The 58,745-nt window shown below is 36.9% G+C and overlaps 1 protein-coding gene and 1 non-coding gene across 2 annotated transcripts; one reads left to right on the top strand and one right to left on the bottom strand.

The window, feature by feature from the left end:
* Positions 15,190-15,260, top strand: TRNAG-CCC. Its single transcript has one exon. It is a non-coding gene; the product is annotated as a tRNA-Gly (tRNA).
* LOC109848349 (ABC transporter F family member 3) lies at positions 16,051-35,736 on the bottom strand. Its single transcript, XM_020417798.1, is given in 19 exon segments — positions 16,051-16,433; positions 16,517-16,579; positions 17,307-17,392; positions 17,636-17,723; positions 23,923-24,009; positions 24,790-24,884; positions 26,339-26,421; positions 28,635-28,694; positions 28,825-28,871; positions 29,106-29,168; positions 30,199-30,345; positions 30,457-30,558; positions 30,642-30,770; positions 32,981-33,091; positions 33,238-33,446; positions 33,721-33,913; positions 34,257-34,469; positions 35,458-35,603; positions 35,606-35,736. Coding segments are annotated over 19 exon segments (2,094 nt in total). The 5' UTR covers positions 35,658-35,736; the 3' UTR covers positions 16,051-16,313.

Raw genomic sequence — 58,745 nt, 5'->3', positions numbered from 1 at the left:
AGCGAGATCGTTGGCTCCCACTGTGGTCGCCAGATTGTTCGCTGGAAAAATCGTTGCTTTCTTCATTAATGATTCCATTGTACACTCTTGTAACAGTTTATCGATTACAAAGATCCGGTCTTTTTATAAGATCCGGTTACAACGAAAATCAAATTGAAAAGAAATGAAAATTACAACTTTGTTTCCTTGTTTGTCGAACGAATCATGAGCGCCTGTTTTGCGGTCGCTCGCTTTGTGGGTTGTTTGCCTGCGCCGGGGTTGTTTGCTGTGGACCACCGCGCGATCTAGATCCGGTCGGATCTACGCAGTACGACGGGTATTATTTCACCAAGGAAATAATAGCCGGGGAGGATTGTTTCACCAAGGAAACAATCGTCCAAGTCTCGGGATCTAAGACCAAGCTTAGATCCGGAGTTCGTACGCGTAGATCTGAGATCCGGTCCTCTCGAACTCCTGCCTTATTTGGCGTTGATGATCGTCGAGCACCAGATCTGGATGTGCAAGTCCTCGAAGTCCCAAAGCTTGAATCTTGTTAAGTTCTGAGTCTCCAATCCAGCAGGGCTTCGCCTCTCCAAAATTTCCAACCCTCTCAAATGAACAAGGGGGTGGCCTATTTATAGGCTACCCTCACTGTGCCTTGGGCACAGGGTGGCCGGCCNNNGGTGGCTCGGTGAGCCGACCTCCAGGTGTTTGTCGTTTTGCCTCTTTGTGCCTGTTTTCCGGTTCTGCGGTTGATAGGTTCGGATTCGATTTTGTGGTTGATTTATCCAGACTTGATTCGTTGACCTGATTTGGCAGTAAATCCGGATCCCGATTAAGCAGTAAATCTACTTCTGAGTTCGAGTCCGAAACCGATCTTGATTCGATCGTGATTCGTCCGAGTATGCCCTTGGTTGGATGACTCGTTGACTCTTCGAACACTTGGCTTGATCCCGCACGCGAATGGACGTGTTCCGTTGCTTGCGTGCGATTAGTCAATCTCGTTGCCTCGTTGGTTTGTCGGTTTGTGCCGAGCTGAGCTAAGGGACCTATAAGCAATTTTATATGCCTACAGGAGTGACGATTGTTTCGATTTATGATAGTTGTGGATACCTGAGTGCATTAGTCCGTGCACCGTAATGAGAACGCGGGTGACTACACTCTGAGTGTGTTAGTCTACGCACCACATGAGATTTAACGGGCGACTACACTCTGTAATGCATCATTGTTTTGGTGGTTGAGTGTGTTGGCATTCTTGTTTTGATGATGATTTAACAAACAATTTACATCTAATATTATTTGTCTAGTGTTTGTATTTTATTATTTATTGTAGACAAACAATACGTTGGAGGTTGGATGGATTGCGCCATAACGATCATATCAAATGAAGGTTGGTGGATATAGTGGTTGAAGCCTTGCAAATTCAAGTTAAAGATTCAAGTTCAAGCTTCATCCGCGAGTGTACTAAGATAGAGCTTCGTTGAAGATCACAAGCTTGGGTATATTTAGTTTAGGTTTATATTATATATGTTAGTACTTTAAGCTCAAACATATACACACATACACGTTTTGGTTTTGTATATATATAGTTATATATATACATATATGTTTTGGTTTGATAGATTTCAAGTTTTACTATGAAACAATTGAATACAATTGAAAAACATATTTTTGTTTCATACTTATATGCATTTATATAATTTCATCAATATTAATTTTATTTAGTTCAATGAAATCATATTTTCGTGCATTATATATGTATTTGTAAAAATACTATATTCATTATTTATAGACTTCATAATAATAGTTTACATCTTTCTTCAAGTCCATAAAATCATTTTGTATTGTTTCAAAACATGGTTTAGCCAAAATGTTAAAATTCATATGTTTACATTTTTATGTTTTGAACTATTTTGTAAAATGATGATATTTTTTATTTGGGATGTCCTTTTTAAAAACCAAGTCTTTGTAGCATGTTTATTATCATGTCTACAATCATTCCTCAATGTTTTATATTTTTTAGAATTTATTTGATATTTTTAAACAGAGTTTTAAAATCAGAAAATCAACTTTCAAATATGTTTTCTCATATGTCAGTTTACGGTCGACCGCCACGGTTGACTGCGTCTTTGATTTTCCCTACGGAGCCATCATCAACTTTCGCGGTTGACCATCATGGTCGACCGTCAGCTCGAAAATTCCCACGGTCGACCGTCAAAGTTTCTGAAATTTTCTAAGCCTCGAAAGTGGCTCGCGATCGACCGCGAGATTTTCACGGTCGACCGCCGTTTACTCCAACGGTTATTTTTGTACAGAATCTGATTTTTGATTATGTGGGCTTTTTGGTCTTTTGTTTTGGGATTTTGGCTGAGGTTTTTGGAGGCTATAAATACCCCATTGATCTCAGTTCTCATTATAACCTAAGAAATCTTTTAACAAAGTTTTAACAAGGGTTTAAGTGTTGTTTAAGTTTGTTTAAGAAGCTTTTAAGCATTTGAGAGTTTGAGTTTGTGAAATCAATTTCACAAGAGCTTGAGGAGATCATCTATTGGTGTTTGAGCATCCAACTCTTCTCCTTCCACTCTTCATCTATTAAGAAGTTTTCTAAACTCTTATCTAGCTTTACATTTGCTTAGTTATTTGATTATCTTTCTTTAAAGCTAGTTTTTATATTGAGTTTAGATTTGATTGTATTATCTCATTGTTACACACACCCACATTAAGCTTTTAGTATTTACATACATAGTATATTGGGATTGTGAGAGATTGTAACATTGCGTTGTGCTTAATTGAGTTCTCTCCTTGTATTAGAGAACAAATCATTTGTTGTTATTTGTTAGTGTTGTAAAATTTTTGGTGAGCTAGAAAACCGAGTGTGAGGAGTGAACGTTGATCGGTGAGCTTTGTTAGTGTTGTAAAATTTTTGGTGAGCTAGAAAACCGAGTGTGAGGAGTGAACGTTGATCGGTGAGCGTTGAAAACCGACATTGCGGTGAGCTAGAAAACCGAGTGTGAGGAGTGAACGTTGATCGGTGAGCGTTGAAAACCGACATTGTGAGTATGAGGAGTGAACGTTGATCGGTGAGCATTGAAAATCGACATTGTGAGTGAGGTGTGAACGTTGATCGGTGAGCATTGAAAACCGACATTGTGAGGTGTAAACGTTATTCGGGTGAGCGTAGAAAACCCGGTTGTGATAGTGGAATTCTCCCCGGGAGTGGGGAGCGGAGACGTAGGACGGAAGGTCCGAACTCCTGATCATATTGTGTGTTTGCATTGTTTATTTGTACACTATCACTCTTGTTTTGTTTACCCTTGTGTTGTTTATATATCCTTGCATATATTACCTCTTTGCTAGGATATATCTCTTTATTCATATTGCTTATTCTTGCTTATAACACTTGTATATCTTTCTTACAAGAATAATTCTTTAGTAAGTTTAAATTGGCATAAAATCAGATTAGATTAGCATAAGAACCTAATCCCCCCTAGGGTCCAACAATTGGTATCAGAGCTTGGTGCTCTTTGATTTAAGGTCTAATCACCTTGAGTTAAAGATCCAAGTTATCTTTTTGTGCTAATCTTGTTTTGATTGCATTTGTATCTTGTTTACATTTTTTACAATTATGGATATGAATGATGCATCTTATTTAGACTATAATTCTAGTATTGCTCCTAAATTCAATGATTTTCCCTATGACCAATGGTGCTCTAAATTTAATATATTTGTTAGATCTAGACAATTCGATTTATGAAAAGTTATTAAAGATGCTTATATTGTACCCATTTCGAAAAAATCCAAGTGGAGTAAAAATGAAAAAAGAATGTTCAATATGAACAAGCTTTTGTTAGAATATTTGCTTAGTGCTTTTCACTCATCTTTTTCTAACAAATTTGTTCATTTTGATAGTGCTTACAATTTATGGAAATTTATAGAAGTACATCAAGGCAACTTGGAGGAAATCCGACGTAGTTTGGAAGATTGTTCTTCAAGTGAGTGTGGAGCATCATCATGCACAAGGCCACTAGGCGATAGCCTTAGTGTGGTAAACGATTCGGAATCCGATAGTGATATATCAATCAATAAACTCGCTTGTGCATATGATAGATTAATGCATGCCTACACTAAGTTGCATAATAATTTTATAGATTTGAAAAGCAAGCATGTTAATTTGAAATTCGATCATGAGTTGCTAGGTTCCAAATTTGATGTCATTGCAAAAGAAAATATTGTGCTTAAAGAAAACAATGATATGTTAAATTTGGAAAATAAAAAATTAACATCATCCATCACTAGCTTATCTCATGTTAAAAATAATGCCATGTTAGAAGTAGAGAACATACAAAATGATTGTAGGCTGTCTAAAAATCACAATAGATAGCTGATCCCCATCAAAATACCGATGATGGAAGTTACACTCTGACAACTTCCAGAAGGTTACAATTTGAAGATTTTCACATAAATTGATGAAGGTTACAATCTGACGACCTTCGTAATAACTGATGAAAGCTCTAATCAACAACCTCCATAATCAACATCGGGAGTTACAATTTGACGACTCTCACATATCAAAGAGCTAAAGCAAAGATTATAAAACGATGATCTTTGTAATGCTCTGACAGAAAGAGACTACAAATCGACGGTCTCTTCAAACCAAGACGTGGAAGTCCTCCCCGCGTACCAGCATCAAGACGCACCGCATTCCTAGCCACGAATGCAGCTCAGATGCAGCTTCCAAATCGCTGCAAACGTAGCTCAGACGCAACTCCCAACGCTGCCAATGCAGCTCTTAAATCCTACCAACGCAGCTTCTAACAAGCTGCCAACGCAGCTTCCATCCGCTACCAAACACAGCTTCCAAGCTGCCAAACGCAGCTTCCAACAAGATGCCAACGCAGCTTTCATCCGCTGCCAAACACAGCTTCCAAGCTGCTAAACCCAGCTTCCAACAAGATACCAACGCAGCTTCCAGTTGCTGCGTCAGAGCTTCCAAACACTGCGTTCGAGCTTCCAGACACTGCGTTTGAATGCAGAATTCACGTCAGAACAAGGATTTTGCGTTTGACTCGTTCAAACACGAGCTGAACGGTTTCAAAACCATTTCCCACAATCTGAGGGGATCACAACTCCATTCAGGAGTGATTTAAGGGGCGGTTACATCCCATTAGCCCTACTTATGAGCGAATTAAGGGGGCGGTTACACCTCTTAATCCCTTATAAATAATTGAAAATCAATTCAGTTCGGGTTGGGTCGGTTGGAACTTCTTGGCAGCAACAGAAGAGATCCTTGGGCAGGCTTTTGAGGAGATTGACGTCATCCCTCAGCAACATTCGGCAACAGGAGCTTTCTTCATCCTTGGCTTATAGACTGATTTCAGTTAAATCAACTCTTTCATAGAGTTTCAAACTCGTTCAGAGTTCTCCACAACGTCAAATCATGAGGAGAAGATCATGTTCCAGTGAAACAAGACGTCGGATCGTCAACGAGAAGCAAACTCGACGCAAGCATTCGAGGGAGGCATCTCATCGTCACCGTGAAGAACCCAGATTTAAACAAAGGGGAGAATACAGATTCATTCTCCTCTCTTTTGTAATCAGAAAATCTAAATTGTAATTGAGATTAAAGGAATACAAATCGATTTTCCTTCATTTTCTTTACTACAAATTTTCCCACAAACAATGATACTGCTTCTTTTATAAATAACTATATATATGTTCTACTTCTAATAACAATACTTGTATGCATAATGATGAGTTGAATCATGTTAAGGATCGCATATCATCTTTAGATTCAACCCTTAAAACATGTATTATTAATCATGATAAGCTTATGAACATGTGTGCTAAGTCTCATGCTAAAACATCTAAACATCCTATTCATCATGCACACATGTATAGCAAAGTCTACAAATGTACAAATTGCGGTCGTAAAGGCCATCTTGCTAGATTTTGCTATGATGCACATAACCCCACTAATGTTCACTTTAATCCTCCTTGTGCATCTTATCAAGCTTCATCATCACATTTTGCACACACACATGCACCCATTGCTCATCATAAATATGCACGTGTGTATAAATGTGATCTATGTGGTCAGTTTGGTCATTAGGCAAAGTTTTGCTTTGATATGAAAAAGAATTCTAGTTTGCCAAATGTTTTTCGCAGACCACATGTGTTTAAGTGTGATATTTGTGATAGATTTGGTCATTTGGCAAAGTTTTGTTATGATTTAAAAAAATATTCAAACTTACCAAATTTCTCAAGTAGACCACCTTTGTTTAATGATGTTTCTTATTTGCAAAATAATTTTAAAAGACAATCTTTATTTTCAAATAATTCCCGTGCACGAGCTAAATGTCCACAAAAACAAATGGATCTCTTTCATTATACAAATTGCAATCGGAAGGGACATTTGAGTAAATATTGCTTTGACCGTGTTAGTGCACCACATATGCCCAAGAGGGTTCATAACCCTAGGGCTTTGAGCTTAAAAGATAGGGGTCATAACCCTAGGGCAATCGGAATGGACTTTTGAACATGAAAACAAATTTTTTTATTGATCAAATTCTTTTGTTTTCATGATTATTGGTTTTGTTTTGATGAGAGGTTTATGTTTATATAACCCTCCAGGTTTATTGGGTGTTTATTCCTAAATCTTGTTTACCGAGTGCTAAAAACATTTATATGGGTTGATACTAGATCAAGAGCTAGATATAGTTGCCTCTCTTGATTTTTGAAAATCAATGATGGTTTGGTTTTATGTTTTTATGGATTTCATTTGATTTATGATTTCACTTGAGTGATTTGTTTTCATTTGAAAACTTTTTACATGATTCTCATGTTCCTCTTCTTTTGTTTTCATAAATCTATTCTTTTATATGGGTTTTATTTTTTTTGTGTTAATGAGACACTATTTTCATATTGACATACTTATATGTGTTCTCATTGTCTTTTTGTATGTGAGTTGTGTTTAGCATGTTTCTTGCTTGCTCACATATGTATGCCTTAGCATTCATTGCATATATTCATTAAGGCATTTTGATAGGGGGAGCAATCCCTATATCTTTCTATGTGGTATACTCACCCATGCATATTGATAGGGGGAGCTTTCGCTCTCTTCATCCTTTTGTCCCCTTTTTTATGTTATCAAAGGGGGAGAAATATTATGAGTATATTCTTTCTTGTTTATATGCATGTGAATTATAATTTGTATATTCATTTCCTTTTATGCATATATCCTTTTTGTAAATTGTTTGTCATCATCAAAAAGGGGGAGATTGTTGGCCTTCTTGTTTTGATGATGATTTAATAAATAATTTACATCTAATATTGTTTGTCTAGTGTTTGTATTTTGTTATTTATTGTAGACAAACAATACGTTAGAGGTTGGATGGATTACGTCATAACGATCATATCAAATGGAGGTTGGCGGATATAGTGGTTGAAGCCTTGCAAATTTAAGTTAAAGATTCAAGTTCAAGCTTCATCCGCGAGTGTACCAAGATAGAGCTTCGTTGAAGATCACAAGCTTGGGTATATTTAGTTTAGGTTTATACTATATGTGTTGGTACTTTAAGCTCAATCATATACACACATACACGTTTTGGTTTTGTATATATATAGTTATATATATACATATATGTTTTGGTTTGATAGGTTTCAAGTTTTACTATGAAACAATTAAATACAATTGAAAAACATATTTTTGTTTCATACTTATATGCATTTATATGATTTCATCAATATCAATTTTATTTAGTTCAATGAAATCATGTTTTAGTGCATTATATGTGTATTTATAAAAATACTATATTCATTATTTATAGACTTCATAACAATAGTTTACATCTTTCTTCAAGTCTATAAAATTATTTTGTATTGTTTCAAAACATGGTTTAGCCAAAATGTTAAAATTCATATGTTTACATTTTCATGTTTTAGACTATTTTGTAAAATAATGATATTTTTTATTTGGGAGGTACTTTTTGAAAACCAGTCTTTGTAGCATGTTTATTATTATGTCTACAATCATTCTCCAAAGTTTTATATTTTTTAGAATTTATTTGGTATTTTTAAACAGGGTTTAAAATCAGAAAATCAACTTTCAAACCTGTTTTCTCATATGTCAGTTTACGGTCGACCGTCACGATCGACCGCGCCTTTGATTTTCCTTGCGGAGCCATCAGCAACTTTCGCGGAATTCTCACGGTCGACTGCCACGGTCGACCGTCAAAGTTTTTAGAATTTTCTGAGCCTCGAAAGTGGCTCGCGGTCGATCGCGAGATTTTCACGATCGACCGCCATTTACTCAAACGGTCATTTTTGTACAGAATCTGATTTTCGATTCTATGAGCTTTTTGGTCTTTTGTTTTGGGCTTTTGGCTGAGGTTTTTGGAGGCTATAAATACGCCATTGATCTCAGTTCTCATTATATCCTAAGAAATGTTTTAACAAAGTTTTAACAAGGGTTTAAGTGTTGTTTAAGTTTGTTTAAGAAGCTTTTAAGCATTTGAGAGTTTGAGTTTGTGAAATCAATTTTACAAGAGCTTGAGGAGATCATCTATTGATGTTTGAGCATCCAACTCTTCTCCTTCCACTTTTGATCTATTGAGAAGTTTTCTAAACTCTTATCTAGCTTTACATTTACTTAGTTATTTGATTATCTTTCTTTAAAGCTAGTTTTTATATTGAGTTTAGATTTGATTATATTATCTCATTGTTACACACACCCACATTGAGCTTTTAGTATTTACATACATAGTATATTGGGATTGTGAGAGATTATAACATTGAGTTGTGCTTAATTGAGTTCTCACCTTGTATTAGAGAACAAATCATTTGTTGTTATTTATTAGTGTTGTAAAGTTTTCGGTGAGCTAGAAAACCGAGTGTGAGGAGTGAACATTAATTGGTGAGAGTTGAAAACCGACATTATGAGTGTGAGGAGTGAACGTTGATCGGTGAGCGTTGAAAACCAACATTGTGAGGTGTAAACGTTATTCGGGTGAGCGTAGAAAACCCGATTGTGATAGTGGAATTCTCCCTGGGAGTGGGGAGCGGAGACGTAAGACGGAAGGTCCGAATTCCGTGATCATATTGTGTGTTTGTATTGTTTATTTACACACTATCACTCTTGTTTTGTTTACACTTGTGTTGTTTATATATCCTTGCATATATTACCTCTTTGCTAGGATATATCTTTTTATTCATATTGCTTATTCTTGCTTATAACACTTGTATATCTTTCTTGCAAGAATAATTCTTTAGTAACTTGCTTATAACACTTGTATATCTTTCTTGCAAGAATAATTCTTTAGTAAGTTTTAATTGGCATAAAATCAGATTAGATTAGCATAAGACCCTAGAATAATTCTTTAGTAAGTTTTAATTGGCATAAAATCAGATTAGATTAGCATAAGACCCTAATCACCCCCCCTCTAGGGTCCAATAGAGTGTGCTTGTTCATGCACCGCATTATATAGCGGGCCACTGCACTCCGAGTGCGTTAGTCTATGAGCCGCATGATACTACGGACGACTACACACTACATAATCAGGACGCCTAAGACTCAGACGAGTACTATTTGTGGATGTAGTCCAACATGTGACATTCTTATGTGGTGGTATATACTTTGGTGAGGGTTTCACAGGATTGTACATTTGTTTCCGTGCCATCCACCTGAGGGTAGCGTGATAAACTATCATACGACATATATGCTATGTTTTGGATGAGATGTTGATGGTGTATTTTTTCTTTGTTGATCTTTTATTTATAGGATTTGGAGTTGATATTTAGCAATCCATAATTTGAGATACATGGTATATATATGAGGGTTTTCTTATTTGGATTATTTAGCTCAATGGACTCATCTCGTGTTGTGGATTTACTCCTCTTAGTTCAGGGTATATGACTTATATATATATATATATATATATATATATATATATATGAGGGTTTTCTTATTTGGATTATTTAGCTCAATGGACTCATCTCGTGTTGTGGATTTACTCCTCTTAGTTCAGGGTATATGACTTATATATATAGATTTTTATTATTTATAGATAGTTAGTTAGTGCTCCACAATAGTCTATTATATTTTGTTTTAACTCTTTTAGATATGTTTTATTCTGGAGGCTGAGTGCCTATGTACCTTTAAGTTAACTCTTATGTGTTAGAGATTTATTATTCTTGTCTCAGTTATCAGATGTACATTCTTTTCTTCTGTTGGGACATAATTATAGAAATTGTTAGATATTTCTTCTCTTCATTGTGTTTCTTGTATTCTCACTTTTGTTATATCTGCTTGTACCCTCATTACTTGTCTTTGATATTTGCTAGAGTGATAGTGATAGTGATAGTGATAGTGATTGTGACAGTGAAACATGTTTATGCACAGTGTTGGGTGCATGACAGGTTTGATATCTCTAGATTTACTTTGGACTGTAGCCATGTGTAAAAACAGGAGCGTCGCAAATCCATCCTCCAAATTTGATAAGAATGATAGAACTCGAACAGATTGTGTTTTTCCCATATTGACCATATGGTGAACTCAAACACTTTTTGGAATTTACCTATTTCTTCAAGTGTCTGACTGCATATATCAGGAATTAAGGACTTATATTTCTTGGGCCTTGTTTTATCAAGATACAATTTGTGTACTAGACCCTTTTTAAAATGTTTCTTATATAAGGGTATGAGCTCAAACTGGCAAGTACCCTTGGCCGATCATATTGATTTAATGTGATTTTTTATGCTAATTTGAATATGAACTTATGCCATCATCCTTCAGCTTTTCAAAGAATGAGAGCATTGCCTGATCATGGACATATCTTTTAATTTTCTCTGTGATTGATATTTAGAAATATCAAACTTGAAATAGTTAATTAGTTTGACAAAATAATCAATTTTAGCGATTGCATCTTTGATTTCAATTTCCTCTAAGATTATTCTTAGATCTTTAGAATTTGAACCCGAAGAATCTCGCATTTGCTTTTTTTGAATTTTCAATACTTTTGACATTATCAATGTTGACTTACTCATAAGATTTTCCATGATGCTTTTGCATCAATGGTATCCTTTTTTAAGGTCTTGAATCTTTCGATTATTGTACTTGGTTATTTTTTCTAATGCTGATAAACAAGCATTAATATCTGGAGTAGAAACCTGCATTTATTGGAGTTTCTTTTGGAGATTGTTTATGGTTGTATAGTCTTTTTCAAGTAAACTAGTATTATACCAGTTTTTGACTACAATATCTTTGAATTGAAGAGGCCTTTTCCAATATCCTTGGGGAGTATTGGGCTTCTTATTCTGGAAGTTTTTTTCTTCTCCTTCCCGCTTTGTCTTTCCTTTAATAGGAACAAATTCATTGCTGGTTGCCCCTTTTTTGTTAAGAGTCTCTTTGGTGTTTGATGCACCTAATACAATAAGGACAGTCATAGATATTGTTAGGTGTCATAATTATTTTAATATACTCAACTAATTGATGAGTATATTTTTATTTACTCGTAGATTCTTCTAGGTTCATTATAAAACATAGTCATTTCATGGCTTCAGTATGTCCTCTAGTAACTGCTAATCCCAGAGTAGTAAGGAATCGGGCAATGATTTCAATGTCTTGTTCATTAGTATCCAACTTCTTTCAAAGGCAAGGAAAGCCTAAACCGTGCAGGTGTTTATTGAGGACTTGAGTTATTTGTGGTATTGGGAAGTTATCTTTCTTATCTTTTTCCTTCACCTCATTTTGAGGGGGAGTAGGTGCTTTCCCTTCATCCGGCTACTTTGCTGATGAAGAACTAGCACCTAACATCTTCCCCCTAGGGGCGGTAGAGATGTTCTCGCTAGCACTTTGACGCTCGTTGTTTTCATCTTTTTTAGGCAGTGAGTCAGGAGTTCGAGAGCCGCAGGTTGACGGGGACTCAACATAGATTTTTATTATTTATAGATAGTTAGTTAGTGCTCCACAATAGTCTATTATATTTTGTTTTAACTCTTTTAGATATGTTTTATTCTGGAGGCTGAGTGCCTATGTACCTTTAAGTTAACTCTTATGTGTTAGAGATTTATTATTCTTGTCTCAGTTATCAGATGTACATTCTTTTCTTCTGTTGGGACATAATTATAGAAATTGTTAGATATTTCTTCTCTTCATTGTGTTTCTTGTATTCTCACTTTTGTTATATCTGCTTGTACCCTCATTACTTGTCTTTGATATTTGCTAGAGTGATAGTGATAGTGATAGTGATAGTGATTGTGACAGTGAAACATGTTTATGCACAGTGTTGGGTGCATGACAGGTTTGATATCTCTAGATTTACTTTGGACTGTAGCCATGTGTAAAAACAGGAGCGTCGCAAATCCATCCTCCAAATTTGATAAGAATGATAGAACTCGAACAGATTGTGTTTTTCCCATATTGACCATATGGTGAACTCAAACACTTTTTGGAATTTACCTATTTCTTCAAGTGTCTGACTGCATATATCAGGAATTAAGGACTTATATTTCTTGGGCCTTGTTTTATCAAGATACAATTTGTGTACTAGACCCTTTTTAAAATGTTTCTTATATAAGGGTATGAGCTCAAACTGGCAAGTACCCTTGGCCGATCATATTGATTTAATGTGATTTTTTATGCTAATTTGAATATGAACTTATGCCATCATCCTTCAGCTTTTCAAAGAATGAGAGCATTGCCTGATCATGGACATATCTTTTAATTTTCTCTGTGATTGATATTTAGAAATATCAAACTTGAAATAGTTAATTAGTTTGACAAAATAATCAATTTTAGCGATTGCATCTTTGATTTCAATTTCCTCTAAGATTATTCTTAGATCTTTAGAATTTGAACCCGAAGAATCTCGCATTTGCTTTTTTTGAATTTTCAATACTTTTGACATTATCAATGTTGACTTACTCATAAGATTTTCCATGATGCTTTTGCATCAATGGTATCCTTTTTTAAGGTCTTGAATCTTTCGATTATTGTACTTGGTTATTTTTTCTAATGCTGATAAACAAGCATTAATATCTGGAGTAGAAACCTGCATTTATTGGAGTTTCTTTTGGAGATTGTTTATGGTTGTATAGTCTTTTTCAAGTAAACTAGTATTATACCAGTTTTTGACTACAATATCTTTGAATTGAAGAGGCCTTTTCCAATATCCTTGGGGAGTATTGGGCTTCTTATTCTGGAAGTTTTTTTCTTCTCCTTCCCGCTTTGTCTTTCCTTTAATAGGAACAAATTCATTGCTGGTTGCCCCTTTTTTGTTAAGAGTCTCTTTGGTGTTTGATGCACCTAATACAATAAGGACAGTCATAGATATTGTTAGGTGTCATAATTATTTTAATATACTCAACTAATTGATGAGTATATTTTTATTTACTCGTAGATTCTTCTAGGTTCATTATAAAACATAGTCATTTCATGGCTTCAGTATGTCCTCTAGTAACTGCTAATCCCAGAGTAGTAAGGAATCGGGCAATGATTTCAATGTCTTGTTCATTAGTATCCAACTTCTTTCAAAGGCAAGGAAAGCCTAAACCGTGCAGGTGTTTATTGAGGACTTGAGTTATTTGTGGTATTGGGAAGTTATCTTTCTTATCTTTTTCCTTCACCTCATTTTGAGGGGGAGTAGGTGCTTTCCCTTCATCCGGCTACTTTGCTGATGAAGAACTAGTCATGCTGGTGGGGATAGAAAATCAGCACCAATATTAGTGAGTCTAGGAATATATCGAACAATGTAAATAAAGTTCTCTAATTTCATGGACTATCTAATTCTGCGCACGTTATTCTCAATTAAAGAATTAGTTTTCTTTTTGAGAAACTATGCAATAGCTTGATTATCAATTTCAATAATGAACTTGGATGATAATAAATATATTTTTAAGGAATTAATGGTGATTTTAATAGTTAGTAATTCCTTATCATATGTTGCATAATTTTTCTCTGATCCTTTGAATTTTTCAGAGCAATGTGCACATATTTTAGGGTCTAATTCATTTATCTTCGCCCTTGAACCGGTCTCTGATACCAATCTAGCAGAAGTGCAAATAAGATTTCAGTCCAATGTGTATCTGAAGCATCAGTCTCTGTGACAAATGTATCTCCAAATTTTGGCTAATAAATAATTTTTTGTTCCTTTATTTCTTTTTTAATGTTGGTAATTTCTTGTAATTGCATATCATTAAGTGTAATTTTAATTTGTCTGTGTCCTATCGGGTAACGCCTTTATTCTTTATAGTTTTATATTTCTTCTATTGTTTAATAAGTTTATTCTAAAGTGAAGAAATATTCTCAGAGAGATTGAGTATATACCTTCTCACATAGTTTAGTAAACCAAGAAAGCTTTATAGATCTTTTAGAGTTTAAAAGTTTTATTTGAACTATTTGATCTTTGTAATAATACAGTCTTGCAATTCAATATGACCACTTTTAATTATTTTCCCTAAAAATTTGATATCCTCTTGCATTAGAGTTATCTTTTTACGGGATAAAATAATATCATTATTGAGTAATAACTGAGCTACTGCTATTAGGTGTTCTTTGTGTTCTTTTTTAGTTTTTGAGAACATAAGGATGTCGTCTATGTAGACAACAAATAGTAAATGCCCAAAAATGCTATTCATCCATTTTTAGAATATTTTAGAAACATTTTTTAGGCCAAATGACATAATATTCCTCCACCATTAGGACAACTAAATGCCATTAGCCTTTTGCTTTCTTCATCCTTTATTTTGATTTGCCAAAAGCCTAATTAGCATTAAATTTGTTAAACCATCTGGCATCTCTGATTCTATGTAATAGCAATTCACTATTAGGAATGAAGAATCCATCAAATTTAGTAGCTTCATTAACCTTTTATAGTTAATGAACATCCTTGCTTTTTCTCTATTTTTCTCAGCATGGTTTCTTACCATGAAAGCAGGAGAAGAATGATTTGATTCTGTTTTTTGAATTAAATTAAGTTCGAAAAGTTCTACTATATGAATTTTAAATTCTTTTGTCTTCAAGGTTAGCTGCTATAGGATTAACTCTGATAATATTTCCTTTGTATTCATTCTTCATCCGGATGGTACAATATGTTAGGTTTTTATTAAAATATAACAATGGGTTATCACGGTATAATGGTGATAACATTGTATGAAATTTTTTTTTCAAAATCATTAGCAAGTTGAAGATTAGAATTAAGTTGACAGCATAAACAAGCGCATCTGGTGTAGTGGTATCATAGTACCCTCCCACGGTACTGACCAGGGTTCGATTCCCTGGATGCGCATTCTATAAAAATTTTGGTTTTTCTTTCTTCAATTTTATGAAACTTGACAAAAAAATAAAATAGTCTCAACAAATAATACCCTGTCAGCGTGAATTTGTTGGACAAACAAAATCCAATATCAAAAAAAGAAATTAACGAATAATGCCCTGTCATCATCAATTTGTTGGTATCAATCAACAAAATCCAATATCAAATCATGAACTAATTCATTATTCCTCTTAACTTTGTAGCTGCCCGAGTGGCTGCACGGTTAGCAAGCAACGGAGATTGACATACCCTCCACTCCTAATAATAGCAAGAACAAAGGTACCTTTTCATTATACCTTCCACTTCTCATAATAGCAAGAACAAACATAGGAAGAAAATTTTAAAATCGTCTCAACAGAATTTTTTTTAAAGAAATAGACCTTATTCATTTTTAATTATATAAATCAACCCATTTTGAGTTAATTACGGTACTAATTAGTCGGGTTGACAACCCCGACTAATTAGTAGCCTAATTACAAGTGAGGTCAAAAAACGGAGAAGGTTTACGATTGCTAATTAGGCTACTAATTAGTCAGGGTTAACAACCCCGACTAATTAAAATCGTAATTAACTCAAAATGGATCGATTTCTATAATTAAAAGTAAATGGGGTCGATTTCTTTAGAAAAAATTCTGTTAAGGCGATTTTGAAAATTTCTTCACAAACATATCTTGTCATTTCCTGTTTCATCAACTTTTTAACAAATTCTTCACTATCACAAAAGAAACATATTTTTGTATTTTCTATTTTAATAAATCAACGATAATATTCAACAATTAACCATTACAAATGGATATACAGGTAAAACCATTGTTGAACAGAAATTACAACTTTCGTAACACTCGAAAGAAATCTGTAGACTTCATAGGTACCAGCAAAGTATATATCATTATCATATATCTGCATTATACATTACCATGAGAACATACTCAAAGAAAAACAGATTGGCTCAACATAAAAAATTTCGTAGTTAACTCCTCGCATCACCTGCTCAAATAAAATGTAGAGGAATATAATCCAACTATTTTAAGATTTAAGCATCTTCTTATAATCTTGAAATGTCCCGGAGAACGGCGTGACCTTGCCATCTGAGACAGCCCACAACTCACCAACACTCCCCGATATCAGATGCTCATCGTGACTCACCTGCACCAAAAATGGAATAATATCAGTTATCATTCAACGGGTATAACAAGACAACTAACAGGAAATGAAGACTTAATACTTACCATCAGCACTCCCCCTTGGAAGATCACTAGACCTTGGATGAGTGCCTCAACAGCATCCAAATCCTGCAACAAAACAACCATAAAACTTACATGAGCTCAGGAGAAAACACATCTGTTTGTAGCACTACGGCACAGCTATTTTCACACATGATTCACGCATTCCTTTAGACTAGTGTGCACCCCGTGCAAAGCATGGCCTCCATTTTTTTATTTCCGCTACAGTAATTCTGTATTTAAATACATTTTTTAGTGCTACAGTAACTTTTTAAAATGCTGCAATATCCCCTTGTGCTACAGCAATAATACTACAGTAATATTTTTAAACGCACGATCCCGCTTGTGCTACAGTAATAATACTATAGTAATTTGCTGTAGCATGAATAGGGAAGCTTGGATCCTCCTGTCTGTGCTACAGTAGTTTGTTGTAGTATAAATAGTGAATCTTGGATCCTCCCATATTTATAGAGAAATAGATTCTCGAAGAGTTCATATCTTGGTTTCTAAAGAGGCAGCCAATTCATAAAATTTCATAAATTGAGCTCTCAGCCCATCAATGAGAGGGGATAAGCCTTTAATAACCCAGACAGTCACATGAAAAATCTTATTTATAGACAAACACCCTGACAGATTCAAGGTTTATTTTTGGCTTGTAAGAAAGCTTCCATCCGTCTTTATGTGGAAACTCAAATTTTTGCGGTTGAATTGCATAATTTTTTAGATTGCAGACGGCTTGTGAAAGCAACATGCCTCATAGAAATGAGAAATGAATCCATGAGCACGCAGAACTTACAAGATGGTTTGAAGGTTCGTCAAGAAGAATAATATGTGGTTTCTTAAAGGTGATCTTTGCAAATGCAACCCTGCTCTTTTGACCACCTGAAATAAATAATGCAAAATAGATAGTAAGTTCTGCATGTCCAGTACATGCCTAGGCAAAGTGCTACTGAGACAACAATACTACGCATTATTATTGATAATAATGCACAGAAACTCCAAACAGTACATATATTAAACATGCACACATACCCCAAACTAGCATGTCAAACTCGAGAAAAATCATGTATGACAATAGGCTGCATTGATTTTCGAAATTAATAATAAATCATGTGTTGCTCTTACCTGACAAAGTGTACATTGGTTGAAGCGCAAGACTACCCGTCACACCAAAAGAACCCAAGTGAGCCCTGAGTTTCTGTTCAGGTACTCCCTGCAAGAAGCATTTTACAGTATATGGGTCATCAGAATCTTGCAGAATCAAGAAGTGTAGTTTTCCGCATCAAATTCAGCAAAAAATTCAAGGGGCCAAGAAAAGAGTATCAGAAATGACCATTAATATCTCAGATAAAACAGACTTTATTAGGATATGAAGGACATCAATGTAGAACATCCAACAGCAGGTAATGGTTTATTCCGCCCTTTAGATAAAAGAAACCTATTAATGTAAATTCACAACAATCATGGAGAACGATTAATAAGTACTTCCCACTCTCGAAATCTCTTTCAGAATGCTTTGGTAAATGTGACAAGACCACTGATACGGGTGTATCTTCTCTTCGGGAGCTTAGCGATCCTCATGGGAGCTTGAGGATAGATGATTCTCATGGTATCTTGAGAATAGAGTAGAGGAGTCGTGGAAGAGGCCATTGGAAGCAACGAAGTCGAAGGATTCGTCAAAACTGCAGGAATTACAGTTGGGCTCTGGCCGGTCGACCGGCTTGGTCGCGACGGTCGACCGCTTAGTGCACAGACCCAGACTATGTCTCGGGACTGAGAGCGGTCGACCGAAGGTGGCGCTGCGGTCGACCGGAAAACCCTGTAATCGATTTCCCAGATTTCGACGTTCTGACCGGTCGACCGCCTTGGACACTGCGGTCGACCGCGTAGCGGTTACGGGCCTGGGTCTGTTTCCTGCTCCAGTTGGGATTTCTGTTTAGTATAAATAGAAACACGACTTTTCTAGGGTTTTAAACTCAGTTTGTAATCAGAAAAGAGATTTCTGTTTAGTATAAATAGAAACACGACTTTTCTAGGGTTTTAAACTCAGTTTGTAATCAGAAAAGAGATCAGGAAGGTTGTTCTTTGATCTAGAGAGATTGTGAGAGAGAGATTTGTAAAAATCCAATTGATTCTCATAATCTAGAGAAGATATTTTCCTTCGCCCTAATTCAACTCTTGTGTTCTTCTGTCGTTTTCTCTTTACCCACTCTTGATAATTCCGCGATCAAGAGTGCTCACACGGCAACTCGTATCAAGTTGGTATCAGAGCATCTAGATCCTGTGAAGGGGGAACCTGTGTATGGTCCTTACTCGCTCATAGTACAAGAAGCTTGGCGAGATCCTTATTTCTTTGGAAGGAGTCCAGAAATTAAGGAGGGAGAAGATGACTGAAGCAGATAATTCAGCGAGACTTGATGCCATGGAGAAGCAGATTGAGACGATCGGGACGACTCTTACTCAACTCGTGGGTCTAATCAACGGAGGTGACAAAAAGGAGGAATCTTCTTCGAAGGGTAAGAAGAAACTCGTCGAATCCGACGAAGAGCACGAGGAATCTGATTCAGAGGGGGAGACTGAGATTGTCAAGACCGTTGGACATCAAGAGGGTAAGAACAACTATCAAAATCTGAAGATTGACTTCAAGGTTGAGATTCCTGTTTATGATGGGAGTATCAACGTGAAGAAGCTTGATAATTGGATCGAACGTATGGAGATATACTTCACTCTCTACGGATATTCGTCCAAGGAGAAGATAGTGTTCGCGACATTGAAGCTTTCCGGGCACGCTTTGACGTGGTGGAAATCCTATTGCAAACAAGAGAAGAAAGCGGCGTCGTGGAACAAGTTCAAGGAGCTACTACGGAAACAGTTCTATCCAGTGGGGTTCCTTGAGGAGCGTTGGTACAAGTGGTACAGCTTACGCCAGAAGTTTAATCAGACCGTTCAAGAGTACACGACGGAGTTCCAGCAACAGGCGATGGTCCTAAACATCGCAACGTCCGAGTACTCCGTCTTCATGAAGTACATGACGGGTCTGAATGATTACATCCGGAAGGAGATGAAGCTGTTTTCAGTAGAAACCATCGCAGAGGCGAGTGTGAAGGTCATTGCCATTGAGGGCCGGCAGAAGAAGGGCAATGAGACAAAGGGGGATTTCAACCTTATGACGGGGAAGCAGGCCACCAAAGAAGATGACGACCCGAGGGAGCAGCTCTTTGTTCTGAAATTGCAGGTCAAGACCAGCTTAGTGGATGCTATTGTAAATCCAGGGAGTCAGAAAAATCTGATATCTGAGGCATTAGTACATAAGCTGGGATTGAAGACGGTGAAGCATCCGAAGCCCTATCCATTAGGGTGGATTCAGAAGGAGGCGGGATTGAGTGTGGTGAACCAGTGTTCATTCAGATTTGCACTCCACGAGTCGTATATTGACGAGGTCACATGCGACGTGGTTCCGTTGGATGTTTGCCAAGTTATTTTGGGCAATCCTTATTTGTGGGATAGATACGCAGTATATGATCGGCGAGCCCAAAAGTATACGTTCACCAAGGATGGCGAGCAATTCGTTTTTCGTTCGGCGTCTCTTCCACAGGAGACGAGCTTGGTGACAGTGACTCAGGCTAAGAGGTTGGTGAACGTGGGCAGGAAGTTCGTTTTATTGTTTATTCGGCCGTATGAAGAGCAACTGAGTAGGATGTGCTTGTCCGTCTTGAGCAAGCTTCAGGAGGGAGATCTTGAAAGGTTAAAGGCCAAGTATGCGGACTTATTTTCGGAGATCACGGGGCTACCACCGCGTAGAGGTGTAGAGCATGAGATTATGTTGACCGGGGAGAGTTCCTTACCTAACATAGGCCTATACCGCACATCAGTACTGGAGTCCGAGGAGATCAAGAAGCAAGTTCAGGAGCTCTTGAAGACGGGAGTGATTATGCCGAGTTGTTCGCCTTGTGGATCACCAGTGTTGTTGGTGCCCAAAAAGGATGGAGGTTGGCGCATGTGCGTAGATTATCGGCCACTCAACAAGATTACCATCAAGAATCGCTACCCATTACCACGGATCGATGATCTTATGGACCAGTTGGAGGGAGCGAGGTTTTTCACGAAGCTGGATTTGAAGTCTGGTTACCATCAGGTGAGGATTCGGGAGGAAGACACCTGGAAGACTGCGTTCAAGACCAAGCAAGGCCTGTTCGAGTGGTTGGTGATGCCGTTTGGATTGTGCAATGCTCCGGCTACCTTTATGAGGCTTATGAATGATTTGTTGCGACCCTTTATAGAGGATTTTGTGATAGTTTACCTTGATGATATCTTGGTGTACAGCAGGACCTGGGAGGAGCATCTTGTTCATGTTGAGAAGGTATTTGAAGTGTTGCACGATGGACAGCTGAAGCTCAACGGGAAAAAGTGCGAGTTCGGGAAGGACGAGTTGGTGTATCTCGGCTTCATCGTAGGGAAGGGCCAGCGAAGGATAGATCTAGGTAAGGTGGAGGTGATCACAAAGTGGCCGACGCCGAAGACAGTGACTGAGGTGAGGAGCTTCATGGGGGCTTGCCAGTATTTGCGCAAGTTCATTCGACATTTTTCGACTTATGCGGCACCGTTACATGGCCTCACAAAGGCTAAAGTTCAGTTTGAGTGGGGAAAGACGCATGAGGAGGCTTTTCAGTTGCTAAAAAGGAAGATCTCGGAGGCACCAGTGTTGGCGTTGCCGAATTTGCAGCGGACTTTCGAGGTAGAGACCGACGCGTCTAATTATGCGATGGGCGCGGTGTTGATTCAGGATGGGAAACCGGTGGAATACTATTCTGAGAAGTTTTCGGGTGCTGTTGCGAACTACCCAACCTACGACAAGGAGTTCTATGCACTATATCAAGCAATTAAGCATTGGAGGGTGTACTTGTTAGGGAAGGAGGTGGTCGTGCATTCGGATCATAAGCCGTTGGAGTTCTTACATGCCCAGACGAAGCTACAGCAGGCGCGGCACATGAAGTGGATGTCTTATTTGATGGCTTTCAACATCATTATTAGGTACAAGAAGGGGGCGACGAACAAGTTGGCCGATATGTTATCTCGCCCACCGATAAGGTCGTTGTTGGTGGCGACGCGTATTCAGCCCTTGGTTCCTTTTGAGTATGTTCAGTTGTATGCATCCAGTAGAGACTTCGGTAGTGTATTTGAGCAGGCGAAGGCTGGTCAAAGAGGGGAGTATGCACTTGGAGATGATGGCTTATTGTATCGTGGGGCATCACTATGCATTCCGGAGGATGGTGATAGGTTGCAGTGGATTCGGGAAGAACATACCTCGCGTGTGCAAAGGCATTTTGGCATTCAGAAAACGCTTCTCAATCTACGGCGACATGTGTTTTGGCCACGGATGCTTGATGATGTGACCAAGTATGTTGGGGGTGTAAATTATGCTGTATTTCGAAGCCTTTTAACAGGAAGAGGGGATTGTACCTACCATTACCGGTTCCTTCTAGGCCGTGGGAGAGCATTTCTATGGATTTTCTAGGAGGGTTGCCGACTACGAAGCGCGGGCATGACTATTTGTAATTTCGAAGCCTTCTAACAGAAAGAGGGGATTGTACCTACCATTACCGGTTCCTTCTAGGCCGTGGGAGAGCATTTCTATGGATTTTCTAGGAGGGTTGCCGACTACGAAGCGCGGGCATGACTATTTGTACGTTGTGGTGGACCGGTTCAGTAAGATGGTGATATTGATTCCTTGTAAGAAGACCGTGACGGGAGCGGGTGCAGCACAATTGTTCTTCGAACATGTGTGGAAGCACTTTGGGTTGCCGAGTTCGATTATTTCGGATCGGGATAGCCGGTTTCTCGGGCATTTTTGGGATTCTTTGTGGTGTTTGATGGACACTAAATTGAAGAAGAGCACGGCCTTTCATCCACAAACAGACGGACAAACGGAGGTAGTCAACCGGACTATGGTGCATATGTTGCGGGGGTATAATTCCAGGCATCCTAAGACTTGGGATGAGAGTTTACCATATTTGCAGTTTGCTTTCAATCGGGCGATTCATGGATCTTCCGGAAAGTCACCATTTGAGACTTGTTATGGGTTTTTACCGCCGAGCCCGTTCGATCTTGTGTTTTCAAGTGAAGCCACAGTGGACGGCAAGGAAGGGAGTGAAAGACTACGTGCTCAGCGATTTCTCGAGAAGATTGCAAACATTCATGCCATGGTTGAAGCTCAATTGAAGAAATCACAAGCTAAGTACAAGGCGAAGCATGACCAGCATCGGGTTCCTTGTAACTTTAGTAAAGACGATATGGTATGGCTAAAATTGAGTAAGAAGAGGCTCAAAGGAGAAGGGAAGAAGTTGAAGCCTATTCGTTATGGTCCGTTTCGAATTCTCGATCAGATTGGCGACAACGCTTTTCGTTTAGATTTGCCACCTTACTTAGGCATGTATTCAGTGATCAATGCCGAGTACTTGAAGTTGTTTGAACCTCCGTTATTGGATGATGAAGGTGATGAAAAGTTGATCTTACCGCATGTTGAGGACTTGTGGTTTGATAGAGAGGAGCAGCTTGAGGATAGATGATTTCATGGTATCTTGAGAATAGAGTAGAGGAGTCGTGGAAGAGGCCATTGGAAGCAACGAAGTCGAAGGATTCGTCAAAACTGCAGGAATTACAGTTGGGCTCTGGCCGGTCGACCGGCTTGGTCGCGGCGGTCGACCGCTTAGTGCACAGACCCAGACTATGTCTCGGGACTGAGAGCAGTCGACCGAAGGTGGCGCTGCGGTCGACCGGAAAACCCTGTAATCGATTTCCCAGATTTCGACGTTCTGACCGGTCGACCGCCTTGGGCACTGCGGTCGACCGCGTAGCGGTTACGGGCCTGGGTCTGTTTCCTGCTCCAGTTGGGATTTCTGTTTAGTATAAATAGAAACACGACTTTTCTAGGGTTTTAAACTCAGTTTGTAATCAGAAAAGATATCAGGGAGGTTGTTCTTTGATCTAGAGAGATTGTGAGAGAGAGATTTGTAAAAATCCAATTGATTCTCATAATCTAGAGAAGGTATTTTCCTTCGCGCTAATTCAACTCTTGTGTTCTTCTGTCGTTTTCTCTTTACCCACTCTTGATAATTCCGCGATCAAGAGTGCTCGCACGGCAACTCGTATCAACCACTTTATCCAGAAAGCTTAAGTGGATATGTGGGATAAGACAATAATACAGAGTAAGTAAATATCAAACTAAACGATAATTACTAATTATCTGGAACATCTTCATCTGCATACATGTTTCTGGCACTACTTTGCAAAAGTAAGCAATAACTTTTTAACGGAAGACGAAGGAAGTAACTATCTTAAGGAATGTAATTGTAGTCAGTATACACATTTTCCAATATGTAAGGTTATAACAATGTGACAAACACATAACTTACTGGATAGCAGCGCATCATGTACAGAAGAGGATTTGAAGATAGGTCAAGCCCATCAACGTGGTGTTGACTGAAGACAGCCATACGAACCTGTGAGAAAGCATAATAGGTGAGCATTAATATCTCCTCAGCAGCAATGAAGCATGTATAAAATTGGAACAGTCTAGCTTATGAACGAAGAATTATGTATGGATCGAGTGCACCCTGCTATGTCACAATATAAGCAAGTACATCTGGTTCTTACTGATGAGTATGCTATTGAATGTTAGCCTTTATCACTTATATCTACATATGTAAGTGTGAAACTCTAGCAACATGGGGAAGGAAACCAGATAAATGTGGCCTGCAATCAATTATTCAAAAAAAGTTCTTTTGGGCATTTTCAAGAAAATCCGTACAGCATGCATATGAAAACAATTAGTGTAAGAAACCCAAGTAGCACGTCACCTCATACAAAAGGAAAAAAGACCAATCATCAATGATCACCATACCAAGATATAAAGATTTGACGAGCTTGATCATGCAAAACTAAGCAAAGAGCAAACCATGTAATCACATGATCTACATTTCGCATAAGGTTCAAATTGAATTTATATTCATCTAACTGTTAGCTGTGACCGCATCAGAAACAATAACAATGAATTATTCAACTTCACCTTCCTCACTGTTTCAAAGTTTCAAATATTATGTAGAGAGTCGTGCATTCAAAGAATCTAAGATCACAGAATATATAACTTACATAAGAGGTTTTCAATCACATGAAGACACTAAACAATGAGGTTACGCTAATACTGAAGCAAAACAATGCCAATAATATTTAATAGAAGAATGTGATAAAAACAAAAGCCCTCAGAGAAAGATCAAAAGTACCTTCGCCGAGCGGAATACTGTTCCAGAAGTTGGCTGAAGCTCTCCAGATATTAGTTTGAGTATAGTTGACTTTCCAATGCCATTTGGACCCACCACTAAACAAATTTGAACATGTCAATTAGGACTTAGAACTTAGAAGGGGAAACAATTCTAAAATAACCAATGCATGAGGCTTCCCCTCCATGTGAGAGGACAATAAAAGAAGAATAGAGATGCAACCACATGGTTCAAATTTATATAGAGGGACTATGCACATTAGCAATGTGTGTGTGTGTGTGTGTATAATTTCCCCATACAATATGCTTGTAGACTAACAAGCAGAAAGCAGGTAGTGTCAGAAGGACAAAAACACTTGCACAACGTCTAACAATCAAAATGACAGCAATTGTTAACATACAATGGAACCATCATATAAACCCCCCCCCAAAAAAAAAAACAAAAACAAAAAAAACAAGAAGACTGAAAGACAAAAGAAAAAGGAACAAAAACCCCAACTGAAAACAAATTCCCCTTAGTACTGGTGAGGGCGTATATCTGGGAAATAATGGCATGAATTGAGTCTATTTTGGTTTGCAAAACAGGAGTCGACTAACGTGCCATTGGTTTGGCAGCAAATCTCTCTCACTTTTGCAGTTAACCCTTATTGTTTCTTTGAGAAAGACAACCAATGAAACTTAAACACCAAAAGGGAGTGGACAATATGAAAGGGGAAAATGATAGAAGAAGGGAAAGGAAAGATCCAAAGATCCTTGATATGGGATGAGAGAAGAGTGAGAAGCAAAAAGGGAAAATGAAAAGAGAGAGGGGAAAAAATGGCAGTAAACCTTTAGGGGGCGGCAAGGGGTTAAGAGAAGAGTTTAGGGGGCTTAACCCCTCCTTAACCACCCAAACAGGTATAGATTTGGCCAAAGGGTTAACAAACACTTCGCATGGGTTATTAGTTAACCCCTATTTTACAGGGGTTTGACACGGATGGTTAACAGCAACTCCCTCTGGAAATAAGAAATAAGACTTTTAAAATATATATACTTAGATGTTTATGGCAACTAACCTCCTTAATCCTTCTTTATTTGCCAAACACAAAATACTTAACCCTTCATCTTGACTATCAAATCCAAATGAACTGAACTATTTTTAACCTCTCGTGAAGGGTTAACTAAGTTAGCCCTTCCCCTGGAAACTTCTCCCTTAACCCCTTGCCAAACCGCACCTTGGTGTTTAAGCTTCATTGAGCTTTGTCTTTCTCAAAGAAATAAAAAGGGTTAACTGCAACCAAAAAAAAAATCTCCAGCTCATACCCATTATTCCTACACATGCATGCATGCATCCATCCATCCATCCACACACACATGCATGCACACGTGGATACAACAATGAAGCATGGTATTCATACAAGATGCTATTGGAAAGTTATGACCGCCAATAATTATAACACGGAAGAAATTTGCTCATTCAAAACAAAGATACTTATTTTGGATGGAGAATCAATTCAAACTTAAATGTTCCTGAAAAGTGAAGAATGGTAATAGATAATTTCCAAAGTACTTACTTGCAATGCGGCTATCTAGGTCTATACCAAAATTCAAGTTCTTGAACAGGATTGGACCCCCTGGATAACCAAATGACGCATCACTGCAACCACAAACAACACAATGCTTACAGACATATAGATCAAAGGATGAAATGGCATATATTCATCTTTCAAATAAAATAAATAAATAAATAAACTATTTTGAAGGCAAATAACAAGGACAAAAATTATATAAATAATGGAACCAAATAAGGATTCCAACCAGACCTTACGAAAAGAGATACAGGGTCCTTACAAATGTTATTGTCTTGACTGCTTTTTCAACAGAATTTTCCATCACTATTACCATTACGCTTTTTTAAGGGCTACACATATCACACGAACTCTCTCACACACATACACGTACATGAATGTAGAAACAAAAAAAGAAAAAAAGCTCTCTCAATAAGAATAGCTATAGCTGATTTGGTTATTTTCTTTCAAATAAAATTGGTTACTGAAAGGAAACCACAAGAATAGTTAAATGAAAGAAGTACTAAAATTACTCACACCCCAAGCTTAGCTCTCTTTGAAAATTGTGCAACAGTTGGAAATAGCGCAGACCTGGTTAAAACCCACGCCAGTCCTTGGCAGCTCCAGTTCGGGCCTCAATGGGCTGCGCTTTGCCAGCCAGTTAGAGGCCTTGTTTGAATCAGCTTATGAGCACGCCATAATTGGAACAGACTTGGCGCACAGGCAAGAATAGGTTTTTTTTGCCATAATTGGAACAGACTTGGCGCACAGGCAAGAATAGGTTTTTTTTAACATAGTTAATTTAACTCATAATTCAGAAAACTAAATAACTCAGAAATTACTAATAAGATTTGAACATATACAGCTGTTAATTGAGGAAAAGTAACATATTACATAATTGTGTAACAAAAACCAAACTCTATTGATGAAAAATAGTACACATTTTCATAAAACTGTTAGAAGAATGAGTGAAATATTGCATATTGATGTCAAGAAAATACCCAAGAGCCCAGAGTAATCACTTTTGTTATTTAGGATCACAAGTATTTGTCATGATGGTCAATTGAAGATGGTGTGATTCATCAAATCAAATCATGATGGTTAAACCAAAGGAGTGCTTCTAGAGTCTTGTGCCCATAGAATACAGATGAGATTAAAGGTCCATAGGACAGTTACTAAGACCAATAATGTTTTATGGATCATAATGTTGGGCAAATTAAGAAACGGGATGTGCAAAACTTGAGTGTGGCGGAAATGAAAATGTTATGATGGTCTTGTGGATATACATAAAAAAGATACGGTAAGAAATGTGTGCATTCACAGAAGCTTAGAGGTTGCTCCTATCAAAATAAAATGGAAGAGAATCAGATGTTTTGGTCATGTACAACTGAGGTCACTACGTGCGCTACTTAGAAATGATAAGACTATAGTTAATGGGCGCAAAGAGGACTAGAAGTCGACCTAGAAGAACTTAGTTGGAAAAAAATTAACAAGATATGATAATAGTTAACCTGATGGAGAAGATGACCTGCAGTAGAAATGAAAGGGAAAAATAGGATTTATGTAGCCAACCCGAACTTGGGAATTGGGATAATGCTTTGTACCACTCCTAAATGAGTTTCATAAATTAGAAATAATATTCATCAATAGAGAGCATCAGGCTGAAAGCTTGGAAAGCTTGTAGAATACTCGAGAAGCAGAATTTGTGTTAGATGTGTTTTCAAGTGAAGACATGGAGGCTATTTATAGGAAAATGAAAGATAGGGGCATTTATAGGAAAATGAAAGAAAAACTGTAAAAGCAAAAAATTACAAACCCCTTTCATTTTTTTGACCCAATAGCCAACAGACTGTCGGGAGTTAGATGAAAGAAAAAGTGTAAAAGAAAAAATTACAAGCCCCATTCATTTTATTCTCCCAACACCCAACAGACCGTCGGAACCTAGATGTTGCGCCAAAAGCTAGTTCAATTGGGGGAGGGGGAGTTGACCTGGCCGGTTCAAGTCTGGGTTCCAGCTTGAGCCTGGACGGACCCACAGCCAGACCAGTATTTCCATGCTTTGGACCTACGGAGACAAAAACTGGACAGGACTTGGGACAACAACAAACTGGGCAGTTTGGCCGGATAGAGAGCTGAACCTGCCCAGTTGCCACCCTCGTCATAAATGCTGCTTTAGCAGAAAGTACTGCCAACACTAGCAAGACATAGATAGTACACATATTACCTAGTATCTTTAACAGACAGACCCTTAAGTTTAAAGTTCCAAAAATATTTACTATGAATGAAGAGGAAGAAAAAAAACCTGAAGCTAATGATTGGTGGTCCTGGCCTGTCATCTGGCGTCGGGAAATCAAATTTGTAACTGAAAAAAAAAAACATTATTTGCTCAAATATTCAATGCAAAAGTTTTAAATAAATAAACTAAAAGGAAAAAAAACTGAAACATGAATCACAGCTGAAGTAAAAATTTCCAGGTAAAGAAGGAATAATACTCCGGATCGTTGATGATTTCATCCATATGACCCATTCGGTCCAATGCCTGTATAGTCATAGATAGAAAAAAAAATATTAATAGGCAGTATATTGCTAAAAGCAAACCGAAATTTGACCTCAGACTCTAATTGGAAATCATTCACCAGGCGCACATTTTATAAAAATCAAAGAAAGTTTTGCAGGTTTTATCTTGAAATGGTCTGAATACTTTACAACTACTCAATATCAGCACACTAAGTCAATTGCCAATGCTCCCTCATCAAACTTAATGTGAAATCACCTTGATTCTTGACTGGACAAGTGACGCCCTTTTCGCATTGTATCTGAATTTATCAATGAAGGCCTGCACAAAACAGAAAGAATCAGACAGTTCACAGTTTTTGTTAGTGAAAATTAAGCCAGTGGAAGTAATTAACTCTGTAAATCAATTGTACTATCTGATGCGTTTCGATCTAACATGTAACTATGTAAATGTTGATACTACTCTTCCATTGACTTTGGTTACATAGCTGTACCAACACTCAGAATTTATTTTCTACTTTTCTTGATGCATACAAAAATACTAGTAGTAACTTTGGGTTTTAACAATATCCACTTCAGTCCTGATTTATATCGCCATCTGCATGCAGCAGGACTATGGTTTCATAGCTGTATTTTGGCAAGACCAACACCCAATATTTGTCTTCTACTTTTCTTAATGCATATAAAAATACAAGTAGTAACTTCGGGTTTTGACAATATCCACTTCAGTCCTGATTTAGATCACCCTCTGCATGCAGCAGACATGCATGAACATGCTATCAGTATAGATAAATATATCTATAATGCATGTGTGTAATATGTGTGCATATGTATGAAAGAAAGAGAAGCAAAATAAAGGGCCTACCCATTTAGAGTTTAGACCTATAGCAAAAAATGATTGTAGAATTGAAATGGCACTTTTCTCTTCTGCTGTATTTGGGCAATGGCTAAGAATTATGATCAAAACAGTATAAAAAATAAGTCTGACAAATTTAACCCAGGAAAAAATGATCCAAGATGTGAGATTGGAATAAACCGTGGTTCCAGATATTTTAACTTGTATTGACAAAAACTTGGTCGGACACACAAACACAAGTTAAAGTCTCTTAACCCACTTACCTTAGCTCGTTACTACCAGTGTATTAGAGGACAGAATGGTCATCATGTCCTTCCTACAGTGACTTTTCTAACTTTTCTTCACTGAAGATAATATGGTGAAGAATTGCAAGTCGATTGCAAAATTACAAACATAAGTGGCAACAAATCGTGCCTTGGACAACAATGGTTGCAATTATATTACAAAAACTGTTACAACACCACCCCATGCACTTGAGAACAATTGATATCCTGACCTGCATGTGTGCTCTAGCCTTTTCACTTGTCTCCAACGCCTTTTGTTGATTCCTGAGTTGTTCTGCGCGTGTCCTCTCAAATGTATCATAGTCCCCCTTATAAGCAGTAAGCTTTTGTCCATGTAAATGAAGGATGTCGGTAACTACCTGAAATATTTCAAGATATGGGCATTGTACGATTAGTACGATGCTATGATTTCATCCGGATTCAAGTTTCTTGGCAATTTCAAATATTTCAAGGAGAGAAGAGAACGGTACCGTATTCAGAAATTCTCGGGCGTGAGAGACTACAATAAATGTCTTTGGCCATTTCACAAGGTAGGTTTCAAGCCACAATACAGCATGAAGATCCAAATGGTTCTGTAAAAGATGTATCTTTAATCAACTATCAACTTTTAAATCTTCTAACAGAAGAAATGGAGGCAACTGATTCCACACTTTACCGTTGGCTCGTCAAGTAATAATAAATCAGGTTCGATATAAAGAGCACGGGCTAGAGCTATTCGCATACGCCATCCACCAGAAAAAGCTTTTGTAGGCTTCCGTTGCATTTCTGGTGTGAAACTAAGACCCTGCAAATTTCCAAAAACAGCATAATGTTTATTAAAAATTTGTAGCAGTTATTCTCAGAGAAGAGTGACAACTAGCTCAATCAAAGATGTGAATGTTATTTTGCATAGGCATTCATCATCCTTCATTTTCTTTACTTGAAAGATGCAAGTATTACTTTGCATAGACATTCAAACATGCACACGATATCAATATGTATTCAACCTATTAGTGTCCAATCAGTCTAAATTAGATCTATCGGTATACTTTCAACCCATTAAGAGAAACAAGCCCAAATTATTTACTAATAATGCTTGGTAACACAAGAAGATTTGTAGAAAACAATGTATACAGAGAGATTTTTATGAACTTTGTAAAAGTATATAAACAGCAAGGTTATCGATAGCGGATAGCGTCGCGTAGCGTTGAGGCATCGCTAAGGCTATTTCGGGCTATTACGGAAAAATAACGGTAAAAAGCGTAAAGTCAAATAGCGGTCTAATTTAGATATGTATAAATACTAAAAAATTAAAAAAAATCTAAAAGTACATATTGGATGATTTAAAAAGATTCTAAACATGAAATAGACATGTAACCATCACGCAATACCGAAGATGACTGGAGGAGTCAAAAAGTTGTCGTCTTCGAGAAGAAGAGCTTAAGCTCACGGTGAAGGAGGTGAGAGGAAGTATCAAGGTAGGTGCCAGAGGCTATGAGAGGTGACAGGAGTATGCTGAAAATCACATGAGACAGTGAAATGCAATGGTCAAGGGTTGAGTTCAATTTTAAAAAAATAAGCCTCAAACAGCTGTTAAATAGCAATCAAATCGAATGCAATCGCTCATTATTTACCGTTATGACACACTATTGGCCACTTTTGCGAACAGACATATTCTGCAATATGTCACCGTTATTGCGCGATAGCGTAACGGGCGATAGCGTCACGAGAAGGGATCACTAACGCTATTAGCGCCGCTATTGCGGGGTTATTTACCGCTATTTATAACAGTGATAAACATGATAGGAATTGAAAGAAAATGATTCTGTATTATGGGTACATCATTTAACGTGTGATATTTCTTGCCCTTAATGGTGTGTTTGGGAGTTTACTTAGGAAAGGGAAGGAAGGGAAAAAATTCCTCTTCCTTCCCTTCCCCTCCATTACACCCCAATTTGGGGTGTAAGAATTTGGGTCAAATTTCCCCTCCTCTACCCTCCTAAATGAAACTCCCAAACAAGATTAAAATGAAATTTCCCTTCCCTTCCCCCTCTCCACCCTCCATCCAAACAGGCCATAAGAGTCCTACACTACTCTTCTAGAAGAACCCTAAACTCCTCCCTGATGTCTTCTTCTTGTAGGTAAGACAACTATCACATGTCCATATCCTTAATTGTCTCACCACTCAGGCTGTGTTAATTGAATAACAAATGAACTTATTGAGTCATTTATTAAAAAAGGGAGGGCTTGAGTTTGAGTAACTCTGCCAGGAACGTGGTTTTTTGTAACATCAAGAAAATAACAATAGAATTTGGTATAGCTTCATTCTATATGGGTATGAATATCCTGAACTGGACATTATCCAAGATGAATTTAACCAAAGTGGGATATAAACCTCGGTAAAAAGGAAAGAAAATCCCCCCCACAAACACAAAAAATAAAAATAAAAATAAAACCACCCCGGCATGAGGTCGCAGAAATGACATATCTAATGAAGACACTTAACAGGTTCATTTAAAGGATTGAGCATCTATCGAAATACACGTGCATTCATTAACTAGGATCAGCATTTCAGCGACCGCCGCACTTGTATATGAGAGTCTTAACCATCTCAATCAAATATGTGCCTCAGTTTGGAAAATCATGGCATGCAAGCTCTTAGTTTGGAATTCATAAATGGGTAAATAACAGATAATCCCCTCATCTATACTTTTAGTAGCACCTAACACTCCTTAGCTAATTTATTAGCACTTAGCACCCCCTCAGTTCAAGAGGAATACGCATCAATGAATTCAAGCCAGGCCTTAGTGCAGAAAACATAAAAGATTTTTAGCACCCAGAACCATGCACAGTGGAACTTTTACCATGTAAGAACTTGTATCTTTTAAACATGTAATAACATATAGCTACATGTATGTGTAAGTGAGTTCAGGGTCTTTCCAAGAATGGGCCACATAATGCTTAAAAGTAATACTCGCGAAGCCATCCAAGATCTAATAGATTGCAAAAACTAACCGCCAAAATTGTAGCAGCCCGTGATTCAGCAGAATATGCATCAATGAATTCAAGCCTTTTATATATCTGTTCAAGCCTTTTCGAAATGCCATCCTTGTCCATACTCTATATCTCTCTGCCAAACAAACATAATTCATGTTGTGAGCTTGGAGTGGAATAAATGGTCACTTATATTAAAGATAAGGGCTTCCCATAGCGTCTAATGAAAATAGAAAAGAATATATATAAATCTGTGTGCGTGCGTGTATATGAAATACCTGTTTCGCGAGCAGACGAGCTTCTTCATCCAGCAGCTGGATCCTCTCCACATCAGAGTTCAGTACACACTGCAGGGCTGACGTATCGTCACCCACAACTTCTTGCTCTACATGCAATATCTGGCAGTTCTTGGGAATGCCCTCAATAGCATGCATGGCCATATGCCGCAGGAAAGATGTTTTTCCAGTGCCATTTCTCCCAACAAGGCCTAATAAATATTATCATGAGGAAATGAAAATGTGCAAAAAAAACAAATTTAAGACATGGAATAATAATTTTGCTTCAGGAGTTTAAGTAAGACAATTTTATTTTATAGGTCTCTAGCCATTGATAATTTTTTTTGAATTGACTTGCAAGTGGTTTAGCAAGATAAATCATAATTATAGTACACAATAATTATGAAAACATCCTTGGACTGCAAAATAAGCAATATTATAAGTAGATTTTCTGGTTAGAGGAATTCACAAGTCATGCTAACTCACCGTAGTGTCTTCCAAAAGAAAGGGTCACTGTACCATCTTCAATGAGATCACGACCACCTACAGTAATAGTGAAGTTTTCCATGTGGATATCCCTAGCAGCAGAACCACCCTCATTTCCATTATGGTTCACGCTTACCGTAGGCATCCCAGCTTTAATCGCTTCCATTTCTGCCAAATGCATCTGATATTGTGCCTGCTCGGCAGCAAAGTACTAGTTAAAACACAATGTCATAGGGCATCATGGTATGACAAGTAGAATGACACAAAAGATTGCTCGAAGCATCACAAGGTATTAACATATACTCTATAACTCTAAAGTAACATCTCTTGAATTAATGATGAAGTTGAATCGGGCATAGCTAAATGACTGTATCTATGAAAAGTTAAGACACAAGGAAAGCCCAGTGATGGAGGATGTAAAAAAACAAAGCTTCACAAAGGTAATGTGGTATGGCTTAAAACATAGATAAATTAGGAATTTAGGATAGGCATCAAGACATGACGTAGTAAAATTAAACTGAAGAGAGAGGGCTTGCCTCTCTTTGCCGATCATCTTTCCTCTTTCTTCTTTCAAGCTTAGCCCGATCTCTTTCAGATAGTAAAGGACCATCAAACACCTCTTCTTTTTTCTTGGGAGCTTCTTCATCCATTCCATCAAACATCCGCAGGGGTGTTGTAAGGCTTCTCACAGCCAGCTTGGGTTTGACCAAACCATGTCGTCCAAATTTCTCCGAGAGCTTATTACATACCTGTATTTAAGTATTTTCCACAAGGAACATATATTAGCAATCAAACTGAAAACAAAAACAAAACCCACAAAAATAAGAAACTTTTACCTACACAATACTATTGATGGATATAACGTAACAACTAATACATGCATTAAAAACAGTATAATTAGCACTGAATAATTCCATGGAAGTAAATTTACCTAATCAAAATGTAGCCTTTGCAATTTCAAAGCAAATCCTATGCTGTTAACAAAATTTAATTGCATACATCAATCCTTTTATTACAACATATATCCTTGTTAAGTTTATCACTTTTAACTATTGTGCTCATCCATCTCCACTGCATGGGCAGAGCTTAGGAGTGTGAGGTGGCCTTGGCCTCGCAAGTCTTAACCAAAAGCTTATGAGCTAAAGACCACAAGCCAAAGCTCAAAGTACAAAGTCCAAAAGTCCCAGGTTTTAGCACCCCAGAAGCTTGAATCCTGGCTTTCTCCCTTGCTCCACAGCACAAAATAATTCTTCTAAAGGTAGCAAAAACCTAGTACACTTCCTATGAGATTCACACATAAACCAACAAACAACTAAAGTTCAAGATCAGTACAAAACATACATAGAAATTGAAGCTAGAAGAGTTTATTCATTATTATGCTCGGTGCTCGGAGTGATCATCATATCCTTTAATATATTTCCATTCATTCGTCTCATAAGCTTCAAAATTTCCTCGATTTCTCGAGAAATCTCTTGAGAACATAACAAAAAGTATAAAGAGATTGAAGGTAGAGAAAATGATTCAAGGGTTAAGAATTGCGCTTGAAATAACCATTTTCCCCCGTTCTATCCTCAAATTGTCATTCAATCCTATAAACACATGATTTCCTAATCCTCTTAAGAAATTGATTAAAATCATAGTCAAACCCTAGGCTGAGAACACCAAACTTCAAACAGGCATATCAACAAACATCTAGCGTTCAATCCCAACATATAATAATCTCAAAGCATTACTTACAGATCGGCACTCGGAGAAATCGATCACGCAACCGGAATCTACAAGGAGCTCTCCAATCGCATCAAAAGCGCCGTCTCCGTCGAGGCCGAAGTCGAAGTCGTCGTCGGCGAGGACGTTGACGATGTAGTCTATGATTGGCTTGTCTCGAGGGCTCTTCGGCCGAGGACCTCGTGGACTACGGAGCTCGCGACTTCCGCCATTGTTTAGCTCTCGAGCTCGATTGATGCGGGCGCCGGCGAAATGAGAGGATTTAAGGTGATTCTGGAGTTGAGGTTTCGAGAGCGGGTCGGGTTTTGTGGGTTTGGGCGAGGCATTTGGGGAGAATGGAGGTTCTAGGTTGGGCCGGGTTTGGAAGTTTGGATCTGGATCCGTTGGCATCGTAAAATAATTGCCGTGTTTAATTTTTACTCAGTGAGATGCACTTGCATTGCACATTATCAAACATTTTTCACTGTTTCTTTTTTTATTTAACTAGGTGGAATGCAAGTGCGCTGTATGTAATTAAATATTATAATTATTTAATTTAAGTTTATTTATTTACTATAACATGGTTGTAAAAAAACTTTGAAATTATCATAATATATTAAATTTTTTGGATATTTCCATGTGTGATTTTAACATTTTGTTTTCTAGAGAAATAGTGATGTTTAAAGCCTTAAAATATTAATGATTTAAGATTAATTAGTAATTTGAATGGAAATAGTGATGTTTAAAGCCTTAAAATATTAATGATTTAAGATTAATTAGTAATTTGAATGTATAATTTCAAAATATTAATGATAAAGCCTTAAAATATTAATGATTTAAGATTAATTAGTAATTTGAATGTATAATTTCAAAATATTAATGATATAAGGGACCAATATAAAAAAACCTATTACTATTAATAAATAATAAATTCTTGAATTCATTAAGGAAAATGGTAGGTTTTATCTAGTCATTAAGGATTTTGTTCAGTTATAAAATAATCACTTCCACCTGTTGTTTATCTAGCGATTGAGTATTATAGATATTCAAGAATTTTTTCCTGAAATTTTCTAAGTTAGAATGCGCAAATTCAATTAAGAAAGAAAATATAAATTATGTGGTCAATTTTAATATCTGATATTGTACTCTTTTTACATCTTCCCAATTACTAATTGATTACTCGCTAGTTTCAAAAAAATATAAAATATAGTCTGAGAATGATTTGTACATATTATGCACTCATATTGATTGTATTTTAACAAAATAATTCATATCTATCTAATATCAAACAACATCTAAAATTTAGCTTAAGGAGTTAGAAGAATACAATATCTGTAATGATACTCATATCCAAGATATGAGCTTCATAAGCTTATAAGAATGTGAACAATATATAACGACAACTTAATTTACTTTGTCAAATACTTTATTAAGAATCATGAAAGACAAGGGGAATTAGAAGGATCATACACTCATCCCAAATAAATATTAAAATTCTCTTAGAGATTCTTATAGCAAAAGATTTTTAGAGTTGATGTGTAGGATAAATTTAAGGACAAATAACTCAAACCAGTTCATTAAGTGATTGAATTACTATAAACTTCACTATTATAAAATTGATATCACATGTCCTTAAGTTGTGTTTTTGTTTAAGAGTTAATTTTAGAAAACTCCCCCTCAACTATGGAGGCCCGACAAAACTTTTTAAGACTGAGTAAATCTTCACCAAGTTTTGGGTGCTTTGTAGATAATCTATCTCAACTTAAAAAATTAATTTAATCCTAGTGAACTTTTCTTACTTAAACCTAACCTCTCAAAACTAAGATCATTGAGTCTTATCTATTATGTGACAAGTACTTGACTTAAAAAGACCAAAATATCAATCAATTATAAAAGAATTATCTTGGCTTTTGCCAGATAAAAGAGGTGATATAGAGGGAAAAAAGAATTGTAAATTGGTTGTGATCCTTTTATTATCGGTTTGGGGTTTCTTTTTAATTAAAATTACTTTCTTGAAGAGGGTATTTTGTCCAAAGCACATATCGAAGTAACTACATTAAGGGGGTTTGTTAATAGAAGTGTAAATGATTATGGGAGTTTTTATGAGATATGCTATAATTGAGAGGTGTTTTCTAAAATTACACCAAAGTTGGGAGGTGTTATTTGAGGGGGTTTTGTCAAATTGAATCAGTTAAGTGGGTTTTTTTAAGACAATCCTCATAGTTAAGAGGGTTTTTAAAAAACTAGCACTTCTTTTAAATATGGTTTATTTATAATTTGTCCCTCAAAATTTTAATAATTTAATATTAGTCCCTAATATTATGAGCAAATTCAAAATTTTGTGGGAATAACATAGAATCATTGAATATTTAAAATCAAGGAACTAATATCTAAATAACATTTACATATTTGCTCTTACAGGCATTCTATTAAATATTGACCAATATATTGTTATATCGGCTAATATATCGGGTTAAAGACTTTATCTCAGTAATATTTTATATTATTTTCTTTCGTTTGTTGATCTTTTTGATATATCAACCGTTATTGAAAATATGACCGATAAATCCCTTTGAAGATAACAAGAAAATCATGTCATTTTTAATTTGATTGTGGGTTGGGGTTTGGATCATGTTTGGGAAACAAAATCGGAACCCGCAAAACCCACAAATGCCACAATTCTTCTCCCAAATCTCTCCACTTTAAGCTCTCCAAAATCTTAAGCATATATCTTGATGTAAATTCTTATGTTTAAAATTCATTAACATGTTAGATTACATATTACAACGTCATGTTATGTATGAATATTATCTCATATGACGTCCAGTATTGCATACATATCCCTAATTTTTGCAACCCGATATCATGAATTTTATTTTTTCAATAGTTATTTGATGTCTAACACTTTGTAGTAGTCCTTCAAAAACCTCTTCTAAAGTTTTATAAGCGAAGTATACAATTTCAGGAAATAATTTAAAATCTTGAAACTCATTTAAAATATGATGCTCTAATTTTTCCAATCTCCTCTACTATATATATATATATATATATATATATATATATATATATATATATATAAACTAAGCATCTGGCCTCATATTGTATGATAAATATTATTTATCATTGGGATCATATACTATTGTTTGTGGATAACAAATGTTTCAAATCTTTTGTAGGCTTAACTGAACTTAAATACCATGTAGTTTATCAAAATTATACTTATATACCTCCATTTTGTATCTTGTTGTATTTTTTTTAATTTTAGATAACAAATTTTGATGCGCTTAAATATCCTAATGTTTTTTAAAATTTAATGTTTGTACATTCTGTCATGTTACCTAAACATAAGAATGATCTTTGTAATTTTTCTATATGTGGTATAATTTAGGACAATTCTATATTTTCTACTCTTTTCATAAATACTTTATTGGCATGCAATTATCTATTAATATATTATTATTCACTATTAATAATTAATATAATGTAGTGTTTTATAATAATGTTGGAAGTTCTAGGGACCAAATTATGCCAACTTAAAGTGACATTTAATATAATTAATTAACAATGATAATTAATTTAGTTTAGTTAGCATTAGAATAAAATATTAAAAGAGAATAGGGGTAATATAGTCTTTAGAAAAATTTTTGCACAACTCCCTCTTTTAAAGGGAGTATGATATGATTTTTTCTATAACTGTATTGTGAACATAATTGTTTTATTGATTGAATTTATTTTGTATGCAGAAAAATGAGAAGTTAATAAAAAAAGAAGATAATAAATTTAGGAGAAAGTATCATAGATTAAAATTTTGAGTGTTTACATATAATAATATATAAATTTAAGTGTGAAATGAGTAGAAGCAATCTATTGAATCTATGTGAATCAGGATTTAGGACCAGTTAATCGATTCATAGTTTTTATTGTAGCTATCACCTCAGTTAATTGTTTTAATTACATGACACATATATGTTTCCTATAAAAGAAGACATGTATATGTATATTAATATATTTAATAATATACATAATTTATGAATGAATGACATCTGAAAATGTAATATTACATTTAAATAGAAAACATGTTTGCTCTTGTTGTAAAAGTTATTGTGCAGATGATGATTGTAAATAAGTTCTAAATTCTAATATTGTTTCTGCTTGAGCTTGTTTCATCAAATTGCATGATATTCCATGATATTTTTTGCCATTCAAATTCACCCTACTTGATCAAATTCTATGAAGCTCCAAGATTATTTTATAAATTAATGAAATTTTAAGGATCTTTTGAAAGATTCATGGTTATCTTTACTGTAAATTTGTAAATTGATGGTGTTCTATTAAATTAGGGTCTTTTCTATAAACTTATATTGTTTATAATTTAGGACTTTTCTAATCTAGGATTTTTATTTCCTATAAAATTTTCAATATTTTGAAGTCTTTTGAGTTTCCATAAGTTCTATAAACTTTTTTGTAAAAATTGTATGAAAGTCTTTTGGATATCTTTTACTAGGGTATATATTAAAGCAAAACTAAATAGCTTTGAAACTCACGAGAGGATGTCACATGGCTTTCAAACACACCAGAGGATGCAACATCAGCTTCCTCCTTCATAAAATATTTTAACATGTGTCATCTTATCTAAATTGTCCATCTAATAATTAAAATCATATAAATAATCTCAACCTTTAATTTAAAAATCTCTATATTTAGTAAAATCTAATATTTCTTCAATCACCGTATATTTTATACCTGATTCTAAATACCCCAAATATTCCAAAATTATTCAGTGAAAATATTGATTTTTTTTGCTAAAAAAATTCTACAACCCACACCGAGAATTTTGAGCATCGTCATTAGATCTTTTACTAGGATGTACATTAAAGCAGAATCAAACAGCCTTCAAACTCAATAGAAGATGTCACATAAGCTTCCTACTTCACATAATACTTTGACATGTGGCATCCTATCTAAATCATCCATCTTATAATTAAAATCTACAAATAATCTCAACTTTTTAATTTAAAAAAACTCTATATTTAGTAAAATCCAATATTTCTTCAATCACTAAATATTTTATATCTAATTCTAGATATCTCAAATATTTCAAAAATTAATTTTTTCTATCAAAAAAATTTTTTACAACCCACATTGAGAATTTTGAGCATCGTCATCAAATAATCGAGATTAGAAAATAAAATTACCCTAGAGGGGTGGATAGAGTATATGCTAATCTAATATGATATTAATGCCAATTTAAAAAACTTATTAATAATTATATCCTAGCAAGATTGATATTCAACAAAATATGAGCAAGGATATCAATTTAAAAAACTTATTAATAATTATATCCTAGCAAGATTGATATTCAACAAAATATGAGCAAGGATATGTAATTAAACAAGGGCGAAATAAACATGACCTAGCAAGATTGATATTCAACAAAATATGAGCAAGGATATGTAATTAAACAAGGGCGAAATAAACATGAACAAATATGTAAATGAGATAGTGACAAATAACAATCGTAAACACACAATGTGATCACGGAGTTTGGTGACTCCCAACCTACATCTCTGCTCTCCACTCTCTAGGAGAATCTCTACTATCTCAACCGGTTTTCAACGTTCACCGAAAACGTTCACAATCGGTTTTTAACGCTTACGATAAACATTTACAACACTCACACTTATAATCACACAATATACCCTTTAAGTGTTGGCTTGGCCCGTGTCGACTTCCTCAAGTGCTCGGATTTACTACCTCTCCCTAGGCTTTACTATCGACACCACTCCTCTTGGAATAGACCCCGTCTCTCACCACATATTCCTCTCGGTGTACTTGAGTATTACAATGTGTTCTTAACAATTAGGCACAAGTACAAAGTGTTTTGTTCTCTAACAAGATGAGAACTAAGATAAAGCTCACTCAATCACACCCACAACCCAAATTACACAATGTATAAAAATACTCAAACTCAATGGTTGTGTGTGAATATGATAAATAACAATGAAACTAAACTCAAATTGATCTAGCAAATAAATGAAACAATTAAAATATGACCAAGCTAGATAAAAAGGAGTTTATAAAACTTCTCAAGCAAAGAGATGTAAAAGGTTGAGGATGAGCTTCCTCAATGTTAAAAATCGAATCTTTCTCTTTGTGAAACAATCTTCACATAAATAAACTTGAAGACACCTTTAAAAAACGTAAACAAACTTGTAAACTTCTTTTAAACACTTCTTAGATAATCTAAAATGATGGGACTGAAAGGGGTATTTATAGGTTCACAATACAAACCCAAAAACCAAGAGAAAAACCAAGGAAAAAGACAAAATCCCAAAATTTGCGGAAGGCTGGAAAACTAACTGTTACAGTGTAATCAGTCAATTGATACTATTCATCAGTCGACTGAGGAGCTGACCGTTACATGCCACTCATCCGCTATCGGTCGACTGATGAAATCATCAGTCGACTGATAACCTTCATCGGTCGACTGATGGTTCATTAGTCGACTGAGCAGAAATTTTTACTTATTCCAGCCACTTTTATCGGTCGACTGATACTATTCATCAGTCGACTGATAACGTGCACAGGGCAAATAATGAATAGTAAAAATTAATTTCAAACCCTTTTTAAAAATAGCAAATAAATTCCAAAATTTATAAAATTTTGGAAAATATTTATAAACATGAAAATAAACATGTTACAAAATTTTTTTTAAATTGCATTTCCCATTTGTGAAAGCTCGTCATTTTGCAAAAATGATCAAAATATGAAATCTCAAAAACATATGATTTTGACAAAATGATTTCAAGCAAGTTTTGAAACTTCTTTTGAAATGATTAATAGACTTTATAAAAGATCTAAAATGATACAAATGAGTCTTTTAATCCGTAAATACTTATTGTGCAAATAAACATGATTTTATTAATTTAAAATTGTTAAAGCTTGATTTTGTTGAAATCATTTCAAGCACATACAAACATGAGATAAATATGTGTGTGAATATGATTATATCTATTTGTTTTATATTTATGTGGCTAAACTTGAAGGCAATAAAAATGGAAAGCAATGTGTGTGTATAGTTTGAGCTTTAAGTATAAGCACACAAAGTAAATTTCCTAAACTAATATACCCAAGATGAAAATATTCAATATAGCTCGTCTTGGTTGCGGATGAAGTGATGTTGGATCTTGACTTGAAATGCAAAACTTCATTCCGATTTCACCAACCTCTAATAGATATGATCATTTACGTTCAATTCCATCCAACCTCCAACTGGAGTTTCTTTGTGTAGAATACCTAACAAACAAATAAACATTCGACAAAGTTGTTAGAAATTATTTATTAATCATCAAAACTAGATTAGATACTAGGCTCATAAACATGAGACCTAACAGAAAACGCTCTCCATTTGATTATCTACAGGTTTAATTTTAGCATAATACCCTATAAACCTTTTATTACATAGAATTTTTTTTACATTGAAAAGTTCGCATTATTCATGTTTAGATTAAAAACTCCATACCTAATTCATCGAATATCAGATTAAAAGATATTTGTGAACCTGTTAATTTCATTTTTCTTTTCTTCATAATATCTAAAATTTTGATATTTTTGAAATTCTAATTTTAATCAAAATTTTAAATTTCCATCATGTTTCTATTTTTGAAAGTTATTAATTTATATTTTTTTGAAGTAGTAATTTTCCAAAATTTTGTTTTATCCTCAGAATATCTGAATTTCTAATCTTAATCAAATTCTCAAATTTTGATCCTATTCCTATTTTTGAAAATAGTAATATGCATTTTTCTGAAATATTAAATTTCTAAATTTCAAATTTCTTTTTTTATCGTAATATCTAAAATTTTGGAATTTTTAGAAATCTAATTTCAAACTAATTTTAAATTACAATCCTATTCTTAATTTTGAAAAATAGTAATTTACATTTTTTTCACAATAGTAAATTTCTAACTTTTGAAATTTTTGGTTTGGAATAGCTGTAATTTCAAAATTTTAAAAATCTAATTATAATAAAATTTTCAAATTACAATCCTATTACTGATTTTGAATGTTAGTAATTTACATTTTTTGAAATAATAAATTACTAATTTTTTATTTTTTTAAAATTTAATTTCATTTGAATTTTTAATTTTTAGATTTTCTTAAGATAAGTAACTACTGAAAATAGATATTGAGTGACAAATTACTAAATTTATGATTTTAGTTTTTTAGAAATCATTAATTTATTGAGTGAAAAATTGTCAAAATTCAAAATTTTAGTATTTCGGTAGCATCCTAAATTCTAAATTTCTTAAATTTTAAAAGTACTAAAAATATTATTCATTTTAATCGTACTCTTATATTATTTGAAAATTCCACGGTATCCTAGGATAAATCTCTTAATTTTGTATGAAATTTAATTTTATTGTGATATCATATTTATTGCCTATTTATTTTTCAGATAACAGGTGATGAAAAACACGTTCTGATAAGAGTATCATTCATATTTAGACAAATATTAGGTAAATTGTACAAAAAGTTACGTTCATGTTTGACCGTAATTGATAAATTTTTGATAATTAGTAGATTAATATTAGAGCATCTCCAAGGGATCCCTTGGATGTCCCTTAATCTAGGAGGAACTTTAAGAGAGGGGTTGGTTCTCCTCCAATGGTTTGGTTCTCCTCCAATGGTTCCCCCTTAAAAGTCCCCTATCCCTTAATTAATTATATTTAGTTTTTTAATTTTATAAATTATGATTTAATTAAATATGTGGTTTATTTATAAATAAATAATTAATTAAATATTAATAACTAAAAAATTTAATTAATTAATTTAAATTAAGAAATTACCTTATATAATCATTAAATTAATTAATCATATTAAAATTTAATAAATAATTAATTTAGATAATAATTAATTATACAATAACTAAATTATATTAACAAATAATTATATTATTTTAAATTAATTATACATTAACTAAATTTAATTAACTATAAATTAATTCTAAAACAAAATATATTATTATAAAATTAAAGGGAAAGGTTAAGGGACTTTAACCTTCCCCTTAATTTGGGGAGGAAGATAAGGAACTTGGGGGTGAAGGGGAAAATTTCCGGTCTCTTAGAGCCGAAACCCCTTAAATGTCCCCTAATTTGTCTAAGGGGTCGGATTTCTCCGCGCATTGGAGATGCTCTTATGAATTAATTATGTAGATTTAAAAAACCTCATTATATTTTTGTTTAATTTCCAGATTTTGAATGGAAGTGGTAAATTCAACTTTGAAATTTTTTTTGATAATGGATATCGAATATTGGTAACTCTCTTGAACTTTTAATATTTGAATAAATATTTCAATTTATTGTATAATATATTTTAATTTATATATATTATGGTTGAATTTAATTGATTAGATAAGATTTTGATGAATGAACAACATTATATTATAATGTTTACGATTTGAAGCATTTTTTTAATATGTCCAAATATCTTTTACTAGAGTATAGATTTAAACAAAACTAAAAAACCTTCAAACTCACCAGAGGATACCACATCAGATTCCTCCTTCACAAAATATTTTTACACATATTCTCCTCTCTAAACCGTCCATCTTATAAATAAGATCCACCACAAAATTCACTACCACATGACATCATTTTCTAACCGCTTGCCAAAATATATATATTTCTCTATGATTGACATGTGTCATTCTCTAATTTATAATTTTTTAAATTAAGAAAAACTAGAATTTAATAATAACTAACTAAATATGGAATCATAATTTTGATCACAAAAAAACATGTAAAATATTCTAATCATCATAAGCACCCATAAATCAAGCTAATCACTAGATTTTTAGTTGTCAAATAATTATTTTTGTAACTAATTAGGTAACTCAAATAACAATATCAGTCAAACAACTAATTCAGATAACATTATGATCCACATAACAAATCTCAGTTGGAAAATAACTTGAACACATAATTTAGTATTCCTATTATTGCAAACATTTATCGCCTACCATATTTATCATTAATTGCTGTAGGAAAAAATCCACAAAAAATCAACTAGTCAAAATTTTAGCTCTCAAATACATCGAAACGACATTTTTGCCCTATGATATGTGGAGAAATCAGAAAAACCAGATTTTCTGGCATAAGTCGACTCATGCACAAGGCTAAATCGACTTATGGTAAGTCGACTTGTCAATGTGCACAAGTCGACTTACGATCTGCACCGGAGTTATGTTTTTTTCGCTCTGCCAAGTCGACTTATCAGGCCTGATAAGTCGACTTACGAATTGTGCTCCAGTTGCTGTTTTTCTCTCTGCCAAGTCGACTTATGTGTAACGCCCCACCCCGGAATCCCGGAGTCGGTACGCTGTTAGATTTGATGGACTGGCCTCACAAACCACCACATGTCTTTTTAGCACGTTTTGTCCTCACTCACGCGCTCCCTGGAAAACTTCCCAGGGTGTCACCCATCCTAGAATTTCTCCAGGCCAAGCACGCTTAACTTTAGAGTTTCTAAGAGTTGGGTTTCCGAAAAGAAGATGCATCTTGGTGGTATGAGTATTCCAATCAAATCTATCAATACTAATCACACCACCCTCTCAAGGGTTGGGGTATTACATACTCCCCCACTTAAACTCACAACGTCCTCGTTGTGCCAAATCATATCATCCAAGACCGTACCATCCGTGTGAGACTCTAGAGGTGGCTCCTATGGCCTCAAGAGGTGGCTCCCGCCCTCTCGATGTATCACTTTGCGCCGTATAGCACTTAGCTCTCACAATTCCGGTTGGCTTTACTCTGATACTATTTGTAACGCCCCGCCCCGGAATCCCGGAGTCGGTACGCTATTAGATTTGATGGACTGGCCTCACAAACCACCACATGTCTTTTCAGCACGTTTTGTTCTCACTCACGCGCTCCCTGGAAACTTCCCAGGAGGTCACCCATCCTAGAATTTCTCCAGACCAAGCACGCTTAACTTTGAAGTTTCTAGGAGTTGGGTTCCCAAAAAGAAGATACATTTTGGTGGTATGAGTATTCCAATCAAATCTATCAATACTAATCACATCACCCTCTCAAGGGTTGGGGTATTACATTATGGTATCTGTTAAGTCGACTTACGATGGGTTTTTTGCATAATCAGGTTTCCTATTTGTAGTCTGATTGGGTTTTTGTTTTGATATAAATAGGGAAACGATTTGTTAGGGTTTTGGATCAGAGATTGAGGAATCTTTTGAGCATTGTGAGAGGGAGATATTGTGAGCAAGGTGAGATCTTTGGTTGAAGGTTAGTTTGAGAGTTTTGTGTGATTGTAATCATTTGTACTCTCCTTGAATTAGTGAAATCTCCCCATCATCTCCCCGTGGACGTAAGCAAGTTGCCGAACCACGTATATCTCTGTGTTTGGTTTGATTTGTCGTAATTGGCTTGGTTTGTGCAAGTGTGTGGCTTTCTTCTTCCGTGATCTCAAGTTCATTGTGTGTGCGTGTAACGCTTCCGCATAGGCGCGCGACAAGTGGTATCAGAGCCCAGATTTCAGATCTAGGGTGTTTTGAATTAGGTGGAGAAAGATTTAGTTGGAAGCTTGGTTCTTGGAGTTCTAGGCTATGGTGGAGTTAGGGTTTGAAGTTGCCGTTGAAGATCTCGCTTTCCTCGTGTGGTTAGGAGTTCTATTTGGAATCCAATCTAGAGTTCAGTTGGGTAATTTCTTATTCCTTTCAAAGTTTGGATCTTTCTCTACAATTTGGAATTTATGATTATGGGTGAAGAAGTTGGTGAAAGCAGCAAGATGACAGGCACAGTTCAAGTGGGTTTTCAGAACACTAAGATTAGTGTAGTGAAATATGACGGCAAGATCAATTTTGGTTTGTGGATGAGCGACGTACATGATGTGCTCAATGCTCAAAATCTGGAGGAGACCATCATGGTCGATGTGAGGCCACCTAAATATGAAGAGACGATATGGGAAAAGATGAATCGAAATTCTTGCAGGGTGATCAGGTCTTGTTTGGAACAGGAGCTGAAATACGATGTGATTGGGGTGACGTCTGCAATGAAGATGTGAGAGATTCTCAACAACAAGTATCTCACAAAGAGTATTGAGAATATGTTGCACTTGCTGCGAAGATTATTCAGATTTCAGATGTCCAGAGGCACCTCGCTTGCGGCTCATGTGAACAACTACACTAAGTTGTTGTCGGACTTGGCGAACGTGGATGAGAATATCACAGATGAGTACAAGGCTATTATTCTTTTGGGCTCCTTACCGGATGAGGAATATGATACCTTCATGCTTACGTTGTTGAACGGGAGATCTTCTATCACTTATAGTGAAGTGACCAACGCATTGACGAACTATGATTTGAGGAGGAAGGATAATGAGACTTCTCATGCTAGTACTTCAGGAGAGGCCTTGTCGACGAGAGGTAGAAGCTCATATCAGAAAGGTGGAAATAGAGGGAGGTCAAAGTCAAGAGGTCGTCACCAGCTTGGAAAGAATCAATGTGCATTCTGCAAGGAGCAGGGACATTGGAAAAGAGATTGCCCGAAAGTCAAAGAAAAGGAGAATAGCAAGAATAAGGGCCCGAAGGCCAATGAGGTGAATGTTGCGAAAGACGATGATTCCGATGATTTGAGCTTTTCTCTTTTGATTACTCTGGAGGTGAACCATTTGGATGCATCAGAGTGGATGCTTGATTCTGATGCTACTTATCATGTGACTCCTATGCGAGATTGGTTCTCATCATTTGAGAGACTCAACGGGGGTGTTGTTGTCATGAGAAATGATCAATCCTGTAGCGTTTGTGGGATAGGTACTGTAAGGATTCAGATGCACGATGGAGTAGTCCGTGAGTTGAAGGAGGTGAGATTCGTTCCTCAACTTAAGAAGAATCTTATCTCAGTTGGGGCTTTGGAGGCAAAGGGATTCAGGGTGACCTTTGAGGATGCTGTAGCGAAGGTTACTAAGGGATCTTTGGTGGTGATGAAGGGAGTCCGCAGTCATAATTTATACTATCTGAAGGGGAGCACCAAGATTGGCCAGGTTGCTTCGGCTATTTCAGAGGCGGACATGAGCAGACTTTGGCATTATAGGTTAGGGCACACAAGAAAGAAGTCACCGCAGGCTTTGTGCAAGCAGGGGCTGTTGAAGGGAGCCAAGAGTAGAAAGATTGAGTTCTGTGAGCACTGTGTTCTTGGCAAGAAGATAAAGATGAAGTTCGGGACGGCCATTCATAGGACGAGGGGCATCTTGGACTACGTGCATACAGATGTTTGGGGTCCCACCAAGACAGCATCACTTGGTGGTCGACATTGGTTCGTCACATTTGTTGATGACTATTCTAAGCGTTGTTGGGTGTACACCATGAAGCATAAGAGTGAAGTCCTAGATTTGTTTGTGGAGTGGAAGAAGAGATTGGAACTGCAGACTGGGAGAAAGATCAAGACGTTATGATCCGACAACGATGGCGAGTATACTTCAGACCCCTTTCAGCAGCTATGTCGAGATGAGGGCATAGAGAGGCACTTCACAGTTAGTCTCAGACCCCTTTCAGCAGCTATGTCGAGATGAGGGCATAGAGAGGCACTTCACAGTTAGTCATACACCATAGCAGAATGGGGTATCAGAGAGGTTAAATCGGTCTTTGCTGGAGAAGATTCGATGTTTATTGGCGCATAGTGGTTTGGAGAAGATCTTTTGGGCTGAGACACTTTCTTATGCGAGTTACCTCATTAATAGGCTGCCTTCATCTGCGATTGAGGGGAAGACCCCTATGGAGATGTGGTCGGGAGAGACAGCACATGACTATGACCAGCTTAAGGTATTTGGTTGCCCTGCATATTATCATGTTAGAACTGATAAGTTGGAACCTCGAGCTAGGAAGGCCATATTTGTAGGATTCAAGTGTGGTGTCAAGGGATACAAGCTTTGGGATCCAGTTGATAGGAAGATTGTGCTGAGTAGGGACGTCACATTCGATGAGGCTTCTATCTTGAAGCTTCCCAGCTCTCATCAGGTGGAGAGCGACCCAACAGAGGAGATTTCACAGGTGGTGGAGATTGATGCAGCTCCACAGAGTCCAGATAGTGCAGTATCCATTAGAGTGCCGACTGAGGTGACGCCAGGCGAGCACGACGGTGATGCGGAGGATACGGGTACTCATGAGTAGGATCAGGGACCGACGGCTCAGGTTTAGGATTCTATTACTGCACGGAGACAGAGGAGAGACATACGGGTGCCAGCACGGTATGCCGACACAGTTGCATATGCACTTTCGGTGGAGAGTATCGATGAGATGATGCCTACTACATTTAGAGAGGCTGAGCAGAGTTCGGAGGCTGATTCGTGGTAGGTGGCTATGCAGGAGGAGATGGAGTCCCTTCATAAGAACGATACATGGGAGCTTGTTGAGCTTCCAAAGGGGCGGAAGGCGATTGGGTGCAAGTGGGTGTACACGAAGAAGGAGGGCATTGAGGGCACTCCAGTGAGATTCAAGGCTAGGTTGGTTGTGAAGGGCTATGCACAGGAGGAAGGTATTAATTACAATGAGGTTTTCTCTCCGGTGGTGAAGCACTCTTCGATTCGGATTTTGCTAGCTTTAGTGGCACAGTATGTTTTGGAGTTAGATCAGTTGGATGTGAAGACGACATTTCTTCATGGTGATCTTGATGAAGAAATATATATGACTCAGCCATTGAGATTCTGAGCTGCAGGGAAAGATAAGTTGGTTTGCAGGTTAAAGAAATCGCTATACGGTTTGAAGCAGTCTCCTCGACAGTGGTATAGGCGATTCGATGGTTTTATGCTTGGTCATTTGTACACTCGGAGCCAGTTTGATCCTTACGTGTATTTTCGCAAGTTGAGAGGAGGTGCGTACATTTATTTGTTGCTTTATGCCGATGACATGTTAGTTGCCTCTAGTTCCAGGTCAGTTATAGATGAGTTGAAAGTTTAGCTTTCGAATGAGTTTGAGATGAAGGACTTGGGCGAGGCGAAGCACATTTTAAGGATGGAGATCGGCAGAGACAAGAAGAAGGGCATGATTTGTTTAACACAGGTGGCTTATTTGAAGAAGGTTCTACAGCGATTCCATGTTAGCATGGATACGAAGCTAGTTGGTGTACCGTTGGGAGCCCATTTGAAGCTTTCAGCTGGCCTTTCACCGAAGTCAATTGAAGACCATGAGTTTATGTCGAAGACTCCATATGCGAGCGCAGTTGGGAGCTTGATGTACGCGATGGTATGTATGAGGCCGGATTTGTCACAGGCAGTGAGCATGGTGTCGAGATACATGCACGATTTAGGAGTGGGTCATTTGGATGCCGTGAGATGGATTTTGAGGTACATTCTAGGTACGCTCAATATTGGTTTGGTTTATGAGCGGGACACTACAGGTGGGCAGCTATGCATTGGCTATGTTGATTCGGATTATGCCGGGGATTTGGACAAGCGCCGGTCTACGACGGGGTATGTGTTCACTTTGACCCGTGCGCCGGTGTGTTGGAGATGCACCTTAGCGCCGGTCTACGACGGGGTATGTGTTCACTTTGACCCGTGCGCCGGTGTGTTGGAGATGCACCTTACACTCTATGGTGGCTTTGTCTATGACGGAGGCAGAGTATATAGCAGTTACAGAGGCTGTGAAGGAGGCTATTTGGCTTCGAGGACTTTTGGAAGAACTTGGTATATCGCAGCGATCCGTCACTATTCATTGTGATAGCATGAGTGCTATATATTTGGCGAAGAATCAGGTTTTTCATGCGAGGAAGAAGCACATTGACGCACGTTATCACTTCGTTCGGGATGTTCTTGAAGATGGCGATGTGGAGATTATGAAGGTCCACACGAAGGATAATCCGGCGGATATGCTCACAAAGGTGGTTCCGAGCAACAAGTTTAATTATTGCAGAAACTTGTTGAATATTTGTGATTGTTGATAATCATATTTTATTGCAATTTTATACCATCATTATCTATTTTATATGAATAAATATACCACTAATAATTGCTTTTATCTTTAATTGCAGGTTAATAAAGAATAAATCCCAAAAATCTCATCTCTCAATAAAGACCCTTGAGTAAATGAAGAAATAAGAGAAATTCAAGAAGCCAAAGTGGAATAATTGAATTTTAAGGGTCAAAAGCTCAAATATCCCAACATTTCCAAATGAAGACCACACATGGGCTGTAGGTGAAAATCACATAAATGGAGATTTGTTTCCTTGAATGGGCCGAAAATCAACTTCAGGGGCCGGATTTATTTCCTTGCTTGGAGATTGGAATTCAACTCATTGTGGACCGGACTTGAATTGATTTGGGAAATCATTGTGGGCTTGGGCTGCTGATTTGCATTTCTTCTCAAATGCATTTGCTATGAAAACCGGACTTGCTTAAATGGCTAGACATCAATTGGTTGCTGCAGCTGGATTTTTTTTGGGCTGGATAATTGTTTATTTTTGTTTTCAAATGAATCAAGGACCACTGCTGCAGATTGTCAAAATGCAATTGGGCCGAAATTTAAATGGACCGGACTTTGCTTTAGATTTTCAAAATCAAATGATTTTGAATGGGCTGCAGAGGATTAAGTTTTGAAATTCAAATGCATTGAAATTGGACTTGGCTGATTTTCATTTGGCCTCTTATGTTGGATTAGAGAAGAACAAAAAACAAATTCTAAGGTGGAGATTGTTGCTTGGGGCTCAAGACAAATCTAATGGCTCATATTCATTGAAGATTACTATAAATAGGGGTAAAGAGTGAGGGGTTAGTGGTGTGAAAAATTTTGTAAACTCTTTTTGGAGAGGAGGGCTACTCTTAATTGAGAAGGCCTTCCAAAAATTGTAACTTTAGTTGCAATTAATAAAAATAATTTTTTCCTCTTTAAATTTGTTCTTTCTCCTCTTTGTTGAATGATGAGGATGGAGATGAAGAGCAATTTGAAGGTTTGCATTTCTTTTCTCTTTTATTTCTTTTTAGTAATTTCTTTATTATTGCTTATTAGTTAGATTTAAATTCATGCTTGTAGTGTAGATTTATTTTCTTGTCTTTTTTATTTCTTTTTGCACTTTAATTTGTAGAGTAGATTTATTTTTCTTGCATTTAATTTCTGCAATTTATTTTGTAGTTTAGATTTTTATTTTCTTTGTAGTTAGATTTATTTCTTGTTCATAGTTTAGATTTTTCTTTTCTTTTTATTTTTGTAATTAGTTCTTTTTCTTGTTTTTATTTCTTAAAGATGTGAATTTAATTCTTGTAGGAAGTTTAGAATTATATGAAACTAGTCTAATTTCCTTTATATTGTATGAATTATTCTCTTGTACTTAAAATGTTCATGTTTAGGATAATCAACTAGAGAACTAATCGGTAGAAGAAGAATTTGATAATCTATGCTTATCTTAAATGGTTTGATAGGTTATGCTTATGAATTCTAGGATTATTATCATGTTGTTGTTCTTATCATGAATAGTAATTTTGACTTAGATGATAATTTGATAGGTTACACTTTCCTTAAATGGTTTGATAATCTATGCTTAATAAATCTAAGTTGAAATATGATAAAAAGAGAATAGTTTATATTTTGTAATTGAAATTGGTTAGTGGATTATATTCTAGATTTCTTACCTCTTTTGAATCCTTCATCTTAACTTTCTTAAATTTTCTTTTCATTTTTGGTTTTATTTCTTGATTTTATTAATTCATATTTCTTGCCTTGTGATTTCATTTATTCTTTAATTCTTCCTTCTCTCCTCTAAAATTCAATTTATTATCTTTTGCATATATTCATAACAATCACTCAACAAAATCACACTTATTCTTTATTCCTAATTGTCATGCACAAAACATAAGAACTATTTCTAATAATATCTTAAAATCACCTTCCTCGTGGGATTGATATTTTTTATACTATAACTTGATAAATTGTGCACTTGCAATTTTGGTATATAATTATGCCGCATCAAGTTTTTGGCGCCGTTGCCGGGGAAGGTGCTAAAATAAGATTTTATTAATTTGATTCTTTAACTTGTGTATTTTTCTTGTGAAGGAACCGCTTGGAGCTTAAAAATCTTGGATTGAAGATCAAGAATTTGGAGCATTGCTTTCGCGTAAGTCTCCCTTCTAGTTTTCAATTCCACCCTCTTTAGCTAGCTTCATAATTAGAGATAACTAGGATTTAAAAAAAAAGATTTTATTTTTGTTGACCATAATAAAATTCATCTTTCATTTGGACATTAACTAACAATATAATAAATTCAAATATGAATCATCTTCTCACATTTGATTGTTGTTGACCATAATTAAAAAAAAAGATTTTCTTTTTATCATCTTTTTTAGTCGCTTTTAATTTCTAGGGTTGCATATAGTATAGGAATTCACCAAAGTGATTGTAGCACTTGATTTGGCACACACTTAAATCATTATTAAGGGCAAAACCCCAATCAAGATAAGGTAAGGGATTTCATCACCCTTTCCTTAGCCCGCAAATCACTATCAAGATAAGGTAAGGGATTTCATCACCCTTTCCTTAGCCCGCAAATCACTAATTCCTCACTTCACAAATCCAAGCCTTCTAAAACTCATTAGACGTTGTTTCCTTAGCCCGCAAATCACTAATTCCTCACTTCACAAATCCAAGCCTTCTAAAACTCATTAGACGTTGGCCCCTGTTTGCGTCGAAAATTGTTGTATTCATTGCTGTATTCATTACAACTTTAGTCGTTACAATAAAATCAAAAAAAGATTGTCTTTTTATAAGACCTTTACACAATGAAAACAAAAAGTTACAACTCTCGTCAAAACAAACGCAGAGATCGTTTATCGGTCTTCTGCTTGCGTGGGTCTTTTGCCTGTGACGGGGACGTCGATATCCGTGGACTACCTGGCACCCAGATCTGTTCCGGAAAATCGGACAGAGCTGCGTCGATCCGCGAGGAGGTCTATTTGCTCTTCTTAGGATTACCGGGCGAAGGGTAATACTAAGGAACGGGCACGGGTGATGAAGAATCTGATGAAGACCTCTCCTCTGTTGAAGCGCTCGACCACTCTTCACTGCAGCAGGGCTTCGCCAACTCTCCAAAAATCCAGCCCCTCAAAAATGAGGTCTAAGGTTGCTATTTATAGGCAATGGGGGCACCTGGGGTGCCTAGACACCCCTGGGGTGTCTAGGAAAAGCCTAGACACCACTGGGGTGTTTCGACTTTCCCGAGACACCCCGGGTGTCCCAGTTCAGCCTGAGACGCTCCGTTGCGTATGTTTGATTGTTTTCCCCGTAAGTTCTTCATCCGAACTCGGATTTGAGTGATTCCAAGTGTGTTGGAAGCTTGACGAAGAGTTCGATCTGCTCCGGTGGTTGGATTATCTTTAGAGTGATCGAGACATAAAGGGCATTGTTCTTTTTGTGAACATCGTCGGGTTCCCAATTGGCCCATGCCTTCGTTGTTCCGAAATCCTATCAGCTCACGTAGTTCGTCGATTCACTTCAATCGTTCATCGACGTCAATCGAACTCCTATGGATCGGATAGTGACGTTCATCGTCGCTCTTTAATACTGAACTATTCATGGAGACCTATAGGCAATTTTCGATGCCTACAGATACCCCCTCCAAAGCGTTCCGGACTCGTTTCTTTTATAGAAGAGGCTGGAATACTTTGGATGTGATTGGTCTAGCCTTCAGTCGGCGTAAGGACCTGTAGTTAGCTTCAACTCTTGGCTCCTTCGATTTTCGGTCTATTCGATGCTTTGACGAATAGCCGAAGTTCTTCCGGTGCTGCGTTTATCGCTTGTCCGTCGTTGGAGTCTCGAGTCTGCAGCTGATGAATTGAGTTTGGCTCGTGTCATTGAGTTGACTTTGAACTACCTCCGTCACATTGTGTTGACTTAGGGTTTCGGATCACCATGTGTTGACTTTTTGTCGCAACGTGTTGACTGGCGTTGACCTAGGGTTACGCGTTGACCGGCGTTGACCCTAGGGTTTTGAATCGTCAAACGTTGACTTTGGTCGTAACGCGTTGACTGGCGTTGACCTAGGGTTACGCGTTGGTCGGCGTTGACCTAGGGTTTCGGATCGCCATTAACACAGTCTATACTCGTACGTTTGCTGGAGTATACACAGTTTAAGCTCTTAAGGTATTGGAGCATGACGGTCCCGAATGTTGGGGCTGCAGGACCAACTGTTAAAGCTGATTCATCTGTATGTGTGGATCTTATTTTAATGTTGTTGGATGATCGAGTCACGAGACCAACTAACAGAGCTGATGCATCGATGACTCGTACTTATAGAATTTTTGGCAAATTCTCAGCCATCAACGGGTTTGATGAGCCTTTACCGACTACCGTTTGAGTCGGGCTAGCATGCAGATTGTTTAGATCCGTTCTGCACATAATGTTATGCTAAAAGAGTTAACTCTTTTAGTGCTACACGGGAATAGACTACCCGGCAATGCGTGTTAGGCGCTGACTTATCCTTTCTTAGGATTCAGGATAAAAATCCCCAGACTCGCATTCTGGCGTCTTCTTCAATCGGTAAAAGACTAAACCGGCAACGCGTGTTAGGCGTTGGCTTATCCCTGCTTAGGCTTCGGGATAAAATTCCTCAGACTGGATTCTGGTGTCTTTTTCAATCGGTGAAAGACTAAGCCGGCAACGTGTGTTAGGCGTTGGCTTATCCCTGCTTAGGCTTCAGGATAAAATTCCCCAGACTGGATTCTGGTGTCTTTTTCAATCGGTAAAAGACTAAACCGGCAACGCGTGTTAGGCGTAGACTTATCTCTGTTTAGGAGTTGAGATAAAATTCCCCGTGCACAAAAGTGCACGGATTGGAAGTTGGGAATTGTATCCTTTTTCTAAGAACAAAGACAGACTGGGAAATGGGAGAGGAAGAATTTTATATTCTATCTCCCGGTGCTGAAGAGGAAGAATTTTATATTCTATCTACAGCTAGAAAGGAAACTCGAGGTGGGGTCTCCACCCCCAGAATCCGGAAGAATGAAACTAAGAGTGGGATCTCCACTCCGAGAATCGGAAAGGTTCGAACGACCCTAACTTTTATAGGATTGGTCATTTGAACCCAAAGAATCCCTCATTCATTGAGGAGAAAGCCCAATTTCAACCCTAACTTTTATAGGTTTGGTGGAAAAAGGAACAAAGGCGGATTTTCGTTTATCGAAAAGGAATGACTCGGTATTAGTCCTAACTATTTGTAGGCTTGACTAAGTGAGATCGGGAACAATCCTAACTTTTATAGGTTCGATTGTTCAAATTGAAAGTGGACCTCTCGTTCATTGGAGGAATCGAGAAAGGATTTTGACTGTGGTCCTAACTGTAAGAAGGTTTGACCAATTGGGAGGTTTGAGACAATCCTAACTGTAGGAAGGTTTGATCGCTCGATTTGTTGACCTCTCGTTCATTGGGGGAATCGAGAGGAGATTTTGGTCGTGGTCCTAACTGTATGAAGGTTTGACCAGATTATATCCGGACTCTAACTATGAAAGTGTTGAGTGCACGAACAGAACGGAAGTTTGAATCGATTGAACTTGATAGAATTTGGTGGTCCCACCGTCAATTAGTCTGATCGGTAGGGGACTTAGTGTTAATCACTTTATTCATATTGATCGGGTGATCCCTAAGAGTATTAACATTCTTTCGGGAACTTCCTGTTACACGAATTATCCACCCCCAGCTTTCTTGTAAAACTGGGTGTAACGAGGAGTACGTTATCCTCAATTGCATGTTCAGGTTATCCTTGAGAATATATGATTTTCTAGGAACTTCCCGTTACATAAATCGTCCACCCCCAGCTCCCTCTGCAGAACTGGTTCGGATATTATTCTCAGTTACCTGACCGGGTTATCCTTAAGAATATTAGCATAATATTCTCCAGGAACTTCCCGTCAGCAGTGGGAAATAGTTTAGACTCATATACCTATTGGAGTATGTAGGGACCAGTTTAACCTCATGCACCTGTTAGAGGATTGAGAAGCAGTTTATACTCGTGTACTCTTCGGAGTGTTAAGAAGCAGTTTATACTCTTATACTTGTCGGAGTATTGCCGTTCTCAATTGGCTTACCCTAGCGTTATAACGCCGGCTTCAACCAAGGTTTGGATGCTATTCTTTAAAGTAAAGCAAGCCTTGGTGGGATGAAGGATCCTCCTGTGGTACGCGTAGTACTTCGGATCTGCAGGATTGTCAGCTTCCTCCTGACTCATGATGGGTGGCAGCTTGATCTTGTTATTTTCAAGAAGGGTCTCGAAGATGGCTGGAACGTCCTCGTCCTTGAATGAGTACTCTTTTTGGAGCCTCGGATCCGAATTCTTCTGTTGTCTTCGGAGCTGTTGTTGTGACGTTTGATTAACGTCAATAACTGTTGTGGGTGCCTTCCCTTCATCATGGGACACGAGACTCGAATTCAGAGGGTTAACCATCGGTTGGTTTCTTTCGACCTTCCTCCTTCTGAGGAAGCGTTCGGCCTGTTCTCCGCGCACCTTCAACTCTTTCCAGGTATTGAGTGGCTCTACTCCCATAACATCCAAGATGTTAATGGACAAATTATTGTGACAGGTCTGCAAGATGAACTCTTCCGTGACGGGATCCTTGCAGTTCATTGCCTGATTGCGGAAGCGTTTGATGAAGGTATTCACCGACTCTCCGTCTTTTTGTTTCTCATCGAAGAGTGTCCTGATCGACACTTCGGCGTCCTCATTGAAGAACTGAGTGAGGAACATGCTTTCCAGGTCCTCCCAGCTGTTGATGCTTCTGAGCTTGAGACGGCGGTACCAATCGAAAGCAGGCCCGCGAAGGGTGCCAACGAATGACCGAACCATCAAAGGCCCGTTGCCAGAGATCACCCCCAAGTGGGACTTGAAGTAGATTAGATGCTGAGTGGGCGAGGAACCTTTCCCGTCGAACGGCGTAAAGTTGATCAGGTTGAATTTCGTCGGATATGGGATCGAATCCCACTCTTTCGGGTAAGGACACGGAATGCCGGTCTTCTTCACCTCTCGAGCAGACATCAGGGCGTCAATTTTTCTTTCGAGATCCTTCATCTTTTCGGCCTCATCTATATCCTGTTTTGGACAATTTTCGAGAGGAATAATACGGCCACCCCCAGTGTTATCATCATTGGTGGGTCCACCCCCAGCATCGTTATTTTTAGTGGGGTCACCCCCAGTATTTTTGGGCGGTGCGTCGGCCATGATGATCTCGTCTACTTCCGGATCGCTGTCAGCTGCGGCGTTCTGGGTGCGACGGCTGGATTCAACTAGCTGATTTGACAAAGCTCGGATTTGTTGGTCGTGCATTTGTCTCATCTC

Source organism: Asparagus officinalis, chromosome 7 (genome assembly GCF_001876935.1).
Source record: "Asparagus officinalis chromosome 7, Aspof.V1, whole genome shotgun sequence".
NCBI classification, from domain to species: Eukaryota; Viridiplantae; Streptophyta; class Magnoliopsida; order Asparagales; family Asparagaceae; genus Asparagus; species Asparagus officinalis.
The sequence above is the reverse complement of the archived record's forward strand: the minus strand, read 5'-3'. Positions and strand labels throughout refer to the sequence as shown.